At 46.7% G+C, this 55,997-nt stretch overlaps 1 protein-coding gene across 2 annotated transcripts; it reads left to right on the forward strand.

Annotated features, from left to right (window-relative positions):
• The first annotated feature begins 14,726 nt into the window (after nucleotides 1–14,726).
• Nucleotides 14,727–50,917, forward strand: DENND2A (DENN domain containing 2A). 2 transcript variants are annotated; one of them, XM_026866296.1, is made up of 19 exons: nucleotides 14,727–14,831; nucleotides 16,543–17,748; nucleotides 18,792–18,946; nucleotides 22,107–22,228; nucleotides 24,591–24,788; nucleotides 26,829–26,922; nucleotides 28,154–28,204; nucleotides 31,554–31,741; nucleotides 32,451–32,560; nucleotides 32,773–32,842; nucleotides 33,468–33,545; nucleotides 34,024–34,164; nucleotides 36,319–36,467; nucleotides 44,747–44,924; nucleotides 45,729–45,770; nucleotides 47,127–47,244; nucleotides 47,891–48,130; nucleotides 49,203–49,289; nucleotides 50,192–50,917. In XM_026866296.1, exons 1-19 carry the CDS (start codon nucleotides 14,761–14,763, stop codon nucleotides 50,221–50,223), a joined length of 3,330 nt encoding a protein of 1,109 aa, XP_026722097.1. In that variant the 5' UTR covers nucleotides 14,727–14,760; the 3' UTR covers nucleotides 50,224–50,917. The 2 variants fall into 2 exon arrangements, with proteins under 2 accessions (XP_026722097.1, XP_026722106.1); XM_026866305.1 differs by having other exon boundaries at nucleotides 18,792–18,919.
• The last annotated feature ends 5,080 nt before the right edge of the window (nucleotides 50,918–55,997 follow it).

The raw sequence follows: 55,997 nt of genomic DNA on the forward strand, positions 1-55,997 counted from the left end.
TTTTTTTTTTTTTTTTTTTTTTTTTTTTTTTCCTGAAGGACTGTCGTCTCACTGTCTCTGTTGCACATATAACTTTTTTTTTTTTTTTTAAAACTTATGAACAATATTTTGCAATAGAGGAGATTGTTGTATGACTTGCCATGAAATCCTTGAATGCAGAATTTAGCATAAGATTGTATAATGCAACTTTTCTTAAGCAGTTGTTTCACAGAGTCAGCATAACTTGGTTATGCTTCACTGATGAAGCACAGTGAGATGTACGTGGATGAGATCACCAGAAAAACAAGGTGGTGTGTACTTCTAGCAATGACCTGGAAGTGAGGTTTTGGGCTTTTTGGTGCTTTGGAGGAAATTTTATGATATTTCTTTTTCAGTTTTGTAATTGAATAACAAAAAAAACCCAAAACAACTATTTGGAGAAAGGTGGCAGGGTAGCCCCATCTCTTCCCTCCTTTTTTTCTCTTCCAAAAAAAAATATGGTGGGAAGGAGGAAAAGCCTAAACAAAGTGTTTCAGCTCCTTGTGAAGGAAGGTCTCAGAAATCTTCCACAACCTAGCTAAATTTTGCTAGGTAATGTCATTTCACAATAAAGAACCTGACTCTTATAAGCTTCCTTCAAATCACATCAAACGTTTTCTTGAAAGTTTCTCTCTCTGTTGGGTTGGTTGGTTTTTTAGCATACTGAATTTAGATCAAACTTGTAAAAAATTATTTCAGTTGATTAGAAACTGTAAGTAATTTGCTTATCCAGCAGCACCCAAACCTGTTTGTGATTTTTGTGAATTAAATTGCTGAGACCATGCAGCTGTATTTCAGGTATGTGAGCACATCTTGCCCAGTTAAGTTTCTGGACCCTTTCTGATCAGGTAGGAGAAACAGGCACTTCTACAGTATGGTTCAGAGTTAGTGAGATGCCTACCCCAGGAAGGGAAAGTACTTCTAGAGCACAAATTACCTCTTGAGAGTATTAAAGAGGCTAAAAGAGAGCTCCATTGTTCCAGGTTCATTCCTGCTTAGAAAATTATGTTAATCTGAGGTATCTGGGAGCATATTTGTCATATAAACTGCTTACTCTTATCTCAGTGTATAATATTTTGAAAAGTCAGTCTTGCCAAACATATGACCCAAGGTAGGACTGATTTCTTATTCATCATCGTTTTTACCTGTCAACAAAAATCAGATTCATGTGAAAAAATTCTTAGTTTTATATAACTGTATTTACAAACACAATGCATCTCGAATATTCTTTTTGCTTAGGAACACATATAAGGAAAGATAACCTATTTTTAGTGCTGAAATTTCTCCTCTGTCTTATTTTTCTTTGTAATGCAAATGCAGTGAACCCACTTGGAGAAGTGGATGACAGATTTTTATTGAGTAAATTCTATCCAATCTGAATGTCTGAATGTGGAAGAGACGGGAAGAATGCCTACTTGAGTGCCAAACATTTTTCTTACCAGCCAAGAAGTAGGTCAAGTATAGCATTACATAAGCTCTTCTTACGCTGCTTCTAATTGAAGAAAATGTTTGGGGAATTTCCCTTAAAATATCGAGTTTAGCTTTGGTTTGCCAGTAGTGTCTGTAGGCATTCTCTTTTCAACAAAGAATATCTAGGTGTTACCATTGTGTTCAGCCATGGATTAACTGAAGCAACATAGTGCAGCTTCTTACCTTTGCATAAAGAAGGTGGTTCTGGTGAGGAGTATCTAAGTGGCCTGTTCATAGAGTATCTAATCTAGAGAACTTGTGCATTTTTTAAAATCATCATTTTCTGCAGGGAGAAAAGCATGGCAGCCTCTTTCTTGAGCCAGACTTTTAGACCTGAGTGTATAATGCTGATATTTTTGGGGCAGGGGGGAGGGGAACTTCACAGAGGAACCTGCATATCGTCAGGGTGTTGTACTGGGTAGGTCACCTGTCTCCTAGTGCTGGTCGCCTGCTGTGGAAGACCTCATCTCTCACCCTGCAGGAAACCTTGGAATTCTTTCAACATCCACTGAGAACCTGTAAGACTTGTCCCCTCCAGAGGGGTTATATGGACTTGAGCTGAGGGGTTCTGCTTGGTTTCTGTAGGTAGACCTGTGTTGGTGAGGAGCAGAAATGAAGGGAATGTGGAGTGTTCGGTGAGTGAAATGCAATCCACACCATAATCACTGGAGTCAAATCAACACCTTCAGTACAGCTAGGATTTTGCCTTGCATTGGACTGGAAATGAGATGTTTATGAGTATTTAAGATGAAAGGAGTTGATGTTTATTGAATAGTTCAGGGGACAGGGGCTTCCGCAAAGGGTTTTACTCCAGAAGACTCCTACTTTGATAGTTTGTTCTGGGTCCTGTAAAATCCACCCTTGTGAAATGCATTCAATGCTGGCTGCTTTGTAGTGATGAGTTTTTCCTGTGCACAATAAACAGTATTGGGGCCCAGTCCAGGACAACATTCAAACATCTTGGGTGGAGTATGCCCTTGTGGTTACCCTGGAATACAAAACTTGGATGCACGTTCTCAGGGTTGGAAGCTTCTGTAAGAGCAACTCTGCTTCGGTTGTGAGATAGAGGCTCAATCGAGGAAATTGTACATGGGTGCTCTGCTCTGCTTCTGCTCCATTATCAGACAAATTGATGTATATTAAAGAAAGTAAACAATGGAAATTAAAGTCCTCTAGAGTATTTATTGCCTTTAGTACATCCCTTGGAAGAGAGTAGTGAACAATATGTGCTTGTTTGATAACTCTCCAGTTTCTAGGTTTTCTGCCATGAGAAACACAAAGAAATGCTTCAGCAAAGCAAAACCCCAAATCTCCCAAATAAATGCTTTCAGCATTTCTCAGTTTTGTTGGTTTGGGTTTTTTTTTTCAATTTAGTTATGAAATAACTTTAAGCTTTTGAATAAACTATACCCTGATCTCTCTGAAAGTAAAATCAATTTGGGAAGAAGTATTTTCCTAATAGTGAGAATTTACAGCACTCAGCAGTATTTCCAAGGCAACCTTACTGGTGGATTCATGGCCTCCCTAATAGCTTCCACTGAACTGTTGAAGTTTGTTAGGCACTATAGAATTACTGGGGACAAAAGAGTGTGGAAATTGTTTGGGATAGCATAATTTTATATCTTATTTTAGCAGCCATTTTTTTACTGCTTCTTTGTTGGTTGGTGGAGAAAGGCAAAAATTACCTCTTGGGTAGGAAAAGTAACAGCATTTTGAAAGGGAATTCTGCATGGGTTTTGTTCTCCATGGAGAAAATGAGAGTGAATTCTGTCTTTTCCAGTAATTAATAACAGGTTATCATAGGATAATTCAGGTTGGAAGGGATTGCAGGAGGCCTCTACTCCAACCTGCTGCTCAGAGAGCTTCAGGTCTGAGCTCAGACCAGATTGCTCAGGGCATTGTCTGGTTGGGTCTTGAAAACCTCCAGCAATGAAGATGGCAGGTCTGTTCCAGAAATGTATTACCCTCATGGTGAAAAAAATGTTTCCTCATATCGTCTCTACATTGTTTCCACTTGTTCCCATTGTCTCTCATCCAGCCAAGAGAGAAGCAGCTAAGGAATTTGCTTTAGGTCACACACCATGCTACACTGATGGGTTTGTTTTTACAAGAAGTAAAATGTTTAAAATGTCATGACAGAGCGTGGAAACCTGAGCCTTGTTTCTGAAAGGGACTGAGGTGTCTGGTTGAACATGCTTAGGTGCAGAGCATCACTGGGTCAGTCTGTCCATCTTCCAAGCTGCCAGGCCATGAGGAAGCTCTTTAGACTAATCAGCTCTTCTGGAAGTGCCTTTTTCAGGCCTGTGACCTGTTATCTCAGACATCTCCCATGTTAGCAAGTTCTGCTGTCTCTGTGGAGCCAGATCTGGCACCTGGTAAGTGCCACAGTTTGCAAGGTATGTAGGTGCACAGAGATGCAGATAGATGTCCTCTCAGTTTTCCCAGCAATACCTAGACAGTGTCTCCTGTTACAGAGAAAAAGGAATGCGTGCCTAAAATTCACCGAAAATGTTAGCCACTCTTACAAAGTTTGTTTTAAAAAAATCTGATCTCTGTTGGTTTTGAAAATAGGCCTTAAACTTCAAAGTCATGTAGTCACTTCTGAAAATTTTGCCTTTCCCTAACTATTTATGTTCCTGGGACTTTCGTGCCACAAAGGTGGCAGAAGAATGTGCCACCAAGCCATTACCGGCATTTTTGCCTGACAGTACTAGGAGAGGATCAGATCTGATTTCCCTCCTGTTACATAGTTTTCTTTTGCAGTCAGAAGCTGTCAAAGCCCATGGGGAAGAACGTATGTGTGGTTATGTGTAGACTTGCTTCTTGTGCTCTACCCTTGTCCAGGGGGTCAGGAAACCAAAGAGCAAAGGGTCCTTCCTCAAGCTGTTTTATGCTCAGGTTGCCAAATGCCTGGTTACTGAGAAAGCGTGGGCAGACAAGCAACACGGTGATGTGAGCTGATTTTCTGTTTGTGTTGCTTTCTTGTCCCGGGGTGCCAGTGTCAGCGCAGGGGGAAACCCTTGTGTTTCCCCAGGCCATTGCCCTCCTGACAGCTCCTCTGCGAAGCCCCATCAGAGGTTCCTGTGCTCAGGATCACTCTAGGAGGGAGAGAGTATCAAACTGCGTATGAGAGTAAAAAAGGGTGGAGGAGGAAGAGTGATTTTTCCCTAGGATTTGGGGGTTTTGGTTAGGGTTTTTTTCCCACTTTTATTGGCCGTGAGTGTAATGACCGCTTAACCACATGGACCAGGCTCGCTCCCTCCCCCACGCTTCCTCTCCCTGGCAGAGCACAGGCTCTCAGATTTCCTCCCAGCGCGGGCGGATGGCGGCTCTCAGCTACATTCCTCTTAGTACAAAAGAAAAGGAAAAACTGCTCTCCACACGGGCAGATGGCCGACTGTTTCCTGGCAGCACTGCTCCAATGTCCTTTTTCCTATTGTCCTGACAAACACACGAACACATGCACGCACACACCCACAGAGATCAGCTTTCCTCCTGGAAAAATAAATAAATGCAAGCTCTTTTTGCAGAGGTTTTTCATCTTTGGAGCTGGGCAGGTTTCCTCCTTGTGATGGGTGAATCTTCCACAGCTCACGTGCTGCCTGGCCCTGCTCTCTGCTGAGGAAGGTTGAACGAGGGGATGCCATGCTGTGCTGTGCCTGAAAGATTTCAGTAAGGAATAAGATCTGCAATAAACAGACTCTGCATTTATGATGATTGAGATATGCGGGAGGGTGAGGGTGGGAGGAAAGATGAGGATGAGCAGGACAGGGAATTGGGGTCTCCAGAACCAAAAAACAATCTAGAAGTGACTTTTGCATGAGCTCAGAAGGTGATGCTTAATAGAGACAGAGTGTAGCAGCAGGTCATGGACTCGAAGCTGGTACAGGAAGGTCTCCTGGAGCAAGCAGCTACCAGGGCTCTGCAGATGGTGCCCCAAGGTTGTGGTGATGGACATTTCAGGAAGTTGTGTGCTGAGTCCTCATCAGGAGGGGCAAGAGTCAGCATCCTGCAGGGTGAAGGCCAGTGAAGGAGAGATTTGCTGAGGCTCCATTTGTCTTCCCCGATGATAACTTCTTCCAAAATAAGTTGAGGGTCTTCGTTTTAATGCTCTCATTTCCTTTCTGAACGTGAGACAATTTGTCTTCCTGTCAGGAAACTCTTTGCAGAGTTGCTTCTCGAAGGGACCTCTTTGGGTCCCATTTATGCTAGAATAGCAGAGGTTATCTCACCACATCAAAAATGAATTCCAGTGTGGTTCATGAGCTGAACGCTATATTTTAGTGGCAGGTTGTTTCCTATGTTGTCAAATGTTTGGGTTTTTTATAAGCATAATAATAACCCTGAATTCTTTCCAATTCTTTTTATGCTAGAAGTGATTTACTGTTGTTGTAGGACTGGTATATTTCTAACACAACATTCCTATCAAAGGAGAGAAAGTATCTACACCAATTGGCTGCACTGGTAAAAATGCCTATTTGCCAATGAAGGTTCTTCTTTGTTGGGGACTGAAGCCAGTTCCACTGCATCCGCTAGGAATCCTCCCTCTCCCTATGGCTGGTAGACGGTTCTGCTGGCAAACGTATGCTCATGTAAGTCTGGTTCGTATTTCTTTTGTTTTATTCCATATTGACTACAGTCGCCTTGTATGTGGGTAGTTTCAAAGCCAAAGAAAACAGGTATGAAACACTGGCTCCACTGATGTCATCAGCAAGCTCATGTTTGCTTCAATAACAGAAGGATTCACCACTAATGTCTTCTTCAGCCTTGACTTAAAGTAACTGAATTTTCATTTATCAGGCTGCAAAGCATAAGTAAATATTATCCCACTTTGAAAGGGGCTGAGCAACCCCACTGTGAGCACACATGCGCTAATACAAATTCTAAAATGCAAGGAGATGATCTAGTATTGCCAAGAACTGTCACAAAAGAATTGTACTCTACTCCTGCCTTCACTTCCCAGGGTCTTGGTTTCTCCATCTGGAATTGTATTTTTTTAAATCTTTTGTTCATGGATTCCTTGTAGAAAGCTTAGCCTGAAACATTTAATTCCACTAAACACTGTAATCGGATTTCATTTTAGCAGCCAGATTGGGAAATATTGAATCTTCCTCTTCTTTTGCATGTGAAATTTTTCTTAGTTTTTGTAAACCTACCTGCAGGGGTGAAGACTCATCATGTCTCTAGGCAGTAATACAAACCATACTTCCCACCATGAACAATAACAGTATTTACCTTCTATAAATGCAGGATTTAATCCGTGCTTGTGAGTAGTGAATTAGAAAAAGAGTGTTGCTGTTTTGTTAGACACCACCATGTAACATCCCACCACTAACCCTGGAAATGCTGTGTCTTCCAGCTGAGGGTGTGGTTGCCTGAAGGAAACTGGAGGGATGTTGAATACCATTTGAGTTGTTGAGCTTTTTTTCTATTTGTTATGTATTTAGAGGGAGGAACAAAGGGAAAATAAGACAATGGGAAATGTGGGACAAGCTTAATAATAGTGGGTGCAAGGAGCCCCACCTTTAGCAGAAGACAATTCACATTGTGAGATCCTTTTTTTGATTTCTGTCTTCAGGTCAGAGTTTTGGGGGGTTTTTTTGTTTCAGTCTGCAGTTTTCCATGCTGAGCATTGCCTCTGGCTGAATTACTTTTGAAAGCCTTCAGCCAAAATGTTTCAGCTGTTTCAGAGAGTGAAGCTAGGAGAGAAAAATGTGCTGTTTTCCCTGCATTAGAAAGTACATCAGGCTTTTTTTTCTTTTGATAAGACTAATCTTATGCTTTGAAACAGAAGTGTTATATGCTGTTTGGATCAGAAATTTGTCCTTTGCCACTCCTGTGTCATCTCTTAACTTTTCCAAGGCTTTCTGGGAAGAAAATTTCAACTGGAACAGGGTCAGTAGAGGTTTTTATTTAGTAGCTAAAATCCTCAGTAGTTACCTTGTTCCTGAATTTGCTGTCCTTCCAGCTCCCTGTGCCAGGCAGGTGACACTGGTGCAATCCCTGTGTAGCTTGACCTTTAGCAAATGGGTGGTGGAGGGAAGTAATGGACAGGTGGTGAGGGTAGTTTCTCAAGGGTCCAGCTGCTTTACTACAGAACACGGACAGCCTAAGGATGCGGTTGAGACCCGGGGTGACCCACCAATATTGCCCACAGTGGATTCTGCTGGCTCCCCTCTTCTCATTGCTGAGGGTTAACTTTTTTCCGAGCAGAGCCTTGTTGCCAACCCAGTTCTAACAATGGTCCCATAATAAAGCCCCAACCTGGGAGTCATATGTTGGTGGATAAATGCCAACTGCAGTTCAGAGCCAAAGGCTGGACACCTAACCAGCAGTACAGAATACGTGTCTGAAGTTTATTAGGACCTGCTTGTAAATCTCTGCCCAGTAACAGTGGACTAGACTACTGGGTGTTCGTTTCTCCTGTGCCATCGATTATCCCACTTACACTGTAGCAGAAAAGGGGCAGGAATGGCTTAATTTACTAATATCCAGAAGAGGCAAAGCCTGGACTAGGAAGGAAGGAAAAGATCTTCGGTCCTAGTCAAGGTCAATGATTTGGACATAAAGATGCAGTCATTCTGCTTCTGAAGAAATAATTGCTACACTGTGCATGTGTGGGTATGCAGTGATGGAGAGGTGTGGGATCCACTCAGGATACTGACAGTGGAAATGCACATTGGGAGTCCAATGTCTTCACCATGTAGGTGCAGACTGTCCGCATAGGCCAAGCGTTGTCTCGGATAAGCACAGTGGACATGCAGAAGTTGTATCCAGGAGTTCAGGATGTTTGGTAGCCAGGAGAGAAACAGTGAGGAGAAAGCAAAATATTCAGTGAATCTGTCCCAGCAATATGTTTTCATCCCTTCCCTTCCATGTGCTTCAGTGCTCATCAGGTTTTCTGTAACAGATGATTGATGTCACTATCCAAGCAGAAAACCTTTTGCTTTTTCCCCCCTTTATTTCTTTGCTAATTTAAGAATTGAACTAGCTAGCTTGCTAGCTCAGAAAGGGCTTTACAAGCATTGGAGCTGATGAAAGGGATGCAAGAGCAGGAAGGGAGGAAAAACTAGGCATGCCCTTAGTCAATTAGATCTGTTAGATCTGATCAGGCACATCCTTTACCAAAGACAGGGATGAGACCACATTGCTGGCTGCCAAGGGAGGAGCAGGGGCCCAGGGAGAGGGTGAAGCAGGGTATCAATAGTAATCCTTTAAATCAGGTTAGTGACATATAAGCATGCAGAGTTTGTTCTGTGGGCTTAGAGAGGGAGGAGGTCAGTAGAACGAATTATATCATAAAATTAAAGACATATCATAAAACAAAATAGCTTTTCTGCATGCAGGCTGAACACCCAACACTGTGAGTTTCTGCATTCCTTGCATTTCAGTGTTGTTCCTCTGACATGGGGTGTGTGCACAAAGAGAGAGGTTGCGGTACATCGATTCCACTTGGGGTTTTTGAAAATACAGTTTGTTTTGACACATGGAATTCTTCTGACCCCACTGTAAGCCCTGTGGTGTGAGATACGATAGATCAAAAGGAAAAGTTAGGACAGAATAGGGCAAGAGGCGTAGGAGGCTGTGTGGGATCTGCCTCTAAAAGATACTGTAGGAGTATATCACTTCCCAGTCATTGGTCCTTCATGGATATGTTTACATAGGTTTATCCTGCCTTTTTTTCTATAATGAATTACTTGGGCCTTACTATCTACAGTTAGGATCCCATTATGAGTGTGATGAATTGAATGATCCCGCTGTTAGTGTCTTCTGTCTCCATGGATCACAGGAGACTCTCATGGCCAGGGCCATCAGTGCCTGCAAAGAGGTGACAGCTCACATAGTCCCAGACTAACTGTGCCCTGCACAGGATGGCAGAGTAGCTGAAGTGGGAAGGCACCTCTGGAGATGGCCAAGTCCACACCTCTGCTCAGAATGGGGTCATATAGAGCAGCTTTCTTGGGACATTGTCCAGTTGGGTTTTGAGTATCTCCAAGGATAAAGCCTTTGCAACCTCTCTGGTGCTCAGACACCCTCTTGGTAGAAATGATTTTTCTCATGCATAAACTGAATCATCCTTTCACTGGATGCCACTGAGAGGCCCTGCTGTTGTGGAGGTGGCTCATCCTCCCAGACCTTGGGGTACGCTCATCTGCAGGGCTGACTGGGAGAGAAAAGAAGTGGATTTCACGAAAGTCCCCTGAGGAGAAACTGTTGTTGCTGTCAGCTAGGGAAGGCTTATGACACGTGTTGGGGAGCTTTGGGCAAAACCCCCTGAGCTCAAGTTTCAGAAGACCCCTGCCTTGCCACTGGGTTGGTGTTGGACATCTCAAATCAGTGACTCCCCTACTGCAAGCATCTTGTTTCACCAAGGGAGCCTGCTCTTGGGTCCTGCTGCCCTTTGTGGCTCTAGCCATGTCCCTGCTTGGCTGGTGTCCTCCCTGCTCTGTGGGGACTTGCCCCCTGAGGTCATGCTGCTGCCAGGGACCTTGGGAAGGTGGTGAGCTCATACTCGGGCCCAGGGATGCTGCCTGGTGCTGGGGCTGTGCACAGGGGCCCTTGCAGTGGCCCTTGCAGTGGCCTCTGCGTGCGTGTGCACAAGCACATGTCCTCATGCCTGCTTCTTCCCCCAGAGGGAAATGGGCTCCAAACAGAGCAAGGGCTGGGGGAGGGAACCTTGAAGGCTTTAACTGTTGGCTTCCCCTTACTCACGATTTTCCTGTTAGTGTTTTGTCTTCTTGGCATCCTTCCTGTTCTTTATATATGTATGTTATATATTGTTGTCTCATTGTTGCCGTCTGTATGTTGCATCCTTTGTTCTGTGAAGCACTGGAGTGGAGAGGTGTTACTTGCAGGTTTTGGCTGCTCAGAGTTACTCATGAAAGTAACTGGAGAGATTGTTTCTGTGAGCACCAAGGAGGAGAAACTTTTTTTTCCATCTTGGAGGAGAGTTTGACCAGCTACGGGTCACTCCTTGTGCTGTGAAGCCTGTTTATGTGCACCAGCGGTATGGCTAGTATCCAGTTGTGGACTTGAATCTGGTTTTTGCATGAGGTGCAGAGTAAACAGAGCAAAGAAAATCTTGAGACAAGGCCTCCTGCACCCAGCAATGGTAATACCCATCCCCAAACCACAAGACCCTTTGAGATATGCTTAGTTTTTTCCCCACAAATGAAATGGCAAAGAAGGGAGGCCTGGGAGGCTTGCTGCCACCACTGCCTGACCTTATCAGAGGCAAGACTCCACATGTGCGACCTGCATGCTGGCAGCCTGTGTTTCTGATGATGTAGACTGCAGGGCATTTGGTGCTCCTCTGGCATTTGTCGTTGTCTGGGGACTGCACCAAAGGCAGCAGGCAAAGCTGGTTTCTTCTCTCCCTAAGGAGTTTAGCTCATACTCCTCTGGAAGACTTCTCTGTCCTTTGGGGGTGGGAGCATGCCTACTGTCAGCGCCTCTTTTTTATTCACTGGTTGCTTTGGAAACATCGTGTAGTATCTAGTGCCCTGAACCAGATGTGCATACTCCAGAAGCGTTTTGATCGAAAGTGGGGAAGAGGGCATTGGGGAAGAGGGGGCGGGAGGAAAACTTAAATTAGAAGAAAGCCAAACAGCTATTGCTGGAGACAGATGATTACAGCTCATTTCAAGACTGTTTCCTGCATGCCAATGATAGATCAGTAAACAAACGCCTCTTTGCGAACACAAAGCAGGCAGGAACTCTGTTTGGAAGAGAGAGGTCGGGGTAGGTCCCGCTTTGCTTGGTAGCAGGAAGCCCCTATCACATGGCCCTGGGAATTGTGAGGCCGGGTGCGTGTGGGAGATACGCCGAGAGGCTTCTGCTGGGAGACTTCACATCCTTCCCAGGGTCCAGCAAGCAGGTTTGAGAGATCACTCCCCTCCCTCTTTCCTCCCACCTCCTCCCCTGTCCTTCCTTTCCCAGTTTAATTTTGAAATGATATCAGATGACTGCTTTGTTCCCCCAAACAATGGCAGGGATTACTGAATAAATTGCAGTGTCGAGGCTCTCCAAATGGGACTTGGCATCTTCTCTCCTCTTTTATGATCTTGCTGCTCCAGGATGTATATGCCAGGTGGCCCTGGGCTCAGGTTGCCATGGGGCTGTGCCTCCCATTGCTGGTAGAAAGCTCCTGTGTGTTTTTTAGAGAAAGCGGCAATTGGTAAAGAAGTACCAGCTTGATATATGTTTGTCCTTCATGGGTTGCCTGTGAACTGAACTTAGCCTTGCTTTTACTTCTAGGCAGTTTGTAGGGCCCTGGTCACGTTGCACATGAGGCAGGAAAGCAGAGCATTTTAGATAATGCTTCTGAGCCTCTGGCAGGTCTCTCTTCCCCATCCCTACATGCACACTCTCTTGTGCTCTCTCCCCACTTCCATCCCACTTTCCCACACAGTCTCATCACCTCCCTTTTACCAGATTGAGTGCATGTTGAATTGCTCCCATGAGCTGCTTTGTCTAAAATTCTCAGTAAACTGTAGCAGGTCACAGAGGTTCTCCAAAGACAACCTGAGCCAGCACTAAATCAGGGTAGTGTGTGGTTGACCATAGCAGAGATGTGGGGAGACAGGAGGACAGGAGCTCCCCTTGCCCTTTGCAGTGAACTGTCATGTTAACTCTGAGTGCCTTGTGGAGCCAAACCTTGGTAGAGAAGATCTACCTTTTGTGTTCCTACTAGAGGCAATTTTTCATCACTTCCACCCCAACTTCCTCTTGTTAGGTGTTGGCAATTCCTGCAAGTCGTTTCTGGTGATCTTATTAATGGAAGAGATGATCCAATCACCTCTGAAGTTCATTTGGGCTTGGGATTGACTGTTGGACTAATTGGGAGGCACCTTATTATTTTATTCCAGAGGTGACTTTTTTTTCCTTCATGTATTCCCGTGTGTTTGGATAAATACTTACACTTTAGGGCAGGACCAGCTAATGTGCTACAATAATCCCCCTAGGTGATGCTGAGGACACCGGGTATACCCTGCTCAAGGGTGAAGGCACAGCAATCTGTGTATCTCCTAGGGCTGGCTATACTCCCCTAAGCAGCGTGTGTTGTCAGTGGGTGTGTCGGTAGGTACCTGGCTGTTATCTCGTTGCAGCGTCTGATGCGTTGCTACTTTGGAAGCTCCTGGCCGTCTCTTTAAGCTGCCTAGTGTGAGTGCATTGCTTTGGTTACTCCTGCCACACGTGGTAGCTAGGGGGACAGATGTCCCTCTGGCCTTGGCTCCAAGACATGTTGATCTGCTGATCGCAGGGGTGCTCCTTTCACGGGAGACTCTTTTGCAGCACTCAGCAACTGCTTTGTGCCTCGCTTCTGCTCACCGAGGGTGACGGGGTCTGTCCTATCCACTACAGATAAGGAAACGACTGCACCTCTTATTCTATATTATCTTCTTTTTGACCTCTCCCACAGGAGGTATATCAGATATGTAACTGTGCTGAGCACCAGCACACGTTTGCTTATACTCATGTTCAAACTCAAGGCATTGTTTGTTAGGGAGCTATTGGAAAAGTTTCCTGATGGGGAAATTGTGTGATCTTACCAAGGCAGAGGAGCTCATCCCAAGTGAACATTCAGTGTGGCAGTGGAGCCACACGGTTTGTGTGTATGCCAACTCCCGTTGGCATTTACATGTTGTTGTTACATTTCTTACTGCTAAAGGCAGTGCCAAGGAGCTCTGACCACTGACCCTGCTGTGTGAGGCACTAAATGAGTGATAAGTGAAGAGACCATCCCTGTTCTAGGGATGTTGAAAGCCAAGTGCAGAGCAGCCTCTGTTGCAGCTTTGCAGGAATCTGCTTTGCAGGAATCTGCTTTGAGCCTGGGTGAGTCATTCTTTGGCCAGGGACACAAGCGATCGTTAGTTTTTCATTATTCTCAATCCATAACAGTTAACGGATGGATGGATAGATTTTGTTCCTTAGGCTGGTAAATTTTCTTGACAGTGTTGCAAGGCTGCTCTGTGTCTAGAAGTGAAGTGAGTGTTTGTTCCAGTTACTAATGAGGAAGAGAAGCCAAGGGGGTTTATTGTCTGGGGAAAGAGAGCCCGCTAAATGGTTAGCAATGAGCTGCCCTGAGTGTGTACACATTGAGTTGACCCAGAGTTCACTCCTTGCCTCAGGAACATTGCCAATGTGGGATAAATGGAGGGAGAGGAAACTGTGAACAAACAAGATGATTTTTTTCCCCCCTTTTTTTCCTCCTTCTGCCCAAAATACTTGAACAGTGAAAATGAGAGATCCTTTTGTTCTTTACTGTTTGTGGTGTGGTGGATTGTATTTTTTTTAACGACAAGAACCTACTAAATTTCCCAAGGCACTTGGTCTTGTTGCCAAATGCTAGGCATGACAGGGCAGCATCTGGCAGACTGGCCAGGTGGACAGATTTGAGAGGCTTAAGATTTTCCAAGTATTGCCTACAAGATGGTGATCACGCCTGTTGTTATTGCAGTGCTGCAAAGCAGGCAGACCACCCTGACAAGTGAGGAGATGGTGCTGCAGAGTAACAGTGTAATTCCTCTGCTTTTTATTTAATAACTAAGACTATTGTGGGGCAATAAAAAGAGGACAGAGGCTGTTGCATTGACTGGGTAGCAGCAGTGCTCAAAAAAAGAGGGACAGTCGTTCCATGAATGATAGAAATCATGAGGCAAACAGAAAGGCTTATTTTTGTGACTGTTTTACCCCCTCCAAGTCGTTGTCTTCTGAAAACAGATCAGTAGCAGCCTAACATGGCCCACCAGAGAGAAGGAAAACAGTGGCTGCAGTGCAGTGTCTTTTTGGACTAAAATGTTTTCTGTCCCAAGCTGGGGACGTTGTGACAGTGTTGCATTCACAGGGACCACTTTGGTCATGTGGCCTTAACACAGGTTGTTCTAAAATTGTTTTTGTTTTAGCCTTCTGTGAGGAAAAACATCTGAATCTGCTGAGATTTTGACAACAGTAAAAGCCTTCATAAAACACGCTCCATATTCAAGTCACGTTACAGCAGTTGGTGCTGAGTCAAAGATAATTTTTGTCCTCAAAACCCATCAACTTCTCCCTGGGCTTCTGAGGCGTAATGCTATCTATCACCCCTCTTTCCATTTCACAGAAGAGGAAACTGAGGCTGTCCTCTGAGAGCTGTCATGTCTTGCTTCTGCTCTTCTGGATTTCAAGGAGAAACATGTATGTGTATAGAAGGAAGAGAGGATGCTGAGCACAGAGCAATGCCTCTTCCTTGTGTCTGTCTGCAGGTGACCTGCTGCCCTGCTGTGTGCTGACATGATGACAGCTAGCAAGGTGGCCGATGTGAGCAGCAAGTCTGAAAGCGGTGTCTGCAAGTCTGTTGAGAGGTGAGAGCTTTCTGTATTTCAGTGCTGGAGTGCTTTGTTTGTGTTTATTTTCCCCAGTAGAAAGAAAAGCAAAGGAAGGAAACATTCTATCTGCTCTGCACTGTCCCCCTCTCCTCATACTTTAAAAGACACCCTGTAGGTCGTGGGTGGTTTCATTGCCATCTCAGAACTGTGATGCTTTGCATTTTAGCATGCAGTTAGACTGATAATGTCCTAGACTCACAGTGCTAGAAGAGGTCTGCCTCAAGGCAAGACTGTTTGTGCTGAGTATATCCCTCTCAATGTTTGCCCTGCCTGCATTTGAAATCTTCATCACTGGAGACTCCACAGACTCCTCAGACAAGCATTACTGTCCCCACTCATTGCAGGTTTTTCCCAGGGTCCAGCCTTGGTTTCTGCTGCACAGTCCACCACCAGTGGCACTGCAATGCCCTGCTTCTTGGGAAAGGCCATGGTCGTCACAGTGCCAGCTCTTACCAAAAGCACAATGGTTGTCACAGAGACAGCCAGGAGTTAAATATCTGTGAGGCTAAGGAAGAACCGTATCTGGCCTGAGGCCCATTTCTGCTCAGAAACCCATCCCAGACTCAATTTGCTCTACAACTGAGTCTGCAATGGCTGCCAGCCTTGCTTAACTCCAGGACAAAGCTCAAGGCCTGCCAGCACACAGAGTATCCACATAGATGCTCTTACAAAAGTGCTAAGTTCTGGAAGAGACACACTTAATTTAATGGAGAAATTTCCTGAGTTGAACCTCAGTGTTGGGATCATGGTTAAATGGGATTAATGATACGGGTTTGCATCCCCGTAACTACCTTGTGTTGTCCTGGTGCTCTTTCCCAAGCCCTGGCAAACCCCAAAGACATGTCTAAGTGCTTTGGCTCAGAAACGTTTTGTGTTAGAATAACTGTTCAGCTGGAACTTTTCTATATTGATAAAATAGCACAATATTAATATTGTGATACCACACACTTGGAACTCCCTAGACTAAATATATTAGGGATTTTTGGTGCAGTTTGGACAGTGAAGACATTGAATCCTTTGCTCTGAGGATGTTGAATCTGGTGTCTGTATGCTATGTCACGTGCTCTAGGCCAAGGAAGTGTGCCTGGGTGGATGGAAGCCCAAGCCCACATGTGGCCTGGGATGGTAAGGCCATGGGAATGTGATAATAAAAGCGCAGTCTTTATCCATTAATATGAATTTGGGGAACATTTGGATGTATTGAGAGAGATCCTCTGAACAGGCACCAGAGGAATGCCAGCTATATCACATGTTTGCTTAACAGCAGCAATTTTGCTATTGTTTGCAAATGGTCCATTTTGCATTTATTTGTAGTGGACCTGCTTAATGCCCTGACCATGTTGAAAACTCTACTGTGCTTCTGAACACAAATACACAAAAATGCTGGTGAACCTCTCATTGGTATCTGATGTTTAAAAAATACCTCTCTCACCTGCCACCTATTTCTGTTACAGAGAAGGACTTTATTTCAAACTGTGTCTTAGTTGTAACAAGAGGAGAGCATTGTGTTCTGGCTAGAAGGACCTTTTCCCGAGCATCCTCCCCCATAAGTCCATCTCTCAAGTGCTTGGTTTGAGCATCCTCTGCTGTTACCAGCTTCATGAGTAGGGCTTGTGGAGCTGATGAGCTAAACCAAGGGTGAGCAATAGTGGTGAATGTTTCTTTTCTTTTTGTCTTTGGTGTGTAGGATCAAGCTTGCAGATAAAAACAATACAGCAGCTGTGAAGGAATTAGAAAGACCTTCATGTGGATTTTTGAGTGAGATTTGTTCTGAAGGTGCCTCTGTCACCCTGGGTTTAACACCTGAAGCTGAACTGGTTTCTTCTATGGTAAAGAACCCACTGGGAGCCTTGGAGAACTTGATACTGGATCCAAGGCTAGACTGCTTTCAGCAGAACATGCTTAGTCCCAAAATGATCATCAGTGACCCATCTGTGGATCTGAACGTTAAAGAAAACAGTAAAATCATCAGGAGACAGATAGGAGGCACTCAGAATATACGGTCACCTGGAAAAATTGGCTTGAGGAACAAGTCATTCAGTATCAAGGACAAGATTTCAGAATGGGAAGGGAAAAAGGAAACACAGTCTGCTCCTCGCAGAGAGGAGGAGCAAGAAGAGGAGCACAAAGTGCCCTGTGTAACTGAGAAGACAAGAAGGGAAGCACTGGTGACTCGGAAAGTGGAGACCAAGAGACTTATGAACTGGGAACTGGAGTGCAAAGGGGCAGGCAAAGAGAATGAGCGGAAAGCAGGAACTCAGAAAGGCACAGGGCAGGCAGCAGAGCGAAAGGGGGAAGCACAGAAGGATGAGGAAGTGGAGTCCAGCCCTGGAAAATGCAAGGAGGTGAAAGGTGGGAAGTGGGAGGTACAAAAGGAGAATCTTTCGGTGCTTAGTCAGGTCAAGAAGCTAGAGCAGGCATTGAAAGAGGGCTCAGCAGAGCTGCAGCCACAGTTGCCTGGTACTTATTATTCCCCACAGTGCTTGCAGGAGAAGGCATCACAAGGACACACTGCTCCTGAGGGCCATGAAAGCACATGTGGGGCTGAGCTCAACAAAAGGCTTCTTGGCTTGGACTCTGAAATCAGTGAGCCAATTTTTGGGACTCTAGAAGAGGTAAGAACTTCTCATGTGAAATCAAAGGATTGCACAGTGGAGAATGTGTACACAGAGCCAGGGGTGCCAGAGAAGAAACCCTTCATCAACCCACTGCCAAAGCCTCGGCGGACTTTCAAACACGAGGGGGAAGAGGACTGGGTGCCAGCAGCTAGGAATAAAAGAAACCTACCCCCTCTTCCATCCATTCCTCCCCCTCCTCTACCCTCCTCTCCTCCCCCATCAGCAGTCAGCAGGAGGCTGTGGAGCGGGAAGCACAAGAACAACGCTGACCACAGGTATTCAGGCTGTGTTTCCCAAAGGTGTTGGTCTTCATGGTGGAGCCCTGCCTTCCCATATCTCTCTGGGAGAACTGGATCTTCCCTATCACTCACCCAGAGAGCCTTGCTGGCCATAACCAGCACTCAGTCATCTCTCTGAGAACATACGAGCGGCCAGCACAACTTCACAGGATAACTGTGAAGGGATAAGTCATGGCAGATTTGGGCTTTAAGGTCACTGTATTACTTGGCTTAACCTTCAAGCCCAAGATTGAGGGGTTTGGGGTTTTGTTTTGTTTTTTTAGCAGAAAATCTGTTTATTACAAAATGACTACAGCTGGTCTGGAACAGAGTCTGGAATGATAATCTCTAGACACTATCGCAGCATTTTCGCTGTTCATAGTAAACCTAGTCCTCTAACTGAATCTGATGTGTGTGTATTCTTCTGGGGTTCTCTTTTACCTTTTCTCCCCTCCCACATGTTTGTGACACATTTTGGGGTGGGGAGTGTAAAATGCACGGCTATTTCTAATGCCTTCTGCATAAACCATCACTAAAAATTCCTGGCTTGAGTGCAGGAAGGAAAATCAAAACTTTCCAACCTTGTTAGTGGGGGACACTTAATTAAGTTTTTTACCCTTTCTACCATCCTGCATGTATTTTTCCTCTACTGCTCGAAGAGAGCTGATTTTGGGCCCCCCTATTCCTGCTGAGGGTGGGATCTGTGCTGTAAATGGGACCTCTTATGGCCTAAGGTTCTGTGCAGTGTTGCAGGATGTGCCACTTAACACTTGCATCTTCATCGTGTGCTATTACCATGACAACCGAGATTATCTATGGCATCCCCAAAATTCCTTTATTTGTGTGGCTGATAAAAATAACTGATCTCAGTGTTTTACTATTTGATGCTTTATATGGGATGAGGCTGTGAAATGTTCTCTCCTTGTTAATTCATTTTGCCAACTGTGTGGCATGTTGGAGAAATTAATTAACTGTGATTTGGTTATAAATGCTGGTTAACTCTCCTTTTTGCTCCTTCTCCCCTCCTATCAATGGTGCAGGAAGTCATATGAGTTTGAAGACTTGCTGCAGTCATCATCTGAGAACGGCAGGGTGGATTGGTACGCGCAGACCAAGCTGGCCCTCACACGCACTTTATCTGAAGAGAACGTCTATGAAGACATCCTGGGTAGGAGCTTTGGACAGGACATACTGGGTAGGAGCTTTGTACAGGGAAGGGATTTGACTGCTAATGCTGAGTAACTGAGAAGACTCAGGGTCAACACACACTCACTGGACTTGCTGAATAAAGTGTGTTTATTATCCAAATACAAACCAAGACACATTTTACACAGATTATTGGCAAGTAATAAGAAAAAAGGACAGAATATTTCAAAACTCATCAGCTTCAAAGATGAACCTGAGGCAGGTGGGAACAGCTTTTATTTTTTGCTGGCACCTCTCCTCTGTCTCCCTTTTTGTCCTGTGGACTACTTCTCACAGCTCTGGTCTGTCCATTTTGGTGAGGTTGTCACCGCTGAGGTAATGTGAACAGTCTGAAAACATAACCTTGAAGTCAGTTTCCATGGTTCAGAAATAGGATTGTATATGGCTCCAGGTACTACTGAAATTAAGAAACTAGGTCCCACAATCTTTGAAATTGAGTTTTATTTCATTCTCTAACTTTGATGGCAGATCAATGTCACTTTAAAGATTATTTCCTGTAACACTCTCAATTTATGTAGTGTTTTTTAATATTGTGAGTTAGATGGCCTTTTATGGAACATAGAATAGAATCATCCCTCCTGAAAAAGCCTTAATAGGTTTTAGTAGCTCTAGGCTGGTGCTTGCGTAAAGGTCTTGGCTGAGTTGAGCAGAATAGGAAGAGAATAGCTGCATCATCTCTTGCCATGCAGCTGTATTCCTACAAAGGTGGTCTGTGTTGTTTGGCATGGAAGGAGCTGTGCTTTCTCAGGAGCAAGCCAGGCATTATTATTTTGATATGAGTAAAACCTGATCATACTTGGGTAGAAGGATTTCTCAAAGGAATCCTGTTCCTGTGGGACTGATGGCAGACAAGGTGATGCCAATCTGTCCTTTTTGACATTTTTGAAGCTGACAGCCTCATTTGTGGAACCGGGGACCTTGTGTTTGTTTTTTTCTTGTGTTTCCTTGGGGGGCCAGATGAACAGGGAGTGTCTGAGCATCTGCTGGGATTTTTTTGTGTTGGGGCATGGTGGGAGGTCTCAGAAACCACTGTGTAAGGGTCACCTCATCAGCTGGAATAACAAGGATAGCATTACAGAGTAGCTATATAGGCAAATCCATCCATTCAAACACAAGCACACCCCTGTGTCCCCAGCTTGCAGGGAACTCAAATACCAGGATGAAATTCCTCTCCCCTCCAGCTCTTAGTTGCAAAGATTAGAAGAAAACAATGTTATGGGTAATTGTCAGCTAATGGGTCGTGTTTAGTTTTTTTTCTTGCTGCATGTTTAGGCTTTGCCTGGAGTCAGTGATCTTTAATTGGTTCCTGCAGTCCTGTTGGTGTTACCATGGAAGCTTGGGAAAAGGGGTGGATGAGGATAACTCAAAAAAAGCTGCAGTTTTGTTTTTCACAAGACCACAGGCGGGTATAGTCCACAAAACAAACAATATGTGAAAACCACACCAATGGAGGGGGAACCAAGCCTTCAAGTCACACAGATTCCCTTCATGTGCTATCTTTTTACCTGTTCGCTGTTGCTTATCTGAAATATTGGAAATTGTACTGGGCATAGAGATGACAAGGTTTATTTGTCAAAAAGAGGGAAATGGTGTTGTTTCTTCAGACTGAGGCTAATTGGACATGCCAATGGACATACCCCACTGAGGATGGGGTAGGCAACAAAGCCCAAGTGTGTTCTTTTTTCTCCAACCTACCCAGTTATGTGACAGCTGAAGTATATTTTCACTACTGAAAAGTGCCATTGGAATTAGACAGTGGAGCCACTTTCAGGGACAGGAGCACATTTGCTGACAAAATGTTCTTGCAGACTTACTTTGCCAGTGTCACACATGCTTATCTTTCCCTCAATGAATTCAGATCCACCACTGTAGTACTGGTTATCACCAAGCCACTGTAGAAGACAGTGTTGGAAAAGACTTGGGTTTCTGTCCTTGCCTGAAGACTTCAGCTGCACTCCTGCCCCAGCAGGGCAGGCAGGTGGGAGCACAGCAGTTAGACAGATCCTACAGCCATTACCAGTCCTTGTTCCAGAGGATTGCAACATCACTGACCTCCAGTCTTTGCTCTCAGCCAAGCATTACATGACTATAAGAGAAAGGTTGTTTTTTCAAGTCCCAACTGTGGGATGGCATGAAACGATGGCAATGAAGAGAGAAATCTTGTAACAAATTGCCTGCCCATGCAGACACTTGGGCTAGTTATTGGTTTCTTAGATGGTTGGATGAGGATGTCACAACCTGCTTTTTCAGAGTTGTGTTCTTTTTGAACACACCTATGTTTGCATTTCCCAGCACTGCTGAAAAGTGGGATGTAGGAAGTTCATTATATGCAATCTTGGGTGTTTAAAACTCGGATTAGTTGTGTGCCTCATCTCAAGAATCAATGGAAAGAAAGGGACACCTCTGTGTGATCTTTCAAGCCTTGAGTTTTTGAGGGGATCTTAGGTAAGAATGATCTGAATGTTCCTTCAGAGGTGTCCATCCCTGCCCATCCACCCCCCTCCAAGGAGACAAACATCCTGACTTTGGATGGCCTGGGTTAGGTGAGGTGAATCCTTCACTCTTTCTAAAGTGGGGCGTGTGAGATTGAGGCATCTGTGATTGGTAGGTATGTTTGAAAACCTAGACAGTCATCCATGTGGATTGCATCTTTCTGCAGAGTCAGCCCAAGAGCAGTGCATCGCTTCAGCCCTGATTCAGTAATGAGCAGAGGTCCCCCTAAACATGGGGTTTAAACAGAGGAGAGAGGACCTTTATGCTAGCCTTCAGCTCTCAATTTCATTTGGACAATTTTACACAGAGGACTGGAAAGAAGGAAATACAATTATGGACTGATGTGCATGAGAACCTCACAGCTTCCCGGAAGGCAGGGAAATGACCTTGAGGACTTGCTGGGTCTTTTCCATCTGTAGTATCTGTGATATGTTCCTATGGCTGCATATGTCAGTGTCAGGGTTTGGACACTGTCCAGCAAGCAGCTGGACTGCTGAGGCTATGGAGAGAATGAAGCAATTGCAGGAATGCTTGAGAACAGGTCTTTATGTCTGATGTGGGAGGTGGGAGAAGGCCAGCAGATCCCCAAAAGATTTTTATGGCAAACCTCAATAATTTTCTGTGCTTACAGTCTTGCTTGTGGCTTTTTGCTGCAGATCCACCATTGAAGGAAAACCCTTATGAAGACATTGAGACCAACAGCCGCTGTTTGGGGAAGAAATGTGTCCTGACCTTCCCAGCATCCCCCACCTCTTCTGTACCCGGGACTCCTACTAAGGTACTTTGATTCAAGTGGCCATCTGTCCTGCTCCAGAAAGTTTTGGGTGAAATCCAGGATCTGTGTGGAAAAAGTAGAGTTTTGCCCATTTGACTTTCATCACATCAGAGTTTCTTCCTTTTTGTCTTTTACCACTGGTCAGAGTACAGTGTGATAAGAGGATGTTTATTGCCTTTTTGCAAACTGAAAAACACCATTCCTTTATATAAATAGTTTGTTGTCTTCCACTGTCTACCTTCCCCTGGGGGGAAGACTTTTTGTTAATATAGTGCAAGAAAACTCTTTTTGCCGTCAAAGAGGGTGTTTAAGTGCTTGTGTAATCAAGCCCTGCAGTCATCTTGGTTCAGTGTCAGTGGGCAGTGCACAGCCTGCCCATGCTGTTGCCAAGATGCCTCTGCAGCCCCCTCCCCTAGGATGCCTCTTTTGCTCTCTGTTGACACTGGTTGCTGGGAAGTAATGCAATGCCAGTCCCCTGGTTAGGGGGCCAATACAGAAGAGGTGTCCCCACCAGCAACACAGCTCACAGCCTGGTGCCATCTTCCTCCATGGCAGTGAAACTAAAAGAAGTAGTAAAACATGGATCAGCACCTCTTGCTCAGGACTTACCATGGCCAGCTGAGCTGTTTTGGTTGATTCTTGTCTGTTTAGATAGTCCAAGCCTGGAACAGCAGGGGCAGTGTGACAGCAGAATTCATCTTGGCCACAAATGGGTTCAGAGCAGATAGCAGGGATCTAAACACAGTTTTCCTGACCAAAGAGTTTCCCCATGCTCTCCAAGTTGTAGCTGTTACCTAACATTTTCAAAAGTTTGACGTGTGGCGTTTCTTGAAGTGTTGCTCTTTTCCAACCAGCTTACTCAGCAACTGAGGTTTCTTTGGATAATTCAACACTTAAGAGTGAAAATTGTTCTGTGGTTCTTGATCCATTCTCTTCTTTGCTAGTTAGGTCTGGAGCAGCAAGAGACTATATATGAGTATTGGGATAAAGTTGATTTCCCTCAGAAAGCTTTTCATTCAGCTGTGCACCCCGATTTTCCACCTGTGCTATCAAAAGGGGGCTGCAGTGTTACACAGAAATGTCTTTCACCATAGATATTGTTGCCAGCAGGAGACAGTTAGTAAAGAGCTGAATGGGAATAATTATGTTACACTACAGTGCTTTGACATCTAAAAGCTGTGATGTGCGTCAGTCAGAAAAGTTCTGTAGCTCTCTTGGCAACAATGGGTTTTCAACTGGAGTGTGAATCACGCTGGAGAGCCTGCCCAGGCTAGAGGCTGATGGGGAATGGATCTGGACAGACTTTCAGTAGTAGATTATATCACTACTGCAGGATGAGATTCTTCAGTGCAAAGGCTCTTCCCAGCCTTATTTTAACACCTGACTTCTCTGTGGGTGGTAAGCTTTTTTGTGAGTGGAGCGTTTTCTGACAAACCATCCAGAGACACCTGAGCTAACCTGAACGAATGAATTGGTCTGACTAATACTCTGCTGAGTCTGTTGATGGAGGAAGACCATTATGCTGCCTCAGCTACAGTGCTGTTGTGACTTGTTCAGAATTAGCTTGGATGCCTCTTCCCTAAACCACTTAGTGCCAGGTAGATACATCCTCTGGCAGTGTGGATACAGTGCCCACCACAGAAGGTGCAACTTAACCGTGTCATAACTGCTGGGAAGTTCTGGAGGAAAAGACAATAAGAGTTCTCATTGAGCATCTTTCTGGTGAGAAGTGGTTTGCCCTTCTTTATCTGGAGCTGAGCTTTGTGCTTCTCTGATGCTGTTTTTGGTCAGAAACTTTAAGAACTTTACTCAGCACAACTACTATTGTGCTCCCACTGAACTTCTGATGAGCTTAGGAGGAAGCCAGTCTCCATAACTGTCTATCATGGCATTTCTTGTACCCTACTCTGAAATATTTAATTCTGGCTTCTGTCAAAGACAGCCATACTGACAGTACTTTTTGTCTGGTCTCACTGCTTCTCTGTTCCTCCTCCTGGCCAGCTGCTCCTTATCCCAAATGCTTGTGGTTGGCTGGTTGGTTAGTCTTGTCTTGTTTACAGTCTCAGCTTCTGGATTACACAAGTCCTGGGAGATTTTTTTCACACTGGAGGAAGGCTTCTTGGCCAAACCCTGAGATTGCATTTTGGTCTGGAATTAATATGGGATGGTTAAATTGCTGGTCGAGATAGCCCTGGTGTAGCCCGGTGGCTGAGTGAGTTCTTTGCGCATGCAGAAATCCATGAGCATTCTCAAGTCTGTTTTGCTAGCTGAGTTTTTTACCTGATGTACCGCCATGACAGTGTTAGCAATGAAGCAAAGGTATGTGAGATACTGTGTTCGTTCATTTCATCTCCTCCATTTCCAGTTGCTTTCCAAGCCCATGTTTTTCCGACAAAACTCAGAGCGGCGGAGTTTCAAACTGCCAGACATACGGAAACTGAGCCGTGATGGGACTGGGTCACCATCCAAAATCAGCCCTCCCTCGACCCCCAGCAGTCCAGATGACACCTTCTTCTCCTTGGGAGACCCACAGAATGGCAAGAGGAGAAGGAAGATTCCCAAGGTAAGTCTAGAGATTTTTCTCTTTTGCTTGGCTTCTTCTAGGCAGGAATGTGAGTATGAGACAATGTTTTCTTTAGTTTCCAGTGTAGCATCCCTGCAATATAGCTGTTGTCCTGGCAGTTGACTTGACTTGTGTTTAACCCCCTTTGTGCCTGAAGAAGGCTCACAAACATCTCTGCAAGTTTTGAAGAAACTATGTTTCCATCTGAGATGTCATGATTGTCAGGAGAGATAAAATAATAATTAAAAAAAAAGGCATTTTAGTTTTTACATAAAAGTTGAAGCTTGTCAGAGGGGAAAAAGCAATTAATATTTTTGAAAAAAATGTACCGCATCATATTTCCATCCTTGCTTGATGGATAAGACAGACAGATGTTGTCTGTGTGTTGTGTTGTTGTTCCCTCTTGGCAATCTGTTGTTTTTCAGTCTGATTCTTCATGCCTTGGCTGATTCTAATTTAAGGTAGGGTGTGATTTTAGGTGAACAATGAAAATACTGACATTTGAGTGACAAAAGGAGTCGTCTGTAGTCAGGAGTGTTTTCTGGAGCAACATTTCCTGCTTCATATTTGGATACAGCATGACTCCATTTCAATTTTATTTTCTTTCAGATCTAGCAGGAAGTGTATTCAGTCCAAATGAGGTTTGGCAGGAGTCTATCTATTGAAAGTTTCAAATACACAGTTATAAAAACACAGTTGCTTATTCCAGTCTTTGCAGGACAAGCAGAGGCTACCAGGATCTGCCTGTGGTGATTTTTTTCTGAACCCACAGTTTTCATTTGGGGAAAAAGGGATGTGTTTGTGTATCTTGTTTCCTGGTTGCCAGATCTGTGTTCATGTTTGCATGTCTGATTTTTGAATGCCCTCTCTGTATACCTCAGCTCTTCAGGAATGAGCCAAAGACTACAAATGTCTTAAGGTTTTCTTTCCTAGTGTGCCTACACATCTGTACATGTGCTTGAACTCTATCAGTATGTTCACACATACTTTTATGTCAGCTGAAGGAAAGATTGCAAGTATATATTTACCAGGCAGTGACACTGAGCAGTCTTGCAGAGCAAGCTCAGAAGTAAGATCTGCTGTGTCAGTGGGAAGATCAACCTGAGACTTGAGCTGGGCGGCTGGGTGGAGGCTGTACTTTCACATGAGAGCATCCTGCCTCTCACTTTAGTATATTTGGATCAGACTTCCCTGACCAAGTGTGTGGTGGGCCAGTCTTACGTTAACCTCTGAGGACATGTGTGCAGGGATCCCAGACTTCCTGGCATAATCTGGATGCTGTGCCCATGTCCTGCTGCTCCTGCCTGGGACTTTGACAAGGAGGCAGCTCTGCTCAACAAAGCTTGGGGAAGCCTATCATGGTCCTTCTGCACCTCTGTTCCCCTTCAGGGTCAGATAGGGAGACCAGAGGCACTGAATGAGCCACCAAACCTATCTGTCCCCAACACTGAAATGTCCTCTGTCCTCATCAGGTGGGAGGCTGGGGATTAAAGGACTTGCAAAGCAAGCCACTAGGTTAAAGTACTTCAGCATCATTGGCTCCCACCCATCTGAATTTCTTCAGCATTCCTTGTATATGTTTCCCCCATGCTTGATATGAAGGTTTTTCCAGCACTCATCACAACAGATATTAAAGGCATGAAGACACAAAAGTTTGCTGTCGTCCTCCAGCCAGCTTTCTGCTTTCAAACGTACAGACCAGGGCAGGTTCCCAGGGGACTCTCTGGTGCTCTCTGGACCCTGGGCCATGGTATGGAGAGGCCCAGATGGGCTCCGACAAGCTCCAGTGGCCACAGAGTGTGGAAGTGCATTAAGGCCTTAAGGTGTAGCCTGTCATCAGGGCTCGTTAGCATGACTGTACTGCTTCTGTACCAGAGCCAGGCAGATGCTGGTAGTTGTCAGTTCTGGGCCATCAAGTGAAGAGTTTCAGTATGGCCAGGGTTGGGAAATGGAGCACTTTGCATCAAATTGCAACTTTCTTTCTTGCCTAAGGAGGGAAATAACCTTGTTTGCTTGTTTGTTTATGTGTTTGCTGAACAGCTTGTGTTGAAAATCAATGCCATTTATGAGGCACGAAGGGGAAAGAAACGTGTCAAGAGGCTATCACAGTCTACAGAGAGCAATTCAGGGAAAGGTAAAGGAACTTTGAATCTTCATATGTCTAAGACTTTTTGAGAACTTGTCTTAGAGTTTAGGCTGCCTTATTCATTTATGTGGCGTTTTCTAGCATTTCTTCCAGTCCAGAGTGAGACTGAGTTGGGACTTCCACTCTTTCTTTTGGGAAGATAAAGTCTGATCCTCTGCCCAAAAGACTTTCATTAAAACAGAATTTTAGGTTTTTTGCTTCATTTTCATTCCATGGCTTCGTATGATAACCTTATAGGTCACACCAAAAATGTCCCCCCTTTTTGATGTTTATTTCTGGAACAGGCTGGAAGCTGTGGAGAGGAATGTTCTGTCCAAAAAGTCTGATTTGTTGAGATCAAAATATTTTGCAGGAATGTGTCACTTTAGTGAACTGTCCAGTGGAAGATAGTAGATTTTGAAACAGTGCTGGTTCCTTCAGCATTCCAGTAAACAAATAGCCTCAGTTGGGAATCAGGGTTTCTAGACTTGACTGTAAGACTATCTCCATCATAGCAAGATTGAGACTTTCAGCCTTTCACTGTTAATTAACAACTTGCCAGAAGTGTTGAGATACTTTAGAGAAATTACTTTTAAACATCTAATCTCTGTAAAACTTAAAATTACTTCCTTCCAACACGGTATTTTTTTTTCCAAAAGATCCTAAATTCCAACAAAAGGTGACCGCTAGCTCTATTTGTTTCCCACAGTTTATACAGGATATGCACCCACAGGTATATTTTTATATGAATGTTCAGGGGAAGCATCCCAGACTTGTCTCTACATCATTTTTTTATACCCCTCTCTGAAGCATCTAAGGCATCATTGACAGAAACAGGCTATTGGACCATATAGACCTTGACTCTGATTCATACTGACAATTGTTCTTTTGTTTGTTTGCTTGTTTTTATCCCTTGTCCTGCAAACTACTGCATATTAATCAGTATTTTACCTTGGATAATATACTGCTCTGGTGTTTTATTCTTTATGCAACTCTTCTGGGTGTGCAAAATTAATTGTGGTTGTGTTTTTTTTTATTATTCCCTGAATGTATGGGAAGATACTGAGGTTGGTAAGCCAAATGTCTGTGGGTATGCACCCTTGAAAAGAACAAGGCCCTTTGGATCTATGCTGTTTTCCCCTTGAAGTTGCAAGGCCTGGCTTTCTCATGCCAGTGCTAAGAAATGCACAGTTATAAATAGGCCTTACTTAATTCATCTTCCCCTTTCTTTTTTTCCTAGTTACAGATGAAAACAGTGAATCAGACAGTGATACTGAAGAGAAACTGAAAGGTAAGGCAAATGTGTGAAGAGAGCAAATGGCTCCTGATAAACTTCGCTCTGAGATCCTGGGTCAAGATCTCTCCTCTCTATGTTCTGGAGAGGAGCTTATTTCCACTTTGAGTGCAGTGAGAAAACAAACATCTCAATACTGCAGAAAAAAATCCATGGATGGAGGACTGTAGGAGTCCAAACCAAACATCTGTTCCAATTGCCATCAAAGCTTTTTGCACTGACTTTCCTAGGAGATGTCTTTGGACACTATGGAAATACAGTGAGGTTTTTATAAGTACACAGTCACAAGTGTGTGACCAGGCTGACAGCAGCAAAACTGCATGGGGCAGAGTGTTCAGAAACCCCACTACACATATACTAAAGGGGAAAAACCACCAGCCAGACTGGCTAGCTAGGAAAACAGAATTGCACTATATGATTTATTGCTGGTTAAATTCTTCTGCATTGGCTGAGTTGGGATAAAGCACTGCATTGCTTGCTTCACTCCCGTAGAGCTGTATGGTATACTGGTCTCCATAATACTATTCTAAAATCTTCTTGTGTTGGTAATTAGCCCTGTGACATGCTGGTGGCATTACAATCTTTTGGGAATTTATATGGCAAATTCAAAGTCCTGACAGGGTTATAATGCAAGATGGAAACTCCCTTAGATTCCCAAGTTTCCTGACTCACATACACACTTGATCTGGGTAGCAGGTCAGTTCCCAAGATGTAAGTCATAGAATCATAGAATGGTTTGGGTTGGAAGGGACCTTAAAGATCATCTAGTTCCAACCCTGCAGGGACACCTTCCACTAGCCCAGCTTGCCCAAAGCCCCGTCCAACCTGGCCTTGAACCCTTCCAGGGAGGGGGCAGCCACAGCTTCTCTGGGCAACCTGTGCCAGGGCCTCACCACCCCACAGGGAAGAATTTCTTTGTTATATCTAATCTAAATCTACCTTCTTTCAGTTTAACATCATTACCCCTCATCCTATCCCTACACTCCCTGATAAAGAGTCTCTTCCCATCTTTCCTATAGGTCCCCTTTAACTACTGGAAGGCCACTATAAGATCTCCCTGGAGCCTTCTCTTCTCCAGGCTGAACACCCCCAGGCATAAGCAGCAGTTCCCACTCTGTGTCAGCCATGGTGTGTTGTGTTTACAAGTGTTCATCCTTACCCTCTTTCAGGCTTTTATGACAGAAACTTCAGACTGAATTCCCTCTTGTGAACACAGCTTCCCACACAAGAACTACTGTATGCTCTTGCTCTCCTCTGCATTGGGAAATCTTTTATCTGTACTGCTGTGTTGGCAAGATCAAGATGAAAATTGCTCCCACCGCCTACCTTTGACAGGTTCTCAGGCTATCCTGAAGACAGGGAGAGAAAGCTTGTGCCCCGATTGCGCAGAAGTTACATTCACAACTGTCTTGAAACACGATGTTGTGAAATATAGTCCATGTTTAGATGTAGCTGAGAAGAACTGTGTAGATGTGGCTAGGAAGACTCAAACTCTTGTCTGTAACTGGTTGCCATAGTGAATCATGTGCATTAGCATGGGTTTCTATGTAATGTCTGTATAATTGCAGCAAGAAACTTCCTGTAGAGGGGGGATGATGGAGATCATGTGAAGTCACCTCAAATCCAACAGCACTGGAGTCTGAACAACATCCAGATCCATACCTGGATCTGAGTCACTGTGCAAGTCTACATAACTGTGAACAGTAGCTCCGGCACTTGCTGTTTGCTCTAGCTATACCTGTATTTTGCTTTATGCCTTGTTGAACTGTCAATTTTCCTATTTTTAAATGGGAAAGTGAGATGATTTATCAAGTTTCTTTTGTCTAGGACTTTCGAATTTTTACCTAACAGGCAAACACACTTCTGCTTAGCAAGTCACTGTATGTCATCTGAGACACAGTAAATCATCAGACAGCAATCATCACGCTGCATGTCGGAGCCATAAGTGTTAACCCTTGGGAAGGAAAAATGTTTGAACACACGCTCTGCCATGATGACAGCAGTAAAGTTCTGGTATCTTTAGTAGGTTGCACAGAATATAAACAATGCAGAGCTTGAGTGAGTGCTTCAGAAGCACTCAGCATTGCTGTGACACTGCTCCTTTTGAAGTCCCTGGTAAAACAGAAACCACTTCCGAAAACTTTTGAAGAATTACAGCCCTAGAGCAAATAGCATAGTAGGTGATGAGAGAAGAGAGTCTAGGCCATCTTCCTAGGTCTTTAACTGTCCAGGGATTGTTACACTCCCTGATTTAAGAGACACCCCAAGATTGCTTTAAATTATATTGTCTGAAATAGTCCATGAGTGGCACAACTTTACCAGACAAAAAGTCAAGCATCTGTCCTAAAGTATATACCATCTCTCAGAAGGCCCTGTCTCCCAGGCAGACTTCTTATGTATTTGGAGTTCCTGCAGTATCCATGTGGTTGTTGTTTCTGTCAAAACGTTGCATTGCCACCCGCGTTTGCAAAAAGCACAGTTGTGAGAATGTGCTGTAGTCTCTGCTTGTAGTTAATTCTTTCTTTCTTTTGTAGTAGGGGTAAGGGAGACGTCATGGAGATTTAATTTGGGATGCGACTGTAAAACAAAGCAGGGGGGGTAGTCTTAGGGAATCTCATCTGGTCTCTTCTCAGCAGGCAGCTTTTCATTACTTTCCATGCTGGAATGTTTATTGTCCCACAGCTCATGTGTGTTGCAGTTACAGCTTGTTTGGCAGTTTTTCTTGTTTTCCCATTGTCTTGGGTGAACTTGTAGAAACATGGTCCTAAGCAATTAGTTTTAGGCACAGGAAGGACTGGCATGAGCCAGCCTTTTTCATTTGCACCTCTCTTCACTTTTTTTTTGTTGTTGGCCTACAGCCCAGCCTGCGTTACTGAAGCTGGGAGTCCCCAGTGTTACGCAGCCAGTGGAACCCTAGTCTGACCCAAGTGCTAGTCTTGTAAAACCATGGGGATCGCTACCCACAGCCTCCTGAACAAAGGTGATCAGTTGTCTAACTATGCTAGCTTTGAAAGATGCATAAATGAATGCTAGGATGAATATCCAGACATCGTCTGCTACACCATGTCCCATATTGATCTTAGTTTGAGTTGTCTTCAGCTGTAAAAGCTATCCATTAAATCCTTGTGCTACCTAAGCTCTTCAAAATTATGGCACTCACAAGATTACATCCTGTCTCTCTCGATATCTAGAATGCAGCTTCCAAATGGTTCCCACCTCTTACTTAGCCACCGACAAAGTAAATGCGGTGAGGCGGTTTCAAGTTTATCCATAAGTCTTTGCAAAGCACTGTTTGCTCTGTGCAAAGAGCTAGACAAAGCCACAATCTCTAATTTTTTTTTCATAGCTCACAGCCAGCGCCTGGTGCATGTGAAATCTCGCCTGAAGCAAACTCTGCGGTACCAAACCTTGGAACGGGACTTGATTGAATATCAAGAGAGGCAGCTGTTTGAGTACTTCGTTGTGGTGTCACTGCACAAGAAGCAGGCTGGGGCTGCCTATGTTCCTGAGGTTACGCAGCAGTTCCCATTGAAGGTGCGGTGATTTTTGGAAGGTCTGGCTGACATGTCTCATGTTGTGTGGTGCACTTGCACAGCTGGAGAAGCCACAGCTTCTCTGTTGACCACACATTATATCAGTAACCCCTCTGCTGTCTCAGTGTTCAGTGAAACTGAAGATAGAGGAGCTGCAGTCACCCCCCAAGAATTGTCGTGGTGTTCCTCACTGTTGAAAGCAGCTGATTTAGATCTTTTGCTGCCTTTGGTTATGACTTTTATGTAGCTATTCCCTTTCTTCCCCTTTTCCCTTTAAAGAAAAATGACACTCAGGAGAAGACACGTGTTTGCAAAGGGAGGACACAGCTTTCACCAATAGGCTAGCTCACAACAGGGAATGAGGAATGGGAGAAACAGAGCTGGTGTGATGGTGTGTTTGTAAATGGAACATAACCAGAAGTCCCCTCAGACTTCAGTTCTCTCACCACTTGCTGGAAGATATGTCCCAGATTAGAGGCATGATGTAGCAGGGACAGGTGCTGCAGATGCAGAACTCGGTGGAATTGGGGGCACAGAGTTACTTTAAGATATCAAAAGATTAGGTGAGCCAGAATCACAGAAATTTTAATACCTTACAGGCAGAAGCTTAGGCTCTGTCATCACTTCTTCATTTGTCACAGGAAAAATATTTGAAGTCATTCCATCCCCACATGACTAATTGGAAACATTCCTTCTCTCTATTCTGCTAGCTTGAGCGCTCGTTCAAATTCATGCGTGAGGCAGAAGATCAGTTGAAAGCTATTCCCCAGTTTTGCTTCCCTGATGCAAAAGACTGGGCCCCTATCCATCAGTTTGCCAGGTAAGTACTGTACTTTGTATCCTGATTCATGAGAAACAGATTTATATATCAAGCTAATAAAATATGAGAGCTGTTATGGTAGAAAATGGGGCAGACCCCTGAGAGAGGTGTATTGTAAATGTGAAAATATTGTGGGTTTATTGGGTTTGTATGTCAGAGACTTTTAATGTGGGTGACTGGTATCTTGGTCATTCTGCTTTCTTTTTCTGCAGTGAGACGTTCTCATTTGTCCTGACAGGAGAAGATGGAAGCAGGCGATTTGGATACTGTAGGAGGCTGCTGGTAATTTTCCTTATTTCATTCTTTCCCTAGAGATGCAGCCTACTGTGGAGTTGGTGTTACTGGCACCTGCTCTGGAAAGTGGAAAGCTGCTGCTCTTCTCTTTCAGTGTGGAAAGAAAGAGCGGCAACAGGGCAGCTTTGCTCTTTTCTGCTCTGCTCAGTGCCAAAGTGCCTCTCTGAATACCATCCTCCACTCCAGGCACAGCTCTTTTACATTTTTCTTATACCAGTCCTTAACATTTTGATCATGGACTGTTTTTTCATCACTAAGCTCAAGATAGGCTTTGTCTCCCTTAGGTTTAGATAGCTACTAAACAGTTGTCTAAACCTGTGCTGGTCCTGTAGGTTCAGAGTTTTCTCTGTAGAACAGTCTGCCCTCCCTAAGTCATTTGACTTAAGAAGATTGGTATCATACTATACCCATTTTTCCCCACTGTTTCTAGCGTACCAGGGTTTGAGCCAGACTTAAGGTATTGTCATCAGCAGCATGCTGTCAAATGTCTGCCGGTTTCTGAACCAGCCAGCAAGCTTCAGAACTAAGAGACCTGTCACTCTTATCTTTGCACTGGTTATAACTGACATTTTCTTGGTGATTTTTGTGTGTGTATTTGTGTTTGTCTTGAAAGCCCAGTGGGAAAGGGAAGCGCCTCCCAGAAGTTTACTGCATCGTGAGTCGCCTTGGATGCTTCAATCTCTTCTCTAAGGTGAGAGGGGGGGGGATAGAGACTTTGTGCTGTAGGCCAAGAGGGACCTGAAAGTGAGGTCAGCCCCAGAGGAATGGGGATCAGGGAAGCTGATAGCTGAAGAAAGGGCTTGAAATAGTGTTGGCAAGGCAACCACATGTTAATTCCAGAACCTAGCAAAAACACAGTTAAGAGGAAAACTAGATTGTCAGCTGTTGCCTTTTTCCTTCAGCAGAACTACTAGAACACATGCACTGAAAGATTAAAAAGTGGAGTCCTGACTCCAAGGGTGGTGGGGAGTTTGCAAATTGTAAGCTTTCCAGTGACCTCACTGGAGCTGTGTTTCTCTTGCTGAAGGAAATAAAGAGTATTCAGCAGCACCTTCTACCTTCTTCCTTATGATTCAAGGCTCCATGTCAGTTAAGGAGAGACCATAGATGCTGGTGCACTTCCCTCCTCTTGATTTACATGTTTTTGTGTCTTCATGCCTTCATTTCAGATCTTGGATGAGGTCGAGAAGAGACGGGGCATTTCCCCAGCCTTGGTGCAGCCTCTCATGAGGAGTGTCATGGAGGCACCTTTCCCAGCTTTGGGCCGGACAATTACAGTCAAGAACTTTTTGCCAGGCTCAGGAACCGAGGTAAAGACACCACTCCAGAGAGAGGAAGACTTAAGCCAGCAAATGGTGCAAAAGTGGTGACTGGAAGTTGGGACTGTGACATAGCACTGGGGACCTTCAAGGACATTTTTTGGTAGCAGTAGGGTGGGGAAAGCTAAGGAGTAAAATGAGGGACCTAGAGGGAATGCCGTGGAGACTTTTCCAGTGACCATCAAAAAGGAAATCATATGGTAAAGGTGAAGGTGAGGACACATTAACTAGGCTAATATGGTAAAATTAATTGGGGCATTGGCCTTGAGGCCAAGTGGCACAGACTGGTGGACCTCATGCTGCATAGCACATGGCCTTGGATCTGCTCGAGGTCCCCCCGCACTTAACTTCCTGAAGACAGGATTCATAGCATGTGCTCCACCATCCTTAATACACAAGTGCTGTTGGTGTGGGACAGGGCACAGGGTTCTGGTCAAAAAATACCTGAAATCACTCAAGGGAAATGTTGTAGCCTTTCAGAATGGCATATTTACAGCATGGAGGTGAGGGTACATGTTGCATCTCCCACAGTGTGGTGTGAGGACAGTGGGAGAGTTTTAAGAATGCAGAGCTGTTGAAGGACTCTGAGAGGTTTGAGGAAGCCAAATAGAACATGAGAGAGAGGAAAGTGAGCATGCTGCTGAAGGTTATGTCTGAGGGCTTTCAGCATGTCACTACATGATTACATTCTCCTCAGCTAAACTGAGACAGTCCAAACTAAATGAAATTACTGCAGAGCAGATGCATAGCTGGTTAAAAATCTGCACTCAAGGAGTAGAGTCCCAGTGGCATGCTGTCAGGCTGTGAGAATGTTTGGGCTGTTTTGTTTCTAGGATGCTTAATGTTCATTAATTATCTGGTTGATGGCATAAACCCCACATTTACACAATGGGTAGATGACAGCATTGGGGTGGGTTGCAGGCACTTTGGAGAGTAAGGGATTAAACTTCGAAATGACCTTGCTAAAATGAAGATTTGGTCTGAAATTCAGTACGGACAGGAGCAAAATGCTGGGAAGAAATGAGCAGTCTAATATAACATGGAAGTAACTGAGTGAGCAACAGTACTTCAGAAAAGGATCTGGCAGTATAGTGGGCCTTAAAGTGAGCAGAAGTAACAGTATGGTATTATTTAGACAAATTGTGGAAGAAAATGAAGGGATGAATAATAAATAAAAGCTTTTTCTCTGCTTTTCAGCATTGGTGGAAATTTATTTAGAATATAATTTTCCAAAAAATGCAAACACTAGGAGAACGCTCCAGAAGTTCCACTTACTAAGTGGTTTAGAAAGTACAGGCAAAGCTTGAGAAAACTGTTTGCTTAATACAGAAAACAAAGGACAAAGGAGGGCACGTGACAATAACCTTCCAGTATTCAGGAAGTTTCCTACAGAGGGGAAGGCGACCAGTTGCTCTGAGTTGTATACTGAGAGTAAGACAGCAAATGAAGTAATTTGCCACTGAGATGTTTCAGCTACAGGCATGCTGTTGGTTAGGGTAGCTCAGATCTAATTTTCTTGTGGGATTTATGAACTATCTGGTGTTGGAGGCTTTCAAGAACAATTTAAATAAGCTCTAAGATAAGGAAAGGAGTATGAAGTACTAAGGTGCTGTGACAGGAATTCATTTTAGTAGATATGAATGAAGGAAAATGCCCACAAGCTGCTCTTTTCTGTAAGTGAAAATTTATAATCAGTAGGTTAGAGATCCAGCTTCTTCCAGTAAAAAAAAACAAAAACCAAAAAACAAAAAACAAAAAACCAAACCCAAAACATAACCATAAGAGTGCAAATTTAAAAGGCTTCCTGCCATTTTGCTGCTTGAATGCCAGAAAGGCTGGAAACTACTCCTCGCTGGACACAAACTAGTTTTCTTCCTTATGAAGAGCTCCCTGTCCTCAGCCCAGTGGGGAGAACTTGTGGTTGGTCTCATGCTGTGCCCATTGCAGTGAACTCTGGATCATCTTCATCTGGAAGAAGGATTTGTTGGGAGGTTTTTGCAGAACTGTGTTTGAGGGCTTAACACTGTTCAGTGTTCACCAGCACAGTCAGTAAGGTTTGTTAGCTGTGAAAATACCTGTGGGGTCCTTGCTTGCCACAGTGTGTGGACAGCAAGAGCCAACCTGTGGTGTTTTTCTCTCCAACAGGTCATCGAGCTACGGCGGCCTCTTGACTCCAGGCTTGAGCATGTTGATTTTGAGTCCTTGTTCACATCCCTCAGTGTGCGGCATTTGAGCAGAGTCTTTGCCTCCCTGCTTCTGGAAAGGAGGGTGATCTTTATTGCGGACAAGCTCAGGTACCCTCTTGCATTTCCTTAAACAAAGTGCTGACAAGGACGGGAGGCTGAGAAGACCACAGTGAATGATCTCTCTGCTTTGTTCTTTTTTTCTTCTCTGCCCTTTTCCGACTTCTTACCTGATGTGAGTAGGGCTGTATTTCCCAGGAGTGTGGAACTCAGGCCATGCACCATAGTTTTGCTTTGCAGCTTGCAAAAAGCATGCTGCATCTTGTCCCTAAGGAGAACCAAATTCCCTTTTCTCCAGATGGTTTTAGAGCAGAGGCCTGGTGCTGAATAAATGAAACCTCTCCTTTTACTCCATGATGCTGCAGTGTTCCCCACTGAGCTGCACTGGAATTTCCAAGGATCAAGCCTCGGGCAGAGATTACCATCCCTTCTGGGTTGTTTCCCGATGTCACAAAATCTTCTTAAATCTTCAGCTTGTATTTTAATATTGGTTCCTAAAGACTTTCTTCCTATGAGAGATGAAGGTAAAGGATGCAGTGAGGGAGAATGAGACAGAGGACTTCCCTCTTCTATTTTGAATCTGTTCAATTTGCTTCCTTGAATTTTTTTTATTGTTCTCCTAAATTATGAAAATGAGCCCTTGTTTCTTTAAGATCTTGTGCAGCTGGTGGCTGGCAGCTCTCCAGCCCTTGAAGCGCTTGAGGATTTGGGGAGGAAAGTTCGCCAAGGCTGGGGAAAGAAAAGCTGCCTGGATGAGTAATGATGCTTAGGAGCACGCTCAGGTTTCAGGAGTGTACAATGCCCCTAAGCTGTCTGATTTCACAACTTCCAGGGAGCAGGCTGCAGCTCTGGGAGTGAGCACTGGGGCAGAGTGGAGAGGCCTCTTCTAAGGAGAGTAAAGGGAAAAATTCATCCTGCAGGTATCCGGGGCTCTCTATGGGCAGACCTCAGGCAGTCTCATCACAGGAATGGGAAGAATGGAGAGAGGGAAGCTGTAGCATCCAGGCAGCACTGGCTGCTTGAGGTTTTTGGCAGCTGCCTTGGGTCAGAGAGGGAAGAGTTACTTCTTTATAATCGCTGATATGTATATGCATAGATATTTAGTATTCTGGATACTTAAGCCACACATTTCATGCAAAGCATTCAGACTTACACTGACAATGAGAGAATTCACCCAAATGCTAGATTTCTACATAGCATATATGATTTATGTGATAATTTATGGTGACAGGCTTTATTTTCAAAGGTTTTTCTCCTCCCCTGTAGGACAGATTTTACATTTTGAGAAAACCTCTTAAGGACCCATGGCATGAGGTCTGGGTGGTAAGAGTAAATGGTAGGAAACTTTTCTTTTTTAAGGCATCACTTTAGAATGAACCTTATTTACCAGATCTTTTCCTATCGTGTCTTTGTATGACAGCACACCATGTATTTTGAGCATTACAGAGTATCTCTAATTCAAAACACTTCAATGGGTTTTGGTGGGTTTTTTTCCCCTGTATCTTTTGTCAGTGTATCCAGGGTCCTTAGGAATGAGTCCAGCTGCCCAGGGCTGTAAAAGAGAACAGGAGAGAGCTCTAGAGTCATAGTTTCTAGAATCTCTGAATGTACCATAAACAGCTTTAACTGTCACTTTTTACAGATCCAGGGACTGTTAGACCACAGGGCTCACATTCAAATGTTTACCGTAGATTTGCCAGCTCTCTAAAAGACTTCTAATATTTGATGTTTCTGAGAAGACCTTGCTCTGAGCAATTTCAGGAGAGTCTTTTTCTTTTCCTGTAACAAAATGCGAAGTTTCTCTGAATAATTTTTGTGGACAAAAAACTTGAAAATTACTCCAAAGAACTGTAAAGGCTTGAAAAACAGAAGACAAAGGAAATAATCCTCAAAAGTAAGTAAACTATTGTATTTTAATCCAGTCCAATAACTTGAGTGCACTGGATTGGTGAGCCTTCTCTAAGGTCAACAGTGTCTTCTACTTGTTGGTGGAAATTCCATGTTTTGAAAGCTGATGGTATTGTAGATATAGGTACTTGTGTCCAGATGATACTTTTCCTGGGACAGGAACACATTGAACTAAATTAATATTAAGCAGTATTTAGTTTAGGGGTGAAAATACTAATGTCAGAGGAAAGAAAAGAAACCCTTTTTGGCAATAGCTTAAGAGAAGAAAAAAAAACTATTAAAGCAGCTGTTGGAAACTGCTCAGAGGTTAGGAATGCTAGAAATAATCCATCCGAGATGGATTAATGGAGAGAGTGCAGGTGACATGGTGAAAGATGCATAATAAATTACATTTATCATTCATCTTTGCAGTTCTTTATGTGGGCACTATCAATAACTATTTGTACATGTGTGTAAAGGTGTGTCTGGGTGCGAGTGACAGAGAAAATGATGTATGCAATTTATTTACATCTTTTAATTGCTATAAAATCAGTCTGTGGGAAAAGAAAGCTGAAAGGTCTCTTGCCAAATTCTGTGTGAACTGTGAAATGTTTTCAAGCGGAGCCAGAAAATGCATCTAACAAGTGTACAGCAAGTGAAATACTTTGTCTTTTCCATCTTTAGAATGAACATTGAGTGCTTTTAAAGACCTGTCAATCCAAAGCTTGGCAGCGGAAAAGGAAGGAATTTGGTTTATTAGTTTTTGGGTGGGGTTTTTCTTTTTTTTTTTCCCCTCTATCACTATGGAAACTGGAGTATACATTGCCTTGCAACCCAGGAAAATGACTTTGCTGAAACGTTGTTGGTCTGTGTAGTCTCCCCTAACTTTTCTTCACTCCTGCACTGTAAACTTTAGTCCTGAGGCAGTAGAGGCCAGGGCACGGGTTAGGAGCTGCAACACTAGAGCTGCATTTGTTTCCAAGGGATGCTGCCTGGCACGCGGTTCAAGGCACAGTAGATGAACCTTTTAGAAGGCATCTTCCAAGTAAAAGTGGCCTGATTTCACAAAGTACCTAGATCTGGGCAGTTTTTATTGGCCTGAGGGGGAGATGTGTTAGGTTCAGAGGGCTTTTATAAATCAGGAAAACTTACACAGGCTTAAAATCAAGACACCCTGTTTGAGATCTCCTCAAAAGCCTGTTGTGGATCTGACTAACTTGAGCAATTGCCTCTATCCCTGCCAGAAACCACAGCTGTTTCAACAACACAAAGTGGTCATTGTTATCAAAGGCAGATCTGAAAGAATTAGAAAGACACTTTAAATGTGGTCATCTTCAGTAAAAGGTAATTAATCATCAAAAAAGAAACCTTTTCCATGTGCTATCAAAACAAATCTGGGACTGCAAATCCCAGCCTCCCAGGTTTCTCCTTTTTGCATTGTGGTTAGGGAGAAGAAGAAACCCAAGGATGAAGTTTGGATGTCAGGTAATTAGCGTTGTTTCTCCAGTGTCTTAACGCTCGCTTCTTCACCTGCACTAACCTGCCACGTCAGCGGGAGGCAGTGACGGTCCCCACAGCTCGTGGAACTTGGCATCCTCCTGGTGGGATTTGCAGCAATGCTGCCTGAAGTCACGGGGCAGCGTTTGGAAGCTACAGTGCCTGTTAAATGTTGTAAACCAGATCTGTGATCCATCATAAGTAAATCCAGATGTGACACAGTGTCAGAAATCTGTAGGTGTTTGTAAAATGAACCCCACTGTAGCAGAGCTTATAAAAAAGAAAAGAAAAAAACCACATAATCAAACTGTCTTAAATTGCCAAATACCAGCATATTTTCAGCGGTTTGGTTAGTGCAGGGAGCAAAGGGCTTCCTGGCATTGAATTCCAAAAGGCCGATTGAATCAATACTGTTTTTCAGATATCATGAAGTATCCTAAACCCAAAGAGGGATTCAGCTTAGGGGGACTTTCTAACATAGGTGCTTGCCTTTGGAGCAGAAAGCTGGAAACCCTGTAGTCAAAGTTTGGGATGAAAGCAACCAAACTCAGCAGCCAGTATCCTTCCTTAGAACCTGTTGCAACTTGTCAAGGTGTCTTTTTAGAGCAAGTCAAGCTAGTCTTGGAGCAAGTTTTTCAAGGAGAAGACGATGAGTTTCCATGTAGTTGCAGCTGTTGTGTTCAGATTCTGTTTTGGCCACCTCATTTCCAGATGGCTACGAAGAAGCAGCAGCTTTGCAGGATGCTGTGTGGTAGGTTTTTGCATAGGATTCTGTGTGGTAGAAAGCCTTGTTGTTCAAGCAAACAAATTTCACAGATTGTTGCATCATCATTGTTCTGACCAAGGGAATGCTCAGCCAGAGAGATCTGTGTGTCAGTCTGTATCCAAATCAGCCCTTTAGGGAAGGATTTGACATGGTTCTTTGTGTACGCCAGTACCTTTTAACCTCTATACTAGCAATATCTCAGTCTCTCCTGCAAGCTTCTGTGCAATAGACATCAGACATACAGCTTAGCCATGTTCCCTACAGGAGGCTGAATGAACCCATGAAAACGTGCTCAGGATCTTGAAAGTGCACTTGGAAGACCTGCAGTATTTTAAGGATTACTGCTGAAACCAAAAGCCTTAAAAAGTGGTGTCTGTGTCCCATTTGAACAACTGGCATTGAACTTCTGTGGCCTGAGGGTAGTGCATGGCACTCCCCAGAGCACACTGCAATCATGTGGGCTAGATCTCTTCATTCCTGGTGGCATCTGGAGTGCACCAAGCAAACTACAGCACCTGGGTCAGTGTTATTCCAATGGCAGCAGTTGGCATCATGGTTATGGTGCATGCATCCTGGCATATCAGAATTTCAGTGGGGACCCTGGCTCTAGCTAACCAAAGGCACTGGCTGCCTGTTTGGTATAAGAGCCCTCAAAGGGCTGACTGACGCTGAAATAGTGCTATGAGAGTGTACTAAACTTCTGGTTGTGTTGCACACATCACCTGTGGTTGATTCTGTGCACACCTCATAGAAAGAGGCATCCAGCTGGAGCAGCACCCAGAACTTCAGTGGCCATACTCACCTTCTGCACAGACGGCTGCGACTGTGATGTAGTTTGGGCCGTCTCCCCCATCGCTGCTGGCTGAAGAGCACACAGTCACACAGATGGCATAAAAGGAATTTATCATACTGGATTCTTTTGCAAGGCTCAGTAACCCTGGTGTGAATCAGCAGTCCCTCAGTGCTTGTTGCAGTGCTGTATGCAAGAGGAGGAGGGAGTTTAGGCTTGAGTCATTCCACAGGACAGAGGTTCTGCCAGGCTCCTGGCAAGCTGCAGCTCCCTGAGACTGTCTGCAGAGCAAGTCTGACTGAATCACATGTGGAAGAGACACCTCAGTGTTACCTCCTCTGTGTCCATCTCTGAACTGCTCTGCCTTCAAAGGAGGCCTGCAGACCTCAACCCTATCAGTATTGCTCCCTCAAAATGTCTTCCACAGTGAGGAATGTTTCAGAGCAGAGATCGCTAGGATTCATCCTGGAGGCGATGAGACATTCACAGATGGAAGGGTGGAAGGGGAAGCTATCTTTACTTCCCACTGTGTGGTGCATACAGTTTAAGAATTACAGAGCTCTGTCTGTGACTTCCACTAACTGGACCTGGGCCATCTTTCCTCCCACTTAATCTCTCACGTACCATGTGTACTCGCTGGGATTTGAGAGCAGGGTTGAGGGAAGAACAAGCCACCATAAATATAGTAGGAGACAGCATGCCATAATATCTCACCATGCCATAAATAACTACGTACTTCAGCTGCTCACTCTGAGGAGCTACCTGGAATCACAGAGATCTTTTTCCATTGGTTTTCAAGTGCTGTCTATAAAGTCAGTTCCCACCTTTAGGCAGGTAAGTTGGATGTGCCTTCAAGATGGAGGATTTGTAACGAAGGTGAAACTTCTGACACTTCCACATTCAACCTCTTCTCAAAGGAGAAGTCCAGTGGTGGTAATTTAAGTGTAATGCCACAGTGCTGCACACAAGCGATGAAAGGTGGAGTTCTTTCAGCTTGTGTCATCATGGTGCTGCTGTTACTACTGTGGGGGTATTATCAATCAGAAATTGAGGAGTGGAAAATATGCTCTGGAGTAATGGAAGGGAAGAGAAGCCCCTGCTTTTGCATCTGGTAACATGGCCTGAAATGTATGGGTGTACAAGTAGCACAGCCTTGAAGAGGGCAGTTTTTAAGGGATCTCATTACCTTAGACTGTACTTCTAAGATGGCATATTCACTTTTGTTGCGGTTCCTGTCAAGATTAGCTTGTGTGAAGGATACGAGAAAAATAATATACTTTGATATTGTTACCACATTTCATCTAGGTGGGGGTTTTTTGTGTAAGTGTTACTGTTTCTTACTAGCTCTGTATTCTCTCATTGTTTTGATTTTGTTTCTCTCAGATTCATTGTCTGTTCTGTATGTGTGGTAGACACAGCAAGACATGGGCTTCCTGATGAGGGCAGGCACAGCTTGAGAGCAGCGACAGGGGCAGCCACCAGGAATGAATGTGGAGAAGGGAGGGGGATACTCTAAGACCTTCCTAAAGAAGGATGTGGAACTGAGGGGTTTTTTCCCATTTAAAGGCTTAAAGCTACCAGTCTGTGACATGGCCTTTGAAGGGTCCTCCTCTTTTTTTTTTTTTTTTTTTTTTTTTTTTTTAAGAAAAGACAAGCCTCTGGGAGCACAGAGAGAGGAAACTCTCTCCGTTTTGTGAAGAGACTTTCCCAGCGCACACATCCCAGGGGTCCCTCCCAAGTGCCCATTCCTTACCTGTTGCAGTCCTAGATAAAATTCTCACGTTAAGGAAATTCCAGCCTCTCTGCTGGGATTTACTTATCTCCAAAAAGCATCATGTGTTTAACAATGTTTACTGTCTGATTACTTCATGCAGTCACACTGATGTCCCAGCAACCACGATTGTGTTCCGCTAAACTGAACTTATCTGATGAAAGCCAGCCAGCTGTAGCTCAGCCACGTTACTCTGCTCAGCGTGTGTTAGTGTTACAGCACAAGGATTCAAATCCACCAGACTTAGCTGGAGTGGGGGGGGGGAGGGAAAGCAGGCTTCACTTTTGCAGAGCGAGCTTGAGTCCACACCCATCAAACCCCTTCCCTCTCAAGTCAGCAATAAACTGCCAGATCCGGGTTGCTGAGTGTAAATTCCCCCGTGGAGTTTAACAGGAGCCAGCTGGGCGTCCTTCCTCGGCGACGTGACTCCTCCTGGCCTCACCAGGCTCCCTCCCCTCCTCCAGCCTTTCGGGACCTGGATGCTAGTAAAACAAAATGACGTTATATACAGGGTTTATAGTGGCGAGCCTTCCCCCTCCCTTGATGCATACAAATGCTTCCAGACCCAGAACAGCTGAGTAACTGCTGCCCTGCAGCGAGCTCTGTGTCTGCCTGCAGAACCTGCCTGCTTCCTGACAGAGAGCTGATGGGGTTTCTGGATGGATCCTCTTGGAAGCTGTCAGCAAAGGTGCTTACAGCTGAGCCACTGGTGGCATTTGAAGGGGAAAGAAAGAAGGTGGCAGTCCCATGAGCTGTGGGTGGCTGCCTACAGAGGCTGGCCTTGTGCTCCCCTCTTGGGATTTCACTCTCCCATGATTCTGAGTAGCCTTGGCAGGCTCCAGAGGCTCTGGGATGCCTGGATAGCCTTGGTTGGAGACCGCTGCCTTCCTCCTTCCCCTGTGCTCTGGCGTGGCTGCTAGGAGCTATCAGTATGGATTGGACCAATTGAAAAGCATGCCATTGCCAACTCCTGCTAAGAGTTGCCCAAAGGCAAAGTTTATATGCTGCACAGGTAGCAAGCCAAGGGGCAGGGGTGGACCATGGCTGCCTGGGGACCTTGTGGCTGCAGATCGTGTCCAGGGCTTTGCCAGAGGGTCCAAGCAGGCTGTCCACCTGCGTTGCTGAGGCCAGGAGTATGGCCAGCAGGTAAGTGGGCCACAGTGCAGCCCAACAGATAGCTGCTGTAGTGGTGGAGCCATCTTCGGCGCCCCACAGCTGTGAGCTCTCTGTGCTGGATGGTACAGTCACTGTGCATTCCGACCTGTGGTTTTCCTATGGGAACAGGCACGGAGGTGTGCTGTGGGAGAATAAACTTTCTCTAATGAAAGACAGTGGCATGGAAGACCCCGTGTCTGTCTGGCCTTTCCCATCAGGGCACTGGAATAGCAGATGCTGGTTTCAGTGGGAGCCATCTCTTGCCACAGGAATCATCTTTCGTAACATGGGCTCCTACCTCAAGTCATTGCTCCTGAAGCTGAAAAAGGGGTCAGAAATCTGGGAAAGCACCTAGTAATTACAGAGATCAATCAGGGAACGATTGAAAGAGCCCTGATTTCTAGGAAGCACCACTCATCTACTGGCTGACCAGCTGTTGCCCTTGGTTGTGTTTCATCTTCCAGCACTCTCTCCAAGTGTTGCCACGCCACGGTGGCCCTGCTGTACCCCTTCACCTGGCAGCACACCTACATCCCTGTGCTGCCACCTTCCATGATCGACATCGTGTGCTCGCCCACCCCCTTCCTCATCGGCCTGCTCTCCAGCTCCCTGCCCCGCCTGAAGGAGCTCCCGGTGGAGGAGGTGAGCCATGTGCCTGCACTGTGGCCTTGCTCCCGCTTGCTTCCCATGGGCTCAGTTGTCTTCTGTCTCAGCAAGGCTGCTCTTGAGAGTCTGCCTTGGCATCTGGTGGTGCGAAGGAGCTGAGCTCTCGTCCTCTGGGTCCTGTGAGCACGGGGTGAGAGGAGGCAGACATCTCCCGGGGAGGCAGGGCTGCCTTGTCCACAGCTTGGGAGGGCGGGGGGCTGTGATCTCCTACCGTGACACTGCTGTGGGTAGGAGATGATTTTATTAAAGTTTCCATTGTTTTCTGCATAGTGCTGTCTAGGGGCTGAGCACAAAGTCTGCCAGGCTTGGTGTGATTGCTACAAATTGGCCAGGATAGCTGCCCGTCTCATTAACACAGGTGACTAGTGAAAGCAATAAATAATTAAGAACCAGATTCATGGTGCACAAGTGTGAACACAGCAAGGCTGAACATGGTCGGGGAGGCATTTCCTTCTCTGCCCGCCCAGAGGACAGTGGTGCAGCACATGGGGATAAAAGATGGAGCTCCGACCCTGACATGGTGGTGAGGAGTGATGGGCTGGTCTTGGAGCGCAGCCTCCTGCTATCCAAGCTGTTCTGTGGTTTGCAGCAACATCATTAGAAAGCCACAACAAGGGCTCCGCTCTTGGCTCCTGCTGCATGCCTCCTCCAGCTGCGGTGGTGGGTAGGAGGAGCAGGGGCAGGGCCAAAGCATTTCTTCCAGAACAGTTATGGATTAAGATAAACTCTGATGAGGGAAATAACGATTTCCCTTTTTTATTCTTGCTCTTTCATTCTTAGGTCCTCGTTGTTGACCTTGTAAATAACCGGTTTCTGAGACAGGTGAGCTGAGCTATTTCGTATCCTGCATCTTTCCTCCCCCTTTTCCACCACACCTTATCTCCGTCTGTGTTTGCTGACCCGCCTGGCTGCATGGAATACTCACTCTCCATGCAAACTGAGGCAGGCTTTGTGGTTGGCAACATTATAGGAGTTGCTGTGTACATATGTAATATCAGCATTCCAAACCACAGCTGCTGAGGACCATATCATTGTGTATAATCTCTCTCTTTGTTTTTTTTTTAAAGAGGGGAAACGGTGGCGCTTGGGCAATGTGGGTCCTTAAGTGGCACCCTGTAAGGCTGAGAGCAGAGCTGGACAGCCTGGGCTCAGCGCTGTCTGCTGGGGAGCAGCACAGGCTCTTCCAGCCTGTGTCTGTCAGTCCATCTCCTGTTGCATACCTGGCCCTGAGGGGGGAAGGAAGCCTTGATGATTTCTTCAAATCCTTCCTGCCCGAGGAGCTTGTGGCTCCTCATTCCAGTCCTTGCACTGGATGGGTCACAAGTAGGAAGCCAGCACACTCTATGTCAGCAGATAAAATTGCCTGCTGACTTTTACTTCCCTTTGTTGTGGAGAGGAGGAGCGGGATACTGAAGGGAAGGAGATAAATGAGTGAGCATACTCCTGGCCAGGGAAGCCAGTTTTGCCCCAGAGCTCTTTGGCAGATTGCTGAGCAGTGAGTGCTGGCTGCATCAGTCTCTGCTGTGCCTCAGGCCTGGCCTGTGGGTAGGATGGGACCGAGTGTACCTCCTGCTGCAGGGAGCAGCGTGTGGGTGAAGGCCGCTCCTTCCGTGCCGTTCTCACTTGCCAGCTGCCTGGGATATGCTTTACCTTGCACCTCTCTTTTGGAGGTTCACGCTGCCTGAGCCGGGGCTGGTAGGAGCTCGCACACAGTCACGGGCAGTTCCTTGGCTTCGTTGCTCTACGGGAACTCGTTACGGCTCTGTAACACGATCGGTGCCTGAGCAGAGCTGAGCAGGGGGTTGTGCTCACCTGGCGGCACGCCAGCATTGTTCAGATACATCCTCTTTGTGGTGGCGTGAGTGCTCGCAGGCGGACGGAGGGGCCGCAGGTGAGCCCCGCCTGGTTGCCTCTCGGGTAGGACAACTGAAATTCGTCCAGAATAGAGGAATATTTTGAAAAAGACACCCCCTTTCTTCTTTCTCCTGAGCTTCTTGATAGTCCTGCATGAGGAGGTGCTGGGAACGTGCCAAGCATGTTATGCCTTCTCCCTCTCCTCACAGTTCGTTTTTAGCGCTCCCCCTGCTGTGCTGGGGATGGATAGGAACTGGGGAGGAGAAGGGCAGGGGCCAGCTGTGTCCCAGCCCCAGGCCCTGAGGAGGTGGCTCTGTCTTACAGATGGAAGATGAGGACTCCATCCTGCCCCGCAAGCTGCAGGCCGCCCTAGAACACATTTTGGAGCAGAGGAATGAGCTGGCGAGTGACAAGGAAGAGAGCCCTGTCAATGGCAAGCAGGGTAAAGCATGGTGCCTTTCACCTTAAAACCACATCTTTTCCTGTCCCCTTTTCTTGTATCGCTTCTTAGGGCAGAACTAGGCTTGTACTGAATGTAATACCACAGAAATAGAAGATGGGTCAGGATTTTGGTTGAAGCTGTATTAAATATTCCATTGCACCAGGGACAGTTCTCTTTGTGTGAAGAGAAACACTACTTACCTGTTGCTGGTTCTGTCCTTGCTTTACGGCTCCAGGGAACACTTGCACTCCTTTTTTGAGGAGGGGGTGGGGCGCGGATCCCACAGGCCTGTCTCTGCTGCTGACTGTGGGAGTGATGCAGGCTCCTCCCGGGGACAGTCCACCCACAGAGCTGCAGTCTTGGAGGCAGCTGTGGGGCTCACAGGCAACTGGGCTGAGACAGCTCTTTGGGGAGCAGTATGGGCATCTCCTGCTCGGAGGGGAGCCAAACCAAAGCTTGGTGGCTTTCAAAGTAGTATCAGCCCTGTCCTCTTCCATGGTAAGCACTTCCTAGGATGCTGTCTCTCTTGAGCAGCATTTTCTGCTCAGGCTGGATCTGAAAAAAGCCAGGGAGTTTGTTCCCAGGGCTTTTCCTAGCACATCCTTACAGTACCATCCTCACCACTGCCTCTTTGTTTTCTCCTTAGAGACCAGCCCTTTGAACGAGGTGGTGTCTGAGGCCTTTGTCCGCTTCTTTGTGGAGATTGTGGGCCACTACTCCCTCTTCCTGACCCCCACTGAGCGAGAGGAGCGGACCCTGCAGCGCGAGGCTTTCCGCAAGTCTGTCTCCTCCAAGAGCCTCCGACGCTTCCTGGAGGTCTTCATGGAGACACAGATGTTCGGGGGCTTCATTCAGGAGCGGGAGCTGCGGAAGCAGGGGGTCAGAGGTGAGAGGCTCTCCCTGGGCTCTGCTGTTGTGGAAATTCTGCTGTTGCTCCTGCGAGAGCTGGGAGATGCTCACCAGCTGCCAGCTCCATCCCCAACACCATGGCTGGAGGCTGCAGTGTCTGTGTAGGGACACCAGGAGGGAGGTTGTAGGGAAGCGCTAGCACAGCTAACACCCCCACGTGGAATTCAAGAAGTCACTTGGGGATTTTTTTCTCCCTGTTTCTTTATCTTCCCAAAAGGGAGCATCACCTCACTGGAGTGTGGGGAGACATAGTGTTTGCACAAAGCATGGGGACCGACTTCTGAGGAGTAGGGGCTCGTGTGCTTATCTGATTGTTTCTTCTTGCAGTTGGGGTTACAGTCTCACCCTTCACTGCTGCAGTAAGGGACAAGCAGTATCCTCCATGTGTGCCTCTTCCATTCCACACTGAATTCCCTTCAGGACCATCACAGAAGTGGTACACTGCCCAAATGACATTTATTGTTGCAGTCCCTCATGTCCCCTCTCCATGTCTAGAGGAAGAACTGGCTGGATTGGTTATGGATGTTTTGGCTAATAGAAAATATGGATGCTCACGTCCTTCCCAGAGCCACTTCTGTTGTTTCACTTGTGTTATCCGCCAGTCCTGAGGTCTCTGCTGGCAGCTGCAGTTTCTCATCCCTGATGCTGCTTAGTGCTGGCTTAGCAGTTTCCTCCCAAGCACTAATGAGCATTGGACACTTGAATAGGTGGCTGAGGAGAAGTTTTGCAGTGTGGTAAATCCTGTGTCATGATTCCCCAGATGATCTCACGCTCTGGACTTAGCCGCGTTTGTAGCAGAATGAGCAGAGGTTTTGTCTCTCCCTGTGTGAGGTACAAAAGCTCAGTCAGCCTTGCTGTGGGGAGTGAGGAGGCAGACCAAAGCTCCTGTCCCAGATCCGGGCTGAGCTGGTGGAGGAGGTGAGGAGAGTTGTTCCCTCTCATGTGCAATAGTTTATTGGTAAGCTGGGACAGTATGCTTTCAGGTGAATGTTCTTTCTTTTATTTATAGGGAAGCAAAATAGAAGTTGTTGACTTTTTTCTTTCTGCAGGTCTGTTTGAGGTACGGGCTCAGGAGTACCTGGAAACACTTCCCAGTGGGGAGCAGAGTGGAGTCAATAGGTTCCTGAAAGGCCTAGGTAAGGAACCAGCAAAACCTTTGTCTTTTCAGGAGGCTTGGTCGCCTTGTTGCCTTCAGGTTCGGCAGAAGAGAAGCTGCTGAAGGGTGGCAGGGCTCTGCTAGCGACTGCATGTGGCTTCCTGCAGAGCAGTGCTCTGAGCCTTGAGTGATCGCTGCCTGGCCGTGTGTCCCTGCTCCGGCACGCTGTTGGCTCTGCCCCTGATCTACCACTTGACTGGAGGATGGTGGAGAGCCAAAGATTGGTCCATGAGCTGTGTCTGAGTCTTCCAAAGGAGATGGCTGGGTCTGAGGAGGCAATGGAGCAACCAGTGACTTGGGGGGGAGTTGGATGCAGGTCTGGAGGCACAGAGTGACAGTCTCCATTGCCTTCAGGTTTGCCCTTATGAGCAGTGGGAATTGCCCAGGGGTATCCTAAGGTGGAACCCATTTTCCACTGTAAAAGGAGCTAGACAAGAGCTCCAGACTGAGGTGAGAAGTCCTTGATAACTCATTGGATACCATGGCTAAGGGAGTTTGATTTGTTCAGATCGCATCCCTGGCCCTTTTGTCTTTTTTTGGCCATTTAAAACAGCCGTATCTGTGGGGTGGGCGTGCCCTGCCTCTTACTCACACACGCTCTGGCCAGGTGAGCTGAGTAATATGTTCACCTTCCAGGACGGATGGGCAGATGGGCTCTGCAGGGTGTGCCTGGGGGCTTGCGGGGTCCCGGTCTGCCTCACTGCTCCCAGAAGGAGGGCAGAGCTGTGGCTCTGCAGGCACCCCCTTCCAGCTTTGCAGGGCAGGTGGCTGTAGATAAGGGCGCAGGGCTGGCAGCAGGGGCACAGGCCAGTGGTGGTGAGGAGTGACCCTTGTTTTGCCTGTCACTGTGGGGAGTCTGTTTTCCTTTCTCTGTCTCTCCAGGTAGCAAAATGAAATTCCTCCACAAAAAGTAAGAGCGAAGCACATCCTCGTACCACCGAAGAGAATGGCCTTACCACTTAACAGCAATAAACCAGACTATTACCAACCGTTCCCATTCAGCCTGCTCCCAGAAGCCAACAGCCTTGGGCGAGCTGCCTACGGCTGGGCCGCGCTCACGCAGACGTGTGGTGCCGCAGGAAGATTTGATGGCTGCGGGGCTGCCGGGACAGGTTTCTGGATATCTACAGTACCATGCACTGGACCAAGCACTCTCTGAACTCTGCACTAGCACGTTGCAGGCATCCCAGCGGATTGGATCTCTTAGCTAGTCAATTCTTTGTTTTGTTGTATTTTTCTATTTATATCGGGATTAGAACAATTATTAACCGATGACTCTTGCCCTGCCTCCTCTCTGCCTGGTGCTGCAGGAGGCCAAAGCGGGACTCCCACAGGACTGAGCAGGCAAAGCTCAGGCACGGAGGAGGGGAAGAACAGAGATGTATGGAAATAGGTCTCTGCAAAGTGAGGACGCTGAGGGCTGCAGGGATGATTTGGACTGACCAGGAGGAGCTTCCAAGCAAGGGAGAAGGGTGAGGGGGAACCACTAAACCTACTGAGGACTTGATGGGCCAGCCAGCTCCCCGGGTGGCTGTGCCAGGGGGTCCTGGCACAAGGAGAGGCCTTTCCTTATGTAGTGTAATTAAAAGCGAGTGGTGTAAAAAGGCATGTGGACCCTTGGTGTTATGGGGAGGGGGACAAGATGTGTCTGCCCACCAGCCCACCTCATGCTGTGCGAGAGCTGGAGAGGATGTCTAGCAGCTGAGCCCTCGGCTTGTCTGAGCCCTCAGTTTCTCCATGAGCCTCACAGCCTGGGGGCCTCGTTCCCTTGCCTGGCTCCTTGCAGGGGGAGCCCAAAATGGAACTCACCTGCAGGTGACATGCATCCTAGTCAGACAGGCTCTCCTCTCCCTTCTGGGGTGTTGCTGCCAGGGAGCGTGGTAGAAAGTGGGCAAGGGGAGAGTGCCTGCTGCTGCCCTCTGAGCTCCTGGCTGGGGAGGAGGTGGGACCTCTCGCCTCTCCTCTCTCTGTTTCTGTCAGGAAGAGAGGTGGGGAGGTGTCAGGGGGGTGTGTGGAGGCTGGAGGGGTGTGAAGGCTCTTTTCCAGCTGGTGTGAAAGCCATGCCCCTTGCACCGCTTTTGAGGGCAGCTGGAGCATCCTTGGGTCTCCTCTGCTCTTCAGAGAGGAAAGCCAGGGGGTAGCTCTGCTATGGCCTGAAGGGACGTCTCTTCCCCAGCTCCTGGGGGGGTTGCAGGGTGAGATCTGTGTGTGGTTACCAGAAGTCCCTTCCCAGCTCAGCCTCTCTGTGGTGAGGAGCACGGTGAATGCTGGACAGCAGCAGGGCCCTGCTGGGCAGGGGGCAAGTCAGCAGCACCTGCAGCTCTACACTCCCCAGCTCGTGTGCAGGACGGTTGAAGCAGTGGTAGAGGGGGTCAGAGAAGCCAGCAGCATTTATCTCCACCACCACAACCCCTCCCCAGGGTCAGCATCCCACAGGCATGACCAGGTGGGGCGTGTGCAGTGCTGAGCAAAACTGGCACTACTTAAAGCTTAGTTTATCACAGGAGGCAGTGGTGGCCCACCAAAGGAAACTGCAGTGGAGTTCAAGGTGAATCAAATGCTGTGGTTTGGTTCTCTTTTTAAAAGGTGTTTTTAACAGTAGCAAAATGAGGTTTTGCAAAGCTGGGATGCACCCACACTTGCAAAGGCAGCCAGGATGCCTGCAAAGTTTTGTGGGGTGCTAAATGAAGCTGAGGCTCTGCTCAGGCCTCCAGAGGCAGGTGTCCTACATGGTTCCCCACTGCCAAGTACAGGGGCTTTGTGTTCCCCTTCTCAAGGAGCATTTTCAACAGCATGGGACTTTGCCATCCTTGGCGGGAGCCGTGGTAAGGAGCTGGGAGGCTTTCCTGGGATGCCTGATGCTCACAGGCTCCTTAGCTCAGCCTGAACTTGTGTGTGAGCATGCCGAGATACTGGCAGCTTTTACTTGCAATATCGTTATAGCTCAAATTAAAAAGGGTTGTGAAATAGCCCCATTTGTCTCATTTGGGGGCTCCAAGGGGACTCTCTGCCAGCACAGGGCTCTATGGCCACTCAGTACATTCATTAGCAGCTCTCAGGAAAGCGGGAATGAAGCCTACATAGCGTACAAAATCCAAGGGGTGTGCTAAAAAGCAACGGAGTGAGAAGTACAATGAAAGAAACATGTACAGCTGTGTCATTAAGGATTTAATATGAAACTCGGATGGAGAGTGTTGGTCTCCAGCTGCAGGTCAGCCTCTCCAGCATCATACTGAGCTGTGTTTCTCCAGGATGAGCAGGACCCTGCATCCCTCAGGCCTCTGGATGCTTTGGAGGAACCCACCTGCAAAGAAAAGCTGTAAGGTGGGCTGTGCTGGGTCTGACTGCGGGTCCACATCCCCTTCCCTGGAGGCGACTGGCAGCAGCTGCCCAGAGAAGACTGTGAACAGACCACACACACTGGGAACACCCTATATACTATAAACATACTCACTGTGTATACTGTATATACCCAGAACATTCTACTGGCCTCCTGTATGTCTCACAACCAAGGGTTTCCCACACCAGAGCTGGTGTCCATGTGTTTAGTAGCCTTGGATGAGTTTCTCCTCCATGACTGTGTGTTCATGGGTGTAGACAAACATACTAAGGCAAGAGGCCAGTCCTGGGGAAGTCTGGATTTACCAGACGGGACGCTCGGTCTGCAAGGTTAAACATTAAAAGCCACAATCTGTGCTCCCTGCCGGTCCCTGGTTAATTCAGCAGCCCACACACACACGGGCAGCTCTGTGGGGCCCGTGAGGCCTGGGAGAGCTGCACTTGCTGACTCCCAGGCCGCTGGCTAAACAGCAAACCCTGTGCTCCAACTTGGCTTCCTCGCACAGGCTGTCGGCACCCTGCAGGAGCTCAGGGTGCTGGGCAAATCCTAGCTCTTACAAAAACTTACGGGAATGTTCCACTCACCGTGCAGTTGTTAGCTCACTACCGATGGTGGCCAGTTCCAGCAGGGCAGACAGAGCGCCCTGTGCAGTCGAGAGATGAGACCTTGCCCTGCACAGGGTGGGTCTGATTCGGATTTGGAGGGGTGTAGCCGAAGGGCTGTGCCTGCAGGTGGTTGCATGTGGGGGTGCCGGCGGTCAGGGGGCTTGCAACCTACCTCTCTGCCTGGAGATGGCTTTCAGGCCACAGGTGCCGGCGGGCATCTTGCAGGAGTAGAGCCCCAGGCAGCCGCTGCAGCCAGAGGGCTCCTGACAGGGCCGGGACTGGATGTCACGGAGTGCTGCGAACGGAGGGAGGCAGAGCGGTGGCTGCGGTGATGGCATCCAGCCTTGCCTGGGACCCCCTCCGAGTCACAGCCATGTCAGTGCTCTATGCTTGTGCCACTGAGAGCCCCAGCCCTGAGGACCCTGTGCCATACACAGGCTTACATGAATACTTCCTGCACAGGCTTGGGCTGTCCTAGAGCAGCCACTCATAAAATTAGGTTTGCTTTCGGCGAGTGCCTGCCCCACAGCTGGTTAGTCAGCCGTTTTGGGACTACGTGAACTGCTCGGCCCCAGGACTGTGCTTGCTGGGAGCTGTTGGCTCTGGCACACTCACACTGACAGTGGTGCAATGACTGGGGGTGAAATGAGCTTGAAAGTGCTTCTTCATCTCCCCTAGATGGGCAGGACAGAGAGGATCTCAGTTGAAAGCAAAGCCAAGTTGCAGAAGGTTATATGATATAATGGGATGAGCATCTGCTGCATTATTTTACCATTTTAAATGGTAGAATAATGCAGAAAAACCTGCAGTAGCAGGAGGAGCTGCTCGCCAGGCTATAGAGCAGCAGCTTCAGGCAAAGAGCCCAAAGTCAGGGCCCAAGGAAGCAGTTTCAGGGGCAGCTTGTTACTGCTTTTGGCAGAAAGCACACTAAGTGGCTGAACCCCGTGGCTGAAGGGCTGCTGCCTGTGCCCCAGCCCACCTCCTGGGCATGGCGTTTTGGGACGCACACCCAGGCCTGCGCTCATCTCCTGACCTGCTCACCATCTGTGCGTGCACTGTCCGCTCTGCTCTAAGGCTCATCAGGTACCAGATGGGGTCTTAGGCTTGTCACTGCCCACCAGCCATGTCTGTACCACAAGCCAAACAGTGCTGTGAGGCCGTTGTGGCCAGCACTGTCACATGCAGCCCATGAGCTCAAAAGCACCTTTTCTACCCAATGTTTGCAAGGATGTATCTGCTTTTGATGTCCTCATGGTGCCACAGGGATCGCCAGGCAGTGAGGCTTCTGCACGGGGATGCTGAGGCTCATGTGTGCATGGAGGACTCAGTTTTGAAGCTGGAGAGCTGGCTGAGCTGCTCAGGCAGATACTGCCAATGTGAGGGCAGACAGTAGCAGTGCATGGGTCACGATGTGGGTGCAGCAACCTTCTGCCTGGAAGGTAGGTGCTGCCCCAGCCTTGCTCTGCCAGAAGCCCAGCCCTGGCTGCCTGGCGTGTGTGCATAACCATCCAAGTGCAAGCGTTTGGGTGGTAAAACTGCTGGGAGCTCAGGGCATGGGGCCCTGTGGGGAGGATGCTCTCCTTTCCCTGCATTGCAGCATGGCAGTGCATTTTGGGGCTGTCCTGACTGGTTTTGGTGTCTCTGTGCTGCACAGAGCTGCCAGACCCACTGCTCGCTCCCTGTTATAACAAGCATCCTGGTGGGCCAACGACATCCCGCCCACCCTGGAGGAACCCACAGAGCTGTGAAGCAGAGGGAAGGACCCATTTCTTTGGCCCCATCTTCTTCGTTAGTTGCTCGTAACACCATTACAAGTGGCCCCTCCATGCCCTGCAGACAGGTCTGCTGAAGGGGCTCACCAAGCTGCCCAAACCCAGGGACAGGAGCAGGGGGTTGGCACCTCCCCTCGCTCCCAGTCCCCCTGCAAATCCTCTGCGCAAACCCTCATCCTCGCTGGCCAAGGATGGGCTGTGCTTACTGTGTCCCTGTTGAATTTCCCGTGGCCCTTCAGGTGATGGCTCAGCCCTGGCCTCCTGCTGCGGGAGGCCTTCAGTGGGAGCTTCCAGGGCTTGCTGGGGGGGTCCTGCTGGCGGCTGCCCAGAGGGGGCTTGGCCAGGGCATTGCTGGGGGACCTGGAGCTGGGGAGGGCCTCTCCCATCACCTCCCATGCACCAGCTGGGGGGCAGCTCCCCTCCAATCCCTGCCTAGGCAGGTTGTCCCCTCCATCTCCAGGTGGCCAAGGGTCTTCTCCAGGGCCCCCAGCCCCTGGCTGCCTCCCTGAGGCACTGGCCCAGCCCCGCAGTGCCTCAGAAGGGGCTGGGGCTGAGCAGAGCAGCACCAGGAGGAGCGCAGTGACTGTCAGCACCTGGACCTTCATCCTCAGGGCCTGGCTTTGCTCGAGGTTCTCCTGCCCAGATAAGGCTGCTGGAGGCAGGAGCAGAGGTGGAAGCTGCCTCTCCTTCCTGCCACTGGATACAAAGTCATTTTTATAGCTCAGGGACCTACCCCAAGAGCCCAGCCCATTTCCCCCGCCCCTGCCCTGTCCCACTTCCCTGCTTGCGAGCAAACCCCATGGCTTTCATGGGCCTCATCCCCCTCCCCCCATAAACGCCCCAGCACCCTCCCGCCATGGCCACCCTGTCCCCACTCAGTGACAGGTACATGCGTGCCTCTCCTGCATCTCCTGCTTCCAAGCAGAGTCTTTTAGCTAAACCACACTTGCAAGTAAAGTCTTAGTAAAGGA

Source organism: Athene cunicularia, assembly GCF_003259725.1.
Source record: "Athene cunicularia isolate RWA chromosome 1 unlocalized genomic scaffold, athCun1 chr1_part2, whole genome shotgun sequence".
Lineage (NCBI taxonomy): Eukaryota > Metazoa > Chordata > Aves > Strigiformes > Strigidae > Athene > Athene cunicularia.

What these genes read in the sequence shown, in the direction of transcription:
- DENND2A (XM_026866296.1), top strand. Translation starts at nt 14,761, where the DNA reads ATGATGACAGCTAGCAAGGTGGCCGATGTGAGCAGCAAGTCTGAAAGC. An exon ending in TACCCGGGACTCCTACTAAG is followed by an intron (nt 22,229 to 24,590) that starts GTACTTTGATTC and finishes CTCCATTTCCAG; the next exon opens with TTGCTTTCCAAGCCCATGTT. An exon ending in GATACTGTAGGAGGCTGCTG is followed by an intron (nt 32,843 to 33,467) that starts GTAATTTTCCTT and finishes TTGTCTTGAAAG; the next exon opens with CCCAGTGGGAAAGGGAAGCG.